Source organism: Lissotriton helveticus, chromosome 4_1 (assembly GCF_964261635.1).
Source record: "Lissotriton helveticus chromosome 4_1, aLisHel1.1, whole genome shotgun sequence".
In the NCBI taxonomy this organism is placed as follows: Eukaryota; Metazoa; Chordata; class Amphibia; order Caudata; family Salamandridae; genus Lissotriton; species Lissotriton helveticus.
This window is the reverse complement of record NC_136063.1, coordinates 1,827,575,073-1,827,647,161: the sequence shown is the minus strand read 5'-3', so window position 1 is coordinate 1,827,647,161 and position 72,089 is coordinate 1,827,575,073.

Genomic DNA, 72,089 nt, shown 5'->3' with positions numbered 1-72,089 from the left:
AATCATCCTTGGCTCTGTCGTCACGCCTACAGCGCTTCAAATGTATCTCTACAGCCACCACCCATTCCACCAATAGCAGCATCTGGAGGGAGTGCTGCAGGGTGGTGGGGGGCGGGGGGGTCGAGGGGCAGGGTGGGAGGTAGTAAACTCCGGCTCACGGCAGACTGGAGTAAATCCCCTTTGGTTTTGCTTTGTCCACCCTAAGTAGGCAGGGTATGCCCAGACGTGGGTCCCTTGCTCACTTTGCCACTGGATTCAAGCTAGCCTGGCTGATGACGGCTGATTAGCCAGAAACCGGTCCCAGGATGCTTGTTTCCGGTTCAGGGAAGACATGGCTTGGCAGTTCGGGCTGGACTGTGCCCATGAGGCACAGGGTCAGACTGATTTGCATATGGCCATGTCTGAACTGGTGTGGCGGTGTGAGCTAAAGAATGATGATGGAATAAACCCAGATCAGTTGACTGGGGGTGAGTGCTTGCAATTTTCAACACTCCGCCCATCATCCCCTTCGGTTTTAATAAGGAAAGGGATCAGTATGTCATCCTGATCCCCAGACATCAGGAGCCAGGGGGGGGGAGAGCCTCTTGAACCATCTGCTAAGTGTGATATCTCCCAGTTACCCCCTCCAGCTGCCAGTGGGTAGCATGTTGGTCCTGGGAAGCCAAATAGTATTGCTCAAGATTGGGGAACGCCAACAAACCTTCCTCCATTGGGTGAAACAAGAAATCCCTGGCGACTCTACTCCGCCCCCCACCCATATCAAAGAGGTCAACTGTGAATGCAGTCTCCGAAACACCACTCTGGGTAAAATATAAAACGAGTGCTGCATAGTGTACAAACATCTCAGGAAGAACACCATATTTGACATGGCCACCCAGCCCATAAGTGAGAGAGAGAGAGCATATACTAAAACCTCACCTCACCTCACAGAAGACTGAAAGCTTAGTGTATCGCAAGTGCTGCTGTGATGTATGAGCCACTACTATACTGATGTATCAAAATGTATCTACCTCTCACCTGAGGGGAATGGACGTAGAGAAGCTGGGTGCTGAGCAACCAGCGAACTCAATGTAAACGGCATGGACTTCTTATGGTTGATATTAAGCCCTGATAGGTTCCCAAAGGCAGTCGAATGTGGCAGCAGCATAGGGCGCGAACACTGTGGGCAGAAAGATAAAATAGCAAATCGTTGGCATACAGCGATACCCGATGTGTCACGTCTCCAACCCATTTTCAGCATAAACTGTCTGATCTGTTCGGCCAGTAGCTCCAGTACTATAGCTAAGAGCAGGGTTACAGGAGAGAGCCTTGGCCTGCACCCCACCCACCTTCCAAGCCACTGAATACAGCCTGCCAGCATATGCTCTGATGGTAGGGCATGTATAGAGGACGCGTACCCAAGTGCAAGATCCTGGCCCAAACCCCCTCACTTTCAAGACATGAATGAGGCAGCTCCAATCAATGGTGTCAAAGAGTTTGGCTGTATTAGTGGAGACCACCGCCAGCTCCTCTTCCCAGACATCCACCCCCTTAAGCATGTGCATCAACTACTGTAAGTTACAGCTAACACCACGCAAGGGTATGAAACCACATTGATCATCTTGAATCAGATGTGGAACGACTGCACTAAGGCACAAAGTGTACGGTTTACAAAATATTTTAGTGTCAGTAGTGAGCGACTGATATGCAGAGGATTTTGAAGTGCAGACCCCAGTTTTAGCATCATGGAAATACAACTTTCTTGCATAGAGGGAAGAAAGATCCCTGTGATCCCAACCTCCTTGTGGGCCTGTAGGAGATACTGAGAAAGGATGTGGGCAAACGCCTGTTAGAGCTCAGTGGGGAAGCCGTTGCTGCCCGGGGCCTTCTCCCTCGGGAGCAGCTCTTTGGCCGTCTGAATCTACTCAAGGGAGATGGGAGCTTGTTATTCTGCAGCCACCATCTCACCCAGCTGAGGAAGTGACAAGGAAGCCATAAAAGCAGTAACTTGTACAGCGTCATGGGACCAGCATTATGGTATAACTGTTCCATATGTGAGTTGAAGGCAGGCACTAGGCCCTCCTGAGTATAAACATCTAGGCCCTGCGCAGATCACAAGTGAAAAGCAGGGGGGTCTAATAGTCTCCTGACCGAAGAACCCATACAAGAAGCTGGCCTGACCTTTCACCCTCCCGATGTAACAATTAACAGTAAGATTTAAGCGTATATTTCTCCAGTCAGTCCCATTCCACAGTAACCTGTCGACGCACCCCCCTCAGCCCCCACCAGTGGCATACTTTGAATCCACGCCAACTCGTATTCCCTTGCCAGGAGCTCAGTGTGCAGGGTGCTCCGCACCCCACTGAAGAGCCCTAGACAACAGCCCCGGATCACTGTCTTCATTACCTCCCACTTGTTAGACCGGGATTCATTGTTCAGTTAACCCTGAAAAATGTGTTAGGGCGCCTGCCCTACCCTCGGCATCCTGCATGATCTCTGGGGGTAACCTGCAAGTCAATGATGACCGGGAGGGAGCTCCCCAGCGCATTTCACAGTAAATAGGGTCATGATCAGACAAGTGTGACACTGCAATGAGGCTAGGGCCCAGCGAAGCAGGTACCAGGATATGGTCATGGCGACTGCGGGTGCCGTGTGTCGTGGAACAGCAGGTATATTCCCTTGAGGTGGGGTGAAGTGCCATCCAAATATCCCATCGACCCAGTTTCTCTGTGACCTTCCAAAGGGTGGCAGTTATTCATGGTTTGGTATGAAGCCAAGGGGGGTACCAATACAAATTCATCCTAGCAAAATTATAATGACATTCTTTGTGCTAGTAGTGGTCCATCGTATCCATAAATGCTGGGCATGTGCTTCCCTTCTGTTCATCAAAACGTATCTGTGCATACAGTGATGTGCAAACTCTAAGTATCTTTGGTGCAAATTCTAAAGCCATGCTATTTTGTGATGTTAGTGGGACATTTTTGGATACTATAAGGAAAGATACTTTTCCATGTCTTAATTGCATCCAACATCATAAAGGATCCACGTGTGAGTTATCCACTCACAGGAGAAAGTATATACTGAAACACTTCAAGGCACACAACACAAAAAGCTATATGTATCTCCTAAAGTATCTTTGTGAGGGGGGATATGTAGGCAAAACCAGGCACAAAGTGAAACTCATATCCTCAGAACATAAGAACAATGTTAGAGTCCAGGATTAAAAAACAAAAATTAAAATCAACTGGGAAGAGCATAATTACAACATTAATCAAATTAATTTCCAGATATTAGATAAAGTCATTGTACTAAGAGGAAGTGGTGACGTAGCCTGAATACAGTTTAGCCAATGGGATTGAATGACAGAGTGGACATAAAATATTTCCCCGGAAAGATCAAATAGTATGACTTTGGAAGACACAAATTTCATTGAATATTTTATGAAATAGAGTCTTAAGCAATGTTGGCTTGTGGTTCAGGATTTAGCGGTGTTAGGTGGGCAGCTGATGTGCAGTTAGGTTGATCCTCCCTTGTTGCCAGGTACCCTGTTTGTACTGGTCCTGTGTGGCCGGGCTGCAGGTTTGAAGACTTGTGTGGTCCCCCCCTTGCCGGTGGGGGTGAAAAGGGGGACTCCCAGGCCAACCCCATGGTAATGTTTTTTCAATCAGGGAAGCTGAATTGCAGAGGAGAAACCTTGAACGGAGTACGGACGGAAGGGGGCCACCTCCATTGCACTTAGTGTGCCACATGTTTGAGGGGCACCCCGTGCTAAAAAATGTGTAGATGACCTGATTCTGGGTCAGGTTTTTGTATGTTGAGCCAAGCTTTTGTCTCTGTCTGTGAGTGCCTGCAGCACTTCCTCCACCACACCTGGGGATGGGCCCCTCTGCCACCAGGCCGGCAGGAGGGACTCGGAGGGAGGAAATGTGGGCATGTGGGGGGCTGCCTCAATCACATGCTGACAAGCACGGGGACCTCCCCCTCCTATCTCTGCACCGCCGGGTTCAGGGATGAGGGCATGTTTACATTGCAGGGTGACCAGATGGCTGTACCGCCTGCCCCAGTCGCTGGGAGGTAAGCAGCCCCGGAAAGGAGTCACCCGAGCACCGGCTTCAGAGAGCATGGCTGCCCCTGTCATTGTTGGACTGCGGTGTGATTGGGTCCTGTGTCTGGTTGTCCTGGGCCATCTGGCAGGGCTAACTCCAACTTTTGTCCTCCCACCATGGCTTGGTAAGCTTCCACTTCGTGGGGGGCTGAATTGTCGAGGAATATGGACTTCCCAATCAGGCCTGTGGGGAGATAACGTGGCCTAGGCTTAACCCTGCTTGGCTCCCTGGGCTCCAAGAGGTGGGAGGCACCCACCCAAGTTAGCACCGGAGCCCATAGTATGGCAGTGACAGGACCCTGGGCAGGGTCGCTGCAGGCCTGGGGAGGACTTTCTTGCTCCTGTTCTGGGTTTGAGGTAAAGAGCGGAGACCAGCCCTGTATAAAGGCCCAGCTCCCCGCTGGACTGCTGAGCTGGAACACAAGCCCAGGAGAGCTCTGAGAAGCCCTCAGCAGACGCCTGGGCCCTATCTCAAATGGCAGCGACTGGCAATGTCCTGCGCCACCCAGGTGATACCATAGGCTGGCCCGGAGCAAGGCTTAGTGTTCTCCTAAGAGCAAGCAGGGCCTGACAATGGCTCTCCCCCTTCTCCAGCAGGGAGGGAGGTAGTGTTCGCTCCCTTGATCAAGGCTCCGGCAGGGCCCAGGCTCCTTGTGCTGGGAAACAGCCTGTCCAACGAAGGCTGAACAAAGAGATGCTTTTACAACAAAGACTCAACGACAATGTGTTTACGAGTATGCATTTACCACGGATGCCTGCCCTTTACAATGAATTTAGTTGTAAATGCATTAAGGGTGATGGTCTACTAGTGGTAAAAAATATGACATGTAAGTGAGTATTAATGGTAAGTATTAGGTGTATATATATATATATATATATATATATATATAATAGTTTATATATAAAATACTGGCGGTCACCACTAGGTAGTTATGGTAAGGACTTTGTTTCCATTCAAAAAATGTTTTTTCTTTTGCCAATATCTTTGGCGCAGGTTGATGAATCTTCGCTACATTTTCCTAACCTATGGGGCGCTCTGGTCAGCTCTTGTCTCGAATGTTTCGGGGTGATTCGTCAAGTGGGGGCTGAGACAACGGGGGTCCCAAAACACATTTTCTCGATGTTAATTTCCAGAGGAAACATTTGTCGCAGCTACAGCCCGAATTGCAGAACGGAATGACACCAAATGTTGCAGAGAGGTAACTCTTTGTCCAGAGTTCACTCTTTGCTTTAAATGGTGTAAATCCATTCAGTAGTTCCTGAAAAATTCAAAAATAAAAAAAATATTGATATCCGGTGACCACTGTGGATCTGCGAACCCTCCTGAGCACAAGCTTGATTCTGATTGGTTGCCAACCCTCCAAACCAGGAAGTGTTGGCAGCCATCTTGTGACTCGGTTCAACTGAGTCTCAAGAAAAAGTAGAAAAAACATTAAAAAACAAGAAAAGGGGGCAGGGTAGGAACACCCTGACTCCCTAGGACTGCTCAGGGCATCCCACAGGGATCTCGAAGGCCCAAAAAAGCACTTTTAAAAAAATTGTCGGCGGAATTTTCGGAGGGTCTGCAAATCCAGCCGAAATATTTTTTTTAAACCGAAGTGCGGTCTCCCACACTTTGTTTTCTTGAAGCCCATGGGTGAGCCAGGCCCTGGGGGCATTATAAAATTATGATGTGGGGGGCCCCAGGGACTGCCACCTACCCAGGGCTCTCCTTTTCAAATATATGTGGTGTTGGGGCTCGATCCCCCCACATGCCCCTGTGATCACCACCTACCCAGGTCACTAATTAAGAAAAGGTGGGGTCCATTGCGGCCCCCAGCCCTGGGGAATACCAACTCCCTGGGACTTTTAACACAATGGAGGCCCCCTCCAGGAGCCCTTCATGGCCCTGGGGACCAACACCCCCCAGGGCCGCCTCCAGCAATGTCCAGGGGTGACTAAGGTGTATTCAAAGAATGAGTGGGTATATGAGTGTCTGTATGAATGATTGTGTGGGTGCGTGTCTGACTGTATAAGTGAGTGATTAAATATGTCTTAGTGAATGCATGGGTGAATGACTAATCTGTGTGAATGTCTGTATCAGTCTGTCAGTTGGTGTGTAAGGCTGCATGGGTTGGTGACTAGCTACATGAGTGTCTATATGGGTTATTGATTGGTTGTCTGAGTACCTGTATGGATGCTTGAGTGTCTGTGTGGGTGGGTGGGGGGGTCTAACTCCCTGCATGGATGTGTGAGCGGGTGATTTAGTGGGTATATGTGTTCATGAGTGCATCTACGAGGGGCCGTATGTGTGAGTGAGTGTCTGTATGGCTGTGTCATGAGTGAATGGATGTCTAAGTGGTTTATGTGTGAATAACTATATGTGTGAAAGGCAGTATATGTGAGTGTTGGAGTATATAACTAACTATATGTGGGAGAGTGATTGTGAGAGTGGTTGTATGAATGATGTGTGTGCTTGTTTCAGTGATTGTATAAGAGAGTAAGTGTGTGTTAGTATCTGTATCAATAAGTGAGGTGGTGTGTTTTTAACTGTATAGGTGAGTAAATGGGAGTGTAATTGATTCTTTGCATGACTGACTAGGTGTGTGAGTAACTCTGTGGGTGAGTGGCAGTGTGTGAGTGTCTGTATGGGTGTATGACTGCATATGATAGTGGCTGTATTGATGAGTGACTGCATGTATGAGTGACGGTATGGGTGAGTGAGTAGATGTATGTGTAGATCTAGGAATTAGTGAGTGGGTATGTACTAACTGGTATTGGTGTGTCTTTGGTTTTGAGAATGGCATTCTGTATTTTATAGTGGGTGTGCAAGGTTATATGAGGGTGTGAGGAGGTGCATCAGATGATCACATGGTTGATGTCATCAGTGGTGTCATCAGTGATGTCATTTGAGATATCATCAGTGATGTCATCAATGATATCACTGACTATGACATGAGACATGTAATATGTGACTTCATCAGCAGTACATTGCGGGGGCGTGAGTTATAGTTAGCTCAACTAACTATAATGGCTGAATTTCTCTGGTTTTGTACGAGTGAAATATCCAACTAACTATAACATCCCTGAAACCTGTGCTTTAATCAGTGAATTTCTATGGTTTTTTAAATGCTAATTTCTAACTATAATGTCCCTGAAACCTATGTTTTTTTCTGTGAATTTCTATGTTTTTTTAAATGCTAATTTCTAACTATTACATCCCTGAAACCTATGTTTTTTTCAGTGAATTTTTAAGGTTTTTTAAATGCTCATTTCTAACTATAACGTCCCTTAAACCTGTGGTTTTTTTCAGTGAATTTCTAAGGTTTCTTAAATGCTAATTTCTAACTATGCCTACAGAAGTAGGACATGTGCCGAAAGAGGAAGAAAGGTGCAGAAAGAAGCAAGAGACGTGCAGAAATAGGAAAGAGAGGTACAGGAATAGGAAGAAAGGTGCAGAAAGAAACAAGAGAAATGCAGAAAGTATCAACAGAGGTGCAGAAAGAGGCCTTGTTGCAAAGTCATCCTGTGCCCTGGGCACTCCCCAACTTTTTGCTGAGTGCTACTGGCGGAAACTGACTCTGACTGACCCTGGGCTCTGCTAACCAGGCCCGGAGCCAGTGCTATGCTGATAGACACTTAGAATACAGTGAAAACACCTACATACACTAGGGTACACTATGGGTTGGGGTACCCCTGTGATTGGCATGACCTCCCCTGTAAGGCCTTAGTACATAATAGAGCAGGTGGATTAAAACTACATCTAAGTCCCTAGCATATAATAGGGCATGGCAGTTTAGAGGCCAGCAGCTCTTTTCTGCACTTGCATGTGTGTACTGTTGAGCCTTAGATCAGTTTAAAAAAGCCCTGTCTGTGCAGAAAGAGGCAAGAGAGGTGCAGAAAGAGGGAAAAAGAGTACAGAGAGAGGCAAAAGAGGTGCAGAAAGAAGCAAGAGTAGTGGAGAAAGAAGCAAGAGAAGTACAGAAAGAAGCAACAGAGGTACAGAATGATAGAAGAGGGGTGCAGTAAGAGGCAAAAGAAGAGCAGAAACAAGCAAAGGAGATGCAGAAAGAGGCTAGAGGGATACAGAAACAGGCAAGAGAGGTGCAGAAAGAGGCAAGAGAGGTGCACAAAGAAGGAAGAAGGGTGCAGAAAGAGGCAAGTGTGTTGCAGAAAGCAAGAGAGGTGAAGAAAGAAGCAAGAGAAGTGCAGAAAGAAACAACAGAGGTACAGAAGAAACAAGTGTAGTGCAGAAAGAACCAACAGAGGGCAGAAAGAGACAAGAGGGGTGCAGAAAGAGACAAGAGCAGTACAGAAATAACCAAGAGACGTGCAGGAAAAGGGAAGAAGGGTGCAGAAAGAGGCACAAGGGGTGTAGAAAGAAGCACAAGAGGTATAGTAAGAAGCAAGAGGAGTGCAGAAAGAAGCAAGAGAAGTGCAGAAAGAAGCAACAGTGGTGTGGAAAGAAGCAAGAGGGGTGCAGAAAAAAGCAAGAGCAATGCAGAAAGAAGCAACAGTGGTGCAGAAAGAGGCAGGAGGGGAGCAGGAAGAGGAAGAAAAGTATAAAAAAGAAGCAACAGAGGTGCAGAAGGGGGCAAGAGAAGTGCAAAATGAGGCAAGAGAGTTGCAGAAACAGGGATAAGAGGTGCAGAAAGAAGCAAGAACAGTAAAGTAAGAACCAACAGTGGTACAGAAGCGGGGGCATGGCTAGCAGCAAATGCGAATGACCACTGCTTAAGTAAGCTCCCAATTCCCCGACATCTATCCTGCCCCATCCTGTGCCATCCACACAAGAAAAACTATATTGAAACTGCCGTGTCCCATTCCCGGCCCCCCTGGAGTGTTTGGAAGACATTAACAGAGCATTTGCTGGCTTTTATCATCTTCCCCGACGCTTTGTCCACGAGCTGCATCGGTGGCACCCTAGCGTGGATCGGAGGAAGGGGTGGCTTCCGCGAGGTACAGACGATCGGACCTGGTGGGCTCTGGAAGGAGTCGAGGGGTGCCCCCTGTGCCGGGAGTGGACTGGTGGTGCCGAAGGTGGGGTGCTCCGGTGGAAGCTGCGATTAACGGAGGCCCGGCTTCAAGGCCTTGGGACTGGTGCCGCACTGAGAAAGTGTCCGCGGCCCGACGGAAAAAGTAACGTGGAGGTCCTGGGGGTGTGCCGGAAGAGAACCGGAGTGTCGTGCCGGCCCAGCTGGGTGGCTGGGACGATTTTGGCTTCCGGGACTGGGTCCGGAGGCCCACGGGAGGGAAAGACTGCGGAGGCCTACCAGGGCCGGACTGGACGCAACTGGATAAATTGAGGCCCCGGCTTATAGCCTTATAGCCTAAACTGCAGAAAGGTACGAACACGGGCGCCGGAGCAGGGGTGCAATCTGCTGCAGCTTTGACCGCCAGGGTGGCAAGGGGTGCTCATAGGCGACTGGTGATCGCTAGAGACCGGGGGTGAAGTACCGGCTGGCACCTCTGAGAGAGCAACCTTTGGCAACCCTGTCCGCCCGGGCCCTGTGGGCCATGAGATAGGAGGAGTGGGCGTCCGTGACGGATCCCTGGGCCCAAATGCGCAGCTGAGGCTACGACTGGATGGTCCTCTGACCGGGGAGTCTGAATGGAGTGGGCCTTATAGAAGCGACCGGACCTGTGGACTGGGCTAATAGTGCTAAGCAGAAGTGACTCTGGAGCATACATCGGGATTAAGTACCTTGCATGCTGCAGCTGATGAAGGTAGCGAGGGGCGCTTCAGGCTGGAGGTGATTAGCCCTAAGGACTTCCTACATTTCTATGGCACTGGCACAGTGGGACAGTACTATCTCCTGCGGGGCAGAGGTGATGGCTGTGCATGTACTTGCAAACACAACAGTGATGGACAGAATGTGGATCAATGTCACACATTCACCCCAGTCCAAAGATCTGGGCCCAAATCCATCGTTTTTCCACTCCACACCACCCTGGGTTAGACAATGGCGATATGCAAATCAGCGCTGACCCTGTGCCCCATGGGAACAGTCCAGTCCGAACTACAAAAGCCATGTCCTTCCCAGAACGGAAACAAGCATCCGAGGACCGGCCCGGTTTCGAGGTAACACCTCTCATCAGCCCGGCTAGCTTGATTCCAGTGGTGTGGAGTGCCTGGGACTCACGTCTGAGCATCCCCAGTACACTTAGAGCGGTAATTGCAAACACAACAGTGATGGACAGAATGTGGATCAATGTCACACATTCACCCCAGTCCAAAGATCTGGGCCCAAATCCATCGTTTTTCCACTCCACACCACCCTGGGTTAGACAATGGCGATATGCAAATCAGCGCTGACCCTGTGCCCCATGGGAACAGTCCAGTCCGAACTACAAAAGCCATGTCCTTCCCAGAACGGAAACAAGCATCCGAGGACCGGCCCGGTTTCAAGGTAACACCTCTCATCAGCCCGGCTAGCTTGATTCCAGTGGTGTGGAGTGCCTGGGACTCACGTCTGAGCACCCCCAGTACACTTAGAGCGGTAATTGCAAACACAACAGTGATGGACAGAATGTGGATCAATGTCACACATTCACCCCAGTCCAAAGATCTGGGCCCAAATCCATCGTTTTTCCACTCCACACCACCCTGGGTTAGACAATGGCGATATGCAAATCAGCGCTGACCCTGTGCCCCATGGGAACAGTCCAGTCCGAACTACAAAAGCCATGTCCTTCCCAGAACGGAAACAAGCATCCGAGGACCGGCCCGGTTTCGAGGTAACACCTCTCATCAGCCCGGCTAGCTTGATTCCAGTGGTGTGGAGTGCCTGGGACTCACGTCTGAGCATCCCCAGTACACTTAGAGCGGTAATTGCAAACACAACAGTGATGGACAGAATGTGGATCAATGTCACACAATCACTCCAGTCCAAAGATCTGGGCCCAAATCCATCGTTTTTCCACTCCACACCACCCTGGGTTAGACAATGGCGATATGCAAATCAGCGCTGACCCTGTGCCCCATGGGAACAGTCCAGTCCGAACTACAAAAGCCATGTCCTTCCCAGAACGGAAACAAGCATCCGAGGACCGGCCCGGTTTCGAGGTAACACCTCTCATCAGCCCGGCTAGCTTGATTCCAGTGGTGTGGAGTGCCTGGGACTCACGTCTGAGCATCCCCAGTACACTTAGAGCGGTAATTGCAAACACAACAGTGATGGACAGAATGTGGATCAATGTCACACATTCACCCCAGTCCAAAGATCTGGGCCCAAATCCATCGTTTTTCCACTCCACACCACCCTGGGTTAGACAATGGCGATATGCAAATCAGCGCTGACCCTGTGCCCCATGGGAACAGTCCAGTCCGAACTACAAAAGCCATGTCCTTCCCAGAACGGAAACAAGCATCCGAGGACCGGCCCGGTTTCGAGGTAACACCTCTCATCAGCCCGGCTAGCTTGATTCCAGTGGTGTGGAGTGCCTGGGACTCACGTCTGAGCATCCCCAGTACACTTAGAGCGGTAATTGCAAACACAACAGTGATGGACAGAATGTGGATCAATGTCACACATTCACCCCAGTCCAAAGATCTGGGCCCAAATCCATCGTTTTTCCACTCCACACCACCCTGGGTTAGACAATGGCGATATGCAAATCAGCGCTGACCCTGTGCCCCATGGGAACAGTCCAGTCCGAACTACAAAAGCCATGTCCTTCCCAGAACGGAAACAAGCATCCGAGGACCGGCCCGGTTTCAAGGTAACACCTCTCATCAGCCCGGCTAGCTTGATTCCAGTGGTGTGGAGTGCCTGGGACTCACGTCTGAGCATCCCCAGTACACTTAGGGCGGTAATTGCAAACACAACAGTGATGGACAGAATGTGGATCAATGTCACACATTCACCCCAGTCCAAAGATCTGGGCCCAAATCCATCGTTTTTCCACTCCACACCACCCTGGGTTAGACAATGGCGATATGCAAATCAGCGCTGACCCTGTGCCCCATGGGAACAGTCCAGTCCGAACTACAAAAGCCATGTCCTTCCCAGAGCGGAAACAAGCATCCGAGGACCGGCCCGGTTTCGAGGTAACACCTCTCATCAGCCCGGCTAGCTTGATTCCAGTGGTGTGGAGTGCCTGGGACTCACGTCTGAGCATCCCCAGTACACTTAGAGCGGTAATTGCAAACACAACAGTGATGGACAGAATGTGGATCAATGTCACACATTCACCCCAGTCCAAAGATCTGGGCCCAAATCCATCGTTTTTCCACTCCACACCACCCTGGGTTAGACAATGGCGATATGCAAATAAGCGCTGACCCTGTGCCCCATGGGAACAGTCCAGTCCGAACTACAAAAGCCATGTCCTTCCCAGAACGGAAACAAGCATCCGAGGACCGGCCGGGTTTCGAGGTAACACCTCTCATCAGCCCGGCTAGCTTGATTCCAGTGGTGTGGAGTGCCTGGGACTCACGTCTGAGCATCCCCAGTACACTTAGAGCGGTAATTGCAAACACAACAGTGATGGACAGAATGTGGATCAATGTCACACATTCACCCCAGTCCAAAGATCTGGGCCCAAATCCATCGTTTTTCCACTCCACACCACCCTGGGTTAGACAATGGCGATATGCAAATCAGCGCTGACCCTGTGCCCCATGGGAACAGTCCAGTCCGAACTACAAAAGCCATGTCCTTCCCAGAACGGAAACAAGCATCCGAGGACCGGCCCGGTTTCGAGGTAACACCTCTCATCAGCCCGGCTAGCTTGATTCCAGTGGTGTGGAGTGCCTGGGACTCACGTCTGAGCATCCCCAGTACACTTAGAGCGGTAATTGCAAACACAACAGTGATGGACAGAATGTGGATCAATGTCACACATTCACCCCAGTCCAAAGATCTGGGCCCAAATCCATTGTTTTTCCACTCCACACCACCCTGGGTTAGACAATGGCGATATGCAAATCAGCGCTGACCCTGTGCCCCATGGGAACAGTCCAGTCCGAACTACAAAAGCCATGTCCTTCCCAGAACGGAAACAAGCATCCGAGGACCGGCCCGGTTTCGAGGTAACACCTCTCATCAGCCCGGCTAGCTTGATTCCAGTGGTGTGGAGTGCCTGGGACTCACGTCTGAGCATCCCCAGTACACTTAGAGCGGTAATTGCAAACACAACAGTGATGGACAGAATGTGGATCAATGTCACACATTCACCCCAGTCCAAAGATCTGGGCCCAAATCCATCGTTTTTCCACTCCACACCACCCTGGGTTAGACAATGGCGATATGCAAATCAGCGCTGACCCTGTGCCCCATGGGAACAGTCCAGTCCGAACTACAAAAGCCATGTCCTTCCCAGAACGGAAACAAGCATCCGAGGACCGGCCCGGTTTCGAGGTAACACCTCTCATCAGCCCGGCTAGCTTGATTCCAGTGGTGTGGAGTGCCTGGGACTCACGTCTGAGCATCCCCAGTACACTTAGAGCGGTAATTGCAAACACAACAGTGATGGACAGAATGTGGATCAATGTCACACATTCACCCCAGTCCAAAGATCTGGGCCCAAATCCATCGTTTTTCCACTCCACACCACCCTGGGTTAGACAATGGCGATATGCAAATCAGCGCTGACCCTGTGCCCCATGGGAACAGTCCAGTCCGAACTACAAAAGCCATGTCCTTCCCAGAACGGAAACAAGCATCCGAGGACCGGCCCGGTTTCGAGGTAACACCTCTCATCAGCCCGGCTAGCTTGATTCCAGTGGTGTGGAGTGCCTGGGACTCACGTCTGAGTATCCCAAGTACACTTAGAGCGGTAATTGCAAACACAACAGTGATGGACAGAATGTGGATCAATGTCACACATTCACCCTAGTCCAAAGATCTGGGCCCAAATCCATCGTTTTTCCACTCCACACCACCCTGGGTTAGACAATGGCGATATGCAAATCAGCGCTGACCCTGTGCCCCATGGGAACAGTCCAGTCCGAACTAAAAAAGCCATGTCCTTCCCAGAACGGAAACAAGCATCCGAGAACCGGCCCGGTTTCGAGGTAACACCTCTCATCAGCCCGGCTAGCTTGATTCCAGTGGTGTGGAGTGCCTGGGACTCACGTCTGAGCATCCCCAGTACACTTAGAGCGGTAATTGCAAACACAACAGTGATGGACAGAATGTGGATCAATGTCACACATTCACCCCAGTCCAAAGATCTGGGCCCAAATCCATCGTTTTTCCACTCCACACCACCCTGGGTTAGACAATGGCGATATGCAAATCAGCGCTGACCCTGTGCCCCATGGGAACAGTCCAGTCCGAACTACAAAAGCCATGTCCTTCCCAGAACGGAAACAAGCATCCGAGGACCGGCCCGGTTTCGAGGTAACACCTCTCATCAGCCCGGCTAGCTTGATTCCAGTGGTGTGGAGTGCCTGGGACTCACGTCTGAGCATCCCCAGTACACTTAGAGCGGTAATTGCAAACACAACAGTGATGGACAGAATGTGGATCAATGTCACACATTCACCCCAGTCCAAAGATCTGGGCCCAAATCCATCGTTTTTCCACTCCACACCACCCTGGGTTAGACAATGGCGATATGCAAATCAGCGCTGACCCTGTGCCCCATGGGAACAGTCCAGTCCGAACTACAAAAGCCATGTCCTTCCCAGAACGGAAACAAGCATCCGAGGACCGGCCCGGTTTCGAGGTAACACCTCTCATCAGCCCGGCTAGCTTGATTCCAGTGGTGTGGAGTGCCTGGGACTCACGTCTGAGCATCCCCAGTACACTTAGAGCGGTAATTGCAAACACAACAGGGATGGACAGAATGTGGATCAATGTCACACATTCACCCCAGTCCAAAGATCTGGGCCCAAATCCATCGTTTTTCCACTCCACACCACCCTGGGTTAGACAATGGCGATATGCAAATCAGCGCTGACCCTGTGCCCCATGGGAACAGTCCAGTCCGAACTACAAAAGCCATGTCCTTCCCAGAACGGAAACAAGCATCCGAGGACCGGCCCGGTTTCGAGGTAACACCTCTCATCAGCCCGGCTAGCTTGATTCCAGTGGTGTGGAGTGCCTGGGACTCACGTCTGAGCATCCCCAGTACACTTAGAGCGGTAATTGCAAACACAACAGTGATGGACAGAATGTGGATCAATGTCACACATTCACCCCAGTCCAAAGATCTGGGCCCAAATCCATCGTTTTTCCACTTCACACCACCCTGGGTTAGACAATGGCGATATGCAAATCAGCGCTGACCCTGCGCCCCATGGGAACAGTCCAGTCCGAACTACAAAAGCCATGTCCTTCCCAGAAAGGAAACAAGCATCCGAGGACCGGCCCGGTTTCGAGGTAACACCTCTCATCAGCCCGGCTAGCTTGATTCCAGTGGTGTGGAGTGCCTGGGACTCACGTCTGAGTATCCCAAGTACACTTAGAGCGGTAATTGCAAACACAACAGTGATGGACAGAATGTGGATGAATGTCACACATTCACCCTAGTCCAAAGATCTGGGCCCAAATCCATCGTTTTTCCACTCCACACCACCCTGGGTTAGACAATGGCGATATGCAAATCAGCGCTGACCCTGTGCCCCATGGGAACAGTCCAGTCCGAACTACAAAAGCCATGTCCTTCCCAGAACGGAAACAAGCATCCGAGAACCGGCCCGGTTTCGAGGTAACACCTCTCATCAGCCCGGCTAGCTTGATTCCAGTGGTGTGGAGTGCCTGGGACTCACGTCTGAGCATCCCCAGTACACTTAGAGCGGTAATTGCAAACACAACAGTGATGGACAGAATGTGGATCAATGTCACACATTCACCCCAGTCCAAAGATCTGGGCCCAAATCCATCGTTTTTCCACTCCACACCACCCTGGGTTAGACAATGGCGATATGCAAATCAGCGCTGACCCTGTGCCCCATGGGAACAGTCCAGTCCGAACTACAAAAGCCATGTCCTTCCCAGAACGGAAACAAGCATCCGAGGACCGGCCCGGTTTCGAGGTAACACCTCTCATCAGCCCGGCTAGCTTGATTCCAGTGGTGTGGAGTGCCTGGGACTCACGTCTGAGCATCCCCAGTACACTTAGAGCGGTAATTGCAAACACAACAGTGATGGACAGAATGTAGATCAATGTCACACATTCACCCCAGTCCAATGATCTGGGCCCAAATCCATCGTTTTTCCACTCCACACCACCCTGGGTTAGACAATGGCGATATGCAAATCAGCGCTGACCCTGTGCCCCATGGGAACAGTCCAGTCTGAACTACAAAAGCCATGTCCTTCCCAGAACGGAAACAAGCATCCGAGGACCGGCCCGGTTTCAAGGTAACACCTCTCATCAGCCCGGCTAGCTTGATTCCAGTGGTGTGGAGTGCCTGGGACTCACGTCTGAGCACCCCCAGTACACTTAGAGCGGTAATTGCAAACACAACAGTGATGGACAGAATGTGGATCAATGTCACACATTCACCCCAGTCCAAAGATCTGGGCCCAAATCCATCGTTTTTCCACTCCACACCACCCTGGGTTAGACAATGGCGATATGCAAATCAGCGCTGACCCTGTGCCCCATGGGAACAGTCCAGTCCAAACTACAAAAGCCATGTCCTTCCCAGAACGGAAACAAGCATCCGAGGACCGGGCCGGTTTCGAGGTAACACCTCTCATCAGCCCGGCTAGCTTGATTCCAGTGGTGTGGAGTGCCTGGGACTCACGTCTGAGCATCCCCAGTACACTTAGAGCGGTAATTGCAAACACAACAGTGATGGACAGAATGTGGATCAATGTCACACAATCACTCCAGTCCAAAGATCTGGGCCCAAATCCATCGTTTTTCCACTCCACACCACCCTGGGTTAGACAATGGCGATATGCAAATCAGCGCTGACCCTGTGCCCCATGGGAACAGTCCAGTCCGAACTACAAAAGCCATGTCCTTCCCAGAACGGAAACAAGCATCCGAGGACCGGCCCGGTTTCGAGGTAACACCTCTCATCAGCCCGGCTAGCTTGATTCCAGTGGTGTGGAGTGCCTGGGACTCACGTCTGAGCATCCCCAGTACACTTAGAGCGGTAATTGCAAACACAACAGTGATGGACAGAATGTGGATCAATGTCACACATTCACCCCAGTCCAAAGGTCTGGGCCCAAATCCATCGTTTTTCCACTCCACACCACCCTGGGTTAGACAATGGCGATATGCAAATCAGCGCTGACCCTGTGCCCCATGGGAACAGTCCAGTCCGAACTACAAAAGCCATGTCCTTCCCAGAACGGAAACAAGCATCCGAGGACCGGCCCGGTTTCGAGGTAACACCTCTCATCAGCCCGGCTAGCTTGATTCCAGTGGTGTGGAGTGCCTGGGACTCACGTCTGAGCATCCCCAGTACACTTAGAGCGGTAATTGCAAACACAACAGTGATGGACAGAATGTGGATCAATGTCACACATTCACCCCAGTCCAAAGATCTGGGCCCAAATCCATCGTTTTTCCACTCCACACCACCCTGGGTTAGACAATGGCGATATGCAAATCAGCGCTGACCCTGTGCCCCATGGGAACAGTCCAGTCCGAACTACAAAAGCCATGTCCTTCCCAGAACGGAAACAAGCATCCGAGGACCGGCCCGGTTTCGAGGTAACACCTCTCATCAGCCCGGCTAGCTTGATTCCAGTGGTGTGGAGTGCCTGGGACTCACGTCTGAGCATCCCCAGTACACTTAGAGCGGTAATTGCAAACACAACAGTGATGGACAGAATGTGGATCAATGTCACACATTCACCCCAGTCCAAAGATCTGGGCCCAAATCCATCGTTTTTCCACTTCACACCACCCTGGGTTAGACAATGGCGATATGCAAATCAGCGCTGACCCTGCGCCCCATGGGAACAGTCCAGTCCGAACTACAAAAGCCATGTCCTTCCCAGAAAGGAAACAAGCATCCGAGGACCGGCCCGGTTTCGAGGTAACACCTCTCATCAGCCCGGCTAGCTTGATTCCAGTGGTGTGGAGTGCCTGGGACTCACGTCTGAGTATCCCAAGTACACTTAGAGCGGTAATTGCAAACACAACAGTGATGGACAGAATGTGGATGAATGTCACACATTCACCCTAGTCCAAAGATCTGGGCCCAAATCCATCGTTTTTCCACTCCACACCACCCTGGGTTAGACAATGGCGATATGCAAATCAGCGCTGACCCTGTGCCCCATGGGAACAGTCCAGTCCGAACTACAAAAGCCATGTCCTTCCCAGAACGGAAACAAGCATCCGAGAACCGGCCCGGTTTCGAGGTAACACCTCTCATCAGCCCGGCTAGCTTGATTCCAGTGGTGTGGAGTGCCTGGGACTCACGTCTGAGCATCCCCAGTACACTTAGAGCGGTAATTGCAAACACAACAGTGATGGACAGAATGTGGATCAATGTCACACATTCACCCCAGTCCAAAGATCTGGGCCCAAATCCATCGTTTTTCCACTCCACACCACCCTGGGTTAGACAATGGCGATATGCAAATCAGCGCTGACCCTGTGCCCCATGGGAACAGTCCAGTCCGAACTACAAAAGCCATGTCCTTCCCAGAACGGAAACAAGCATCCGAGGACCGGCCCGGTTTCGAGGTAACACCTCTCATCAGCCCGGCTAGCTTGATTCCAGTGGTGTGGAGTGCCTGGGACTCACGTCTGAGCATCCCCAGTACACTTAGAGCGGTAATTGCAAACACAACAGTGATGGACAGAATGTAGATCAATGTCACACATTCACCCCAGTCCAATGATCTGGGCCCAAATCCATCGTTTTTCCACTCCACACCACCCTGGGTTAGACAATGGCGATATGCAAATCAGCGCTGACCCTGTGCCCCATGGGAACAGTCCAGTCTGAACTACAAAAGCCATGTCCTTCCCAGAACGGAAACAAGCATCCGAGGACCGGCCCGGTTTCAAGGTAACACCTCTCATCAGCCCGGCTAGCTTGATTCCAGTGGTGTGGAGTGCCTGGGACTCACGTCTGAGCACCCCCAGTACACTTAGAGCGGTAATTGCAAACACAACAGTGATGGACAGAATGTGGATCAATGTCACACATTCACCCCAGTCCAAAGATCTGGGCCCAAATCCATCGTTTTTCCACTCCACACCACCCTGGGTTAGACAATGGCGATATGCAAATCAGCGCTGACCCTGTGCCCCATGGGAACAGTCCAGTCCAAACTACAAAAGCCATGTCCTTCCCAGAACGGAAACAAGCATCCGAGGACCGGGCCGGTTTCGAGGTAACACCTCTCATCAGCCCGGCTAGCTTGATTCCAGTGGTGTGGAGTGCCTGGGACTCACGTCTGAGCATCCCCAGTACACTTAGAGCGGTAATTGCAAACACAACAGTGATGGACAGAATGTGGATCAATGTCACACAATCACTCCAGTCCAAAGATCTGGGCCCAAATCCATCGTTTTTCCACTCCACACCACCCTGGGTTAGACAATGGCGATATGCAAATCAGCGCTGACCCTGTGCCCCATGGGAACAGTCCAGTCCGAACTACAAAAGCCATGTCCTTCCCAGAACGGAAACAAGCATCCGAGGACCGGCCCGGTTTCGAGGTAACACCTCTCATCAGCCCGGCTAGCTTGATTCCAGTGGTGTGGAGTGCCTGGGACTCACGTCTGAGCATCCCCAGTACACTTAGAGCGGTAATTGCAAACACAACAGTGATGGACAGAATGTGGATCAATGTCACACATTCACCCCAGTCCAAAGGTCTGGGCCCAAATCCATCGTTTTTCCACTCCACACCACCCTGGGTTAGACAATGGCGATATGCAAATCAGCGCTGACCCTGTGCCCCATGGGAACAGTCCAGTCCGAACTACAAAAGCCATGTCCTTCCCAGAACGGAAACAAGCATCCGAGGACCGGCCCGGTTTCGAGGTAACACCTCTCATCAGCCCGGCTAGCTTGATTCCAGTGGTGTGGAGTGCCTGGGACTCACGTCTGAGCATCCCCAGTACACTTAGAGCGGTAATTGCAAACACAACAGTGATGGACAGAATGTGGATCAATGTCACACATTCACCCCAGTCCAAAGATCTGGGCCCAAATCCATCGTTTTTCCACTCCACACCACCCTGGGTTAGACAATGGCGATATGCAAATCAGCGCTGACCCTGTGCCCCATGGGAACAGTCCAGTCCGAACTACAAAAGCCATGTCCTTCCCAGAACGGAAACAAGCATCCGAGGACCGGCCCGGTTTCGAGGTAACACCTCTCATCAGCCCGGCTAGCTTGATTCCAGTGGTGTGGAGTGCCTGGGACTCACGTCTGAGCATCCCCAGTACACTTAGAGCGGTAATTGCAAACACAACAGTGATGGACAGAATGTGGATCAATGTCACACATTCACCCCAGTCCAAAGATCTGGGCCCAAATCCATCGTTTTTCCACTCCACACCACCCTGGGTTAGACAATGGCGATATGCAAATCAGCGCTGACCCTGTGCCCCATGGGAACAGTCCAGTCCGAACTACAAAAGCCATGTCCTTCCCAGAACGGAAACAAGCATCCGAGGACCGGCCCGGTTTCGAGGTAACACCTCTCATCAGCCCGGCTAGCTTGATTCCAGTGGTGTGGAGTGCCTGGGACTCACGTCTGAGTATCCCAAGTACACTTAGAGCGGTAATTGCAAACACAACAGTGATGGACAGAATGTGGATCAATGTCACACATTCACCCTAGTCCAAAGATCTGGGCCCAAATCCATCGTTTTTCCACTCCACACCACCCTGGGTTAGACAATGGCGATATGCAAATCAGCGCTGACCCTGTGCCCCATGGGAACAGTCCAGTCCGAACTACAAAAGCCATGTCCTTCCCAGAACGGAAACAAGCATCCGAGAACCGGCCCGGTTTCGAGGTAACAGCTCTCATCAGCCCGGCTAGCTTGATTCCAGTGGTGTGGAGTGCCTGGGACTCACGTCTGAGCATCCCCAGTACACTTAGAGCGGTAATTGCAAACACAACAGTGATGGACAGAATGTGGATCAATGTCACACATTCACCCCAGTCCAAAGATCTGGGCCCAAATCCATCGTTTTTCCACTCCACACCACCCTGGGTTAGACAATGGCGATATGCAAATCAGCGCTGACCCTGTGCCCCATGGGAACAGTCCAGTCCGAACTACAAAAGCCATGTCCTTCCCAGAACGGAAACAAGCATCCGAGGACCGGCCCGGTTTCGAGGTAACACCTCTCATCAGCCCGGCTAGCTTGATTCCAGTGGTGTGGAGTGCCTGGGACTCACGTCTGAGCATCCCCAGTACACTTAGAGCGGTAATTGCAAACACAACAGTGATGGACAGAATGTGGATCAATGTCACACATTCACCCCAGTCCAAAGATCTGGGCCCAAATCCATCGTTTTTCCACTCCACACCACCCTGGGTTAGACAATGGCGATATGCAAATCAGCGCTGACCCTGTGCCCCATGGGAACAGTCCAGTCCGAACTACAAAAGCCATGTCCTTCCCAGAACGGAAACAAGCATCCGAGGACCGGCCCGGTTTCGAGGTAACACCTCTCATCAGCCCGGCTAGCTTGATTCCAGTGGTGTGGAGTGCCTGGGACTCACGTCTGAGCATCCCCAGTACACTTAGAGCGGTAATTGCAAACACAACAGGGATGGACAGAATGTGGATCAATGTCACACATTCACCCCAGTCCAAAGATCTGGGCCCAAATCCATCGTTTTTCCACTCCACACCACCCTGGGTTAGACAATGGCGATATGCAAATCAGCGCTGACCCTGTGCCCCATGGGAACAGTCCAGTCCGAACTACAAAAGCCATGTCCTTCCCAGAACGGAAACAAGCATCCGAGGACCGGCCCGGTTTCGAGGTAACACCTCTCATCAGCCCGGCTAGCTTGATTCCAGTGGTGTGGAGTGCCTGGGACTCACGTCTGAGCATCCCCAGTACACTTAGAGCGGTAATTGCAAACACAACAGTGATGGACAGAATGTGGATCAATGTCACACATTCACCCCAGTCCAAAGATCTGGGCCCAAATCCATCGTTTTTCCACTCCACACCACCCTGGGTTAGACAATGGCGATATGCAAATCAGCGCTGACCCTGTGCCCCATGGGAACAGTCCAGTCCGAACTACAAAAGCCATGTCCTTCCCAGAACGGAAACAAGCATCCGAGGACCGGCCCGGTTTCGAGGTAACACCTCTCATCAGCCCGGCTAGCTTGATTCCAGTGGTGTGGAGTGCCTGGGACTCACGTCTGAGTATCCCAAGTACACTTCGAGCTGTAATTGCAAACACAACAGTGATGGACAGAATGTGGATCAATGTCACACATTCACCCTAGTCCAAAGATCTGGGCCCAAATCCATTGTTTTTCCACTCCACACCACCCTGGGTTAGACAATGGCGATATGCAAATCAGCGCTGACACTGTGCCCCATGGGAACAGTCCAGTCCGAACTACAAAAGCCATGTCCTTCCCAGAACGGAAACAAGCATCCGAGGACTGGCCCGGTTTCGAGGTAACACCTCTCATCAGCCCGGCTAGCTTGATTCCAGTGGTGTGGAGTGCCTGGGACTCACGTCTGAGCATCCCCAGTAAACTTAGAGCGGTAATTGCAAACACAACAGTGATGGACAGAATGTGGATATATGTCACACATTCACCCCAGTCCAAAGATCTGGGCCCAAATCCATCGTTTTTCCACTCCACACCACCCTGGGTTAGACAATGGCGATATGCAAATCAGCGCTGACCCTGTGCCCCATGGGAACAGTCCAGTCCGAACTACAAAAGCCATGTCCTTCCCAGAACGGAAACAAGCATCCGAGGACCGGCCCGGTTTCGAGGTAACACCTCTCATCAGCCCGGCTAGCTTGATTCCAGTGGTGTGGAGTGCCTGGGACTCACGTCTGAGCATCCCCAGTACACTTAGAGCGGTAATTGCAAACACAACAGTGATGGACAGAATGTGGATCAATGTCACACATTCACCCCAGTCCAAAGATCTGGGCCCAAATCCATCGTTTTTCCACTCCACACCACCCTGGGTTAGACAATGGCGATATGCAAATCAGCGCTGACCCTGTGCCCCATGGGAACAGTCCAGTCCGAACTACAAAAGCCATGTCCTTCCCAGAACGGAAACAAGCATCCGAGGACCGGCCCGGTTTCGAGGTAACACCTCTCATCAGCCCGGCTAGCTTGATTCCAGTGGTGTGGAGTGCCTGGGACTCATGTCTGAGCATCCCCAGTACACTTAGAGCGGTAATTGCAAACACAACAGTGATGGACAGAATGGGGATCAATGTCACACATTCACCCCAGTCCAAAGATCTGGGCCCAAATCCATCGTTTTTCCACTCCACACCACCCTGGGTTAGACAATGGCGATATGCAAATCAGCGCTGACCCTGTGCCCCATGGGAACAGTCCAGTCCGAACTACAAAAGCCATGTCCTTCCCAGAACGGAAACAAGCATCCGAGGACCGGCCCGGTTTCGAGGTAACACCTCTCATCAGCCCGGCTAGCTTGATTCCAGTGGTGTGGAGTGCCTGGGACTCACGTCTGAGCATCCCCAGTACACTTAGAGCGGTAATTGCAAACACAACAGTGATGGACAGAATGTGGATCAATGTCACACATTCACCCCAGTCCAAAGATCTGGGCCCAAATCCATCGTTTTTCAACTCCACACCACCCTGGGTTAGACAATGGCGATATGCAAATCAGCGCTGACCCTGTGCCCCATGGGAACAGTCCAGTCCGAACTACAAAAGCCATGTCCTTCCCAGAACGGAAACAAGCATCCGAGGACCGGCCCGGTTTCGAAGTAACACCTCTCATCAGCCCGGCTAGCTTGATTCCAGTGGTGTGGAGTGCCTGGGACTCACGTCTGAGCATCCCCAGTACACTTAGAGCGGTAATTGCAAACACAACAGTGATGGACAGAATGTGGATCAATGTCACACATTCACCCCAGTCCAAAGATCTGGGCCCAAATCCATCGTTTTTCCACTCCACACCACCCTGGGTTAGACAATGGCGATATGCAAATCAGCGCTGACCCTGTGCCCCATGGGAACAGTCCAGTCCGAACTACAAAAGCCATGTCCTTCCCAGAACGGAAACAAGCATCCGAGGACCGGCCCGGTTTCGAGGTAACACCTCTCATCAGCCCGGCTAGCTTGATTCCAGTGGTGTGGAGTGCCTGGGACTCACGTCTGAGCATCCCCAGTACACTTAGAGCGGTAATTGCAAACACAACAGTGATGGACAGAATGTGGATCAATGTCACACATTCACCCCAGTCCAAAGATCTGGGCCCAAATCCATCGTTTTTCCACTCCACACCACCCTGGGTTAGACAATGGCGATATGCAAATCAGCGCTGACCCTGTGCCCCATGGGAACAGTCCAGTCCGAACTACAAAAGCCATGTCCTTCCCAGAACGGAAACAAGCATCCGAGGACCGGCCCGGTTTCGAGGTAACACCTCTCATCAGCCCGGCTAGCTTGATTCCAGTGGTGTGGAGTGCCTGGGACTCATGTCTGAGCATCCCCAGTACACTTAGAGCGGTAATTGCAAACACAACAGTGATGGACAGAATGTGGATCAATGTCACACATTCACCCCAGTCCAAAGATCTGGGCCCAAATCCATCGTTTTTCCACTCCACACCACCCTGGGTTAGACAATGGCGATATGCAAATCAGCGCTGACCCTGTGCCCCATGGGAACAGTCCAGTCCGAACTACAAAAGCCATGTCCTTCCCAGAACGGAAACAAGCATCCGAGGACCGGCCCGGTTTCGAGGTAACACCTCTCATCAGCCCGGCTAGCTTGATTCCAGTGGTGTGGAGTGCCTGGGACTCACGTCTGAGCATCCCCAGTACACTTAGAGCGGTAATTGCAAACACAACAGTGATGGACAGAATGTGGATCAATGTCACACATTCACCCCAGTCCAAAGATCTGGGCCCAAATCCATAGTTTTTCCACTCCACACCACCCTGGGTTAGACAATGGCGATATGCAAATCAGCGCTGACCCTGTGCCCCATGGGAACAGTCCAGTCCGAACTACAAAAGCCATGTCCTTCCCAGAACGGAAACAAGCATCCGAGGACCGGCCCGGTTTCGAGGTAACACCTCTCATCAGCCTGGCTAGCTTGATTCCAGTGGTGTGGAGTGCCTGGGACTCACGTCTGAGCATCCCCAGTACACTTAGAGCGGTAATTGCAAACACAACAGTGATGGACAGAATGTGGATCAATGTCACACATTCACCCCAGTCCAAAGATCTGGGCCCAAATCCATCGTTTTTCCACTCCACACCACCCTGGGTTAGACAATGGCGATATGCAAATCAGCGCTGACCCTGTGCCCCATGGGAACAGTCCAGTCCGAACTACAAAAGCCATGTCCTTCCCAGAACGGAAACAAGCATCCGAGGACCGGCCCGGTTTCGAGGTAACACCTCTCATCAGCCCGGCTAGCTTGATTCCAGTGGTGTGGAGTGCCTGGGACTCACGTCTGAGCATCCCCAGTACACTTAGAGCGGTAATTGCAAACACAACAGTGATGGACAGAATGTGGATCAATGTCACACATTCACCCCAGTCCAAAGATCTGGGCCCAAATCCATCGTTTTTCCACTCCACACGACCCTGGGTTAGACAATGGCGATATGCAAATCAGCGCTGACCCTGTGCCCCATGGGAACAGTCCAGTCTGAACTACAAAAGCCATGTCCTTCCCAGAACGGAAACAAGCATCCGAGGACCGGCCAGGTTTCGAGGTAACACCTCTCATCAGCCCGGCTAGCTTGATTCCAGTGGTGTGGAGTGCCTGGGACTCACGTCTGAGCATCCCCAGTACACTTAGAGCGGTAATTGCAAACACAACAGTGATGGACAGAATGTGGATCAATGTCACACATTCACCCCAGTCCAAAGATCTGGGCCCAAATCCATCGTTTTTCCACTCCACACCACCCTGGGTTAGACAATGGCGATATGCAAATCAGCGCTGACCCTGTGCCCCATGGGAACAGTCCAGTCCGAACTACAAAAGCCATGTCCTTCCCAGAACGGAAACAAGCATCCGAGGACCGGCCCGGTTTCGAGGTAACACCTCTCATCAGCCCGGCTAGCTTGATTCCAGTGGTGTGGAGTGCCTGGGACTCACGTCTGAGCATCCCCAGTACACTTAGAGCGGTAATTGCAAACATAACAGTGATGGACAGAATGTGGATCAATGTCACACATTCACCCCAGTCCAAAGATCTGGGCCCAAATCCATCGTTTTTCCACTCCACACCACCCTGGGTTAGACAATGGCGATATGCAAATCAGCGCTGACCCTGTGCCCCATGGGAACAGTCCAGTCCGAACTACCAAAGCCATGTCCTTCCCAGAACGGAAACAAGCATCCGAGGACCGGCCCGGTTTCGAGGTAACACCTCTCATCAGCCCGGCTAGCTTGATTCCAGTGGTGTGGAGTGCCTGGGACTCACGTCTGAGCATCCCCAGTACACTTAGAGCGGTAATTGCAAACACAACAGTGATGGACAGAATGTGGATCAATGTCACACATTCACCCCAGTCCAAAGATCTGGGCCCAAATCCATCGTTTTTCCACTCCACACCACCCTGGGTTAGACAATGGCGATATGCAAATTAGCGCTGACCCTGTGCCCCATGGGAACAGTCCAGTCCGAACTGCAAAAGCCATGTCCTTCCCAGAACGGAAACAAGCATCCGAGGACCGGCCCGGTTTCGAGGTAACACCTCTCATCAGCCCGGCTAGCTTGATTCCAGTGGTGTGGAGTGCCTGGGACTCACGTCTGAGCATCCCCAGTACACTTAGAGCGGTAATTGCAAACACAACAGTGATGGACAGAATGTGGATCAATGTCACACATTCACCCCCGTCCAAAGATCTGGGCCCAAATCCATCGTTTTTCCACTCCACACCACCCTGGGTTAGACAATGGCGATATGCAAATCAGCGCTGACCCTGTGCCCCATGGGAACAGTCCAGTCCGAACTACAAAAGCCATGTCCTTCCCAGAACGGAAACAAGCATCCTAGGACCGGCCCGGTTTCGAGGTAACACCTCTCATCAGCCCGGCTAGCTTGATTCCAGTGGTGTGGAGTGCCTGGGACTCACGTCTGAGCATCCCCAGTACACTTAGAGCGGTAATTGCAAACACAACAGTGATGGACAGAATGTGGATCAATGTCACACATTCACCCCAGTCCAAAGATCTGGGCCCAAATCCATCGTTTTTCCACTCCACACCACCCTGGGTTAGACAATGGCGATATGCAAATCAGCGCTGACCCTGTGCCCCATGGGAACAGTCCAGTCCGAACTACAAAAGCCATGTCCTTCCCAGAACGGAAACAAGCATCCGAGGACCGGCCCGGTTTCGAGGTAACACCTCTCATCAGCCCGGCTAGCTTGATTCCAGTGGTGTGGAGTGCCTGGGACTCACGTCTGAGCATCCCCAGTACACTTAGAGCGGTAATTGCAAACACAACAGTGATGGACAGAATGTGGATCAATGTCACACATTCACCCCAGTCCAAAGATCTGGGCCCAAATCCATCGTTTTTCCACTCCACACCACCCTGGGTTAGACAATGGCGATATACAAATCAGCGCTGACCCTGTGCCCCATGGGAACAGTCCAGTCCGAACTACAAAAGCCATGTCCTTCCCAGAACGGAAACAAGCATCCGAGGACCGGCCCGGTTTCGAGGTAACACCTCTCATCAGCCCGGCTAGCTTGATTCCAGTGGTGTGGAGTGCCTGGGACTCACGTCTGAGCATCCCCAGTACACTTAGAGCGGTAATTGCAAACACAACAGTGATGGACAGAATGTGGATCAATGTCACACATTCACCCCAGTTCAAAGATCTGGGCCCAAATCCATCGTTTTTCCACTCCACACCACCCTGGGTTAGACAATGGCGATATGCAAATAAGCGCTGACCCTGTGCCCCATGGGAACAGTCCAGTCCGAACTACAAAAGCCATGTCCTTCCCAGAACGGAAACAAGCATCCGAGGACCGGCCCGGTTTCGAGGTAACACCTCTCATCAGCCCGGCTAGCTTGATTCCAGTGGTGTGGAGTGCCTGGGACTCACGTCTGAGCATCCCCAGTACACTTAGAGCGGTAATTGCAAACACAACAGTGATGGACAGAATGTGGATCAATGTCACACATTCACCCCAGTCCAAAGATCTGGGCCCAAATCCATCGTTTTTCCACTCCACACCACCCTGGGTTAGACAATGGCGATATGCAAATCAGCGCTGCACGTACTGCAGGACTGATTTTGAAGTGGGGCGCTGTGCCTCCTGAGACTTCCCCAACTGACCCCGGACAGGTTGGTGTTACGGGGGCTTAAGCTGGGGCATGACGGGCGTTCTAGGCCCTGACTGAACTGTCGAAGAGAGGTGCTGAAAGTTCCAGCCCTAAAGAGAGTATTGCAATCGAGTGACACAAACAGAGTGCGGGTAAGCCTCCTGAAGGGAGTTGGTGCAGGCAACTACGCCACATAGCCGAAAGTCGCGAGGAGTGGAGAGGTCCAGCCTGGACAATCAGTGCTTGGGGCAGTGATAGCAGGGTGGCGGCTCCAGTAGTGATACGCACAAACTTAGTCACTCCCTCCAACGATTTTCAGCCTGTCTTGTGGGGCTGACCCGGGTCCTCACTCAGTGAGTCACCTATCAACGGAAAATCATGGCGACAGGCGGGAAGTGTCTTAAGGCCAATGCCCAAAAGCAGCTAGCCAAATTTGCATGGTCCAAAGGTGAGAGAAAAAGGTGATTCGCCGCAGTTGGAAAAAGACGGAGGGGCGGCTGCCTCTAAACAAGGACCAGAGCCAACCCTACACGATGTCATGGCGGCTATTAACGGGGTGCGTGCCTCATTGCCTCTGTCACAGTGGAGGTCTCTCTAATCAGAGACTTCCGGAAGATGGATGAGAAAGTCAGAGAGTTCAAGATAGTCACCAGCGCCCTGCAGACGGACGTCGGAACTACAAACACAGATGCTCGAAATGCAGAAGAGGCAGGAGAGGATGTCACAACAGCTTGATGATTACGAAGGCCAGGCCCGCTGCAATAACATCCGTATCTTAGGGGTTCCGGAGAGAACGGAGGGGCCGGCAGTGGACTTATATGTAGAATATCTCATCATGAAGCACCTAAAGCCTAAGACTCTGTCCAGCTACTTCTCCATTGAAAGAGCCCATAAAATACCAGGAGGTAGACCAGAACCCAGGAGCACCCCTGAGACCCCTTATTGCTCAAGTTTTTTTTTTTGCAGAGTTTTATATAGCGCGAACTAGACCCAAACCAAATCAGGTATCAGAGCACCAGTTACGTTACATGAGGACGGACACACATTAAATTTAGGCACGGGGAGATTAAGTGATTTGCCCAGAATCACAGGAGGTTTTGGCGTCGTTACCGAGACTCGAACCCAGATCCCCAGGTCCGAGGTCGATCGCCCTAGCCGTTAGGCCAACTCCTCTCCCCCAAGTGTTCAATTATCTGGATAGGGACATTATCTTGCAGACTGCAAGGTCCAATCCCCTGCTAAAGATAGACAGCTATGAGTTGGCTTTCTTTCCTGATTTCACGGCCAAGGTTCAGGCCCAACGTCGCAGTTTTTAGGCGGTGAAGAGGGAACTGCGAGACCGGGAGGTGAAGTACGCGAAGCTCTTTCCTGCAAGGCTGAGGGTGGAGTCGGATGGTAAATCGTGGTTTTTTGACTCACCAGAGGCAGTCTGGGACTGGATGGAAGGCTGGAGCATGGTGGGAAGTCAAAGAAGAGACCATTCTGGTAGACCTAGCCAGGTATCAGTGTGGATGAGTAGTCTAAATACAGAGAAAAAAATTTCGACTTACACTAATATTGATGTCACTATATCGAAGGGACGGAATATCGATGTTAAGAATATCGATGTTAAGAATATCGACCCTACGGTAAGTAATATCATTTTTTTATATCGAAGTTAGTAATATCGATATCAAATATATCGATGTTACTAATATCAATGTTACTAATATCGATAGTTATATTATCGTTATGTATTTCATTATGTATTTAATATGTATGTGTTCTATGTAGTTTGTTAAGTTTTCTACTTGTTTTAAAATATATGTATACAATTTATATATGTTAATAATGTTTTTTTAAGTAATTTTTGTTTTTTAGTACCGTAGCAGGTTGTGGGTTTATAGGGGAATAGGGTGAGAAGTAATTTAATTATACTAAATTAATTATTAATTTCTAGGAATGATACATTAATTTTAATTCATTTTTGCGTATAAGTTCTGTAGCGGGTTGTGGGTTTATAGGGGAATTGGGTGGGAAGTAATTTAATTGTAATTAAGTAATAATGTATTTTAAATAATTGTTATTGGTAATTATATAACTGTTAATTAATTAATAATTGGTAATTAATTGTTATTAATTTGTAATTATTTTATTAATTTGTATTAACTGATTAATTGATAATAATGTTAAGTGTATTATTTTATTATTCATGTGTTTTGTGTGTTTATAGAGTAATAGTTTTTGAAGTAATTGAAATGTAATTAAATAATTCATACTTTTTTCGGGTATTGACAATTAATTTATTGGACATTAATTATTAATTGGTAATTATTATAATTTATAATTTTTTGGTTATGAAAATAAATGTATTGTTGTTTCATCATTAATTGGTAATTAAATATCATGAAATAATATTTATTCATAAATGTAATCAATATATTAATACGTTATTTTTTAATTGATGATTACTGTTTAATAATTATTATGTTTTGTTATTAAAAATATTTTATTATTAATATTTATTATTTGGTAATTAATATTTATTAATTCTTAGTCATTGGTATTTATTATTTTATTGTTAATTATTTTGTCATTGTTAATCATGTTTTTAATAATTATTTATTGCTATTTGTAAATAGTTTAGAGTTATTTATTAATTAATTCATTAATTAATTTAAAAAGTTATTTTATTTATAAGTGTTATTTTTTGCTTCTACGCTATCCAACAATTTTCTTACTGTTGCTCTCTCTGGAGTTGGAATAGTAATTTTTACCCTCCCGCTATCCAATGCTTTCCCTACTGTTGCACTCTCTGGAGTGGAAATATTAATTTATACCCCTACGCTATCCAACACTTTCCCTACTGTTGCACTCTCTGGAGTGGGAATAGTAATTTTAACCTCTACTCTATCCAACACTTTCCTTACTGTTGCACTCTCTGGAGTGGGAATAGTAATTTATACCCCTACGCCATCCAATGCTTTCCCTACTGTTGCACTCCCTGGAGTGGGAATAGTAATGTTTACCCCTACGCTATTCAACGCTTTCCCTACTGTTGCACTTCTTGGAGTGTGTTAGAATTGGGGGTCCATACTTGGTAGGGCCACGGCCTCTGACCAACTAGGTACCCTCTCCTCCAGTCAAGGCAAGGTGGATGTACGTCAAAAGATAATCCCTGCTCACCCCCTTGGTAGCTTGGCAGAGCAGACAGGCTTATCTCCAGGGCAATGTGTAAAGTATTTGCACCAACACCTTCAGTAATTATAATGGAGACCGCAAACGGACACCACACAGGTCTGATATAAAAAATAATATTTTTATATATTGTTAGGCAGACTTAAAACGGACATAAACCACCATAAAATAGGCTTCTTGAAACAAAAGTATTCTTCTTATGGAAAGTGTTCTTAAAACGTAAAATGAGTCTGTTGCAAAAGATTGGGCAACTCAGAATGCACCCCGAGCAGTCTTTGGATGAAAAGGACTGCCCCGCTCTTCATGGGGACCCTGGGCGCGGGGGTGCGTAGGCATACAATGCCCCCATGAAATGTACCTCGTGACGGTTACCCTGGTGATGGTCCACAATGACTTCCTCTTAGCCCGGTACCGCACTTCACCCTGATGCCGGTACAGGCTTCCCAGGAGGGCTCGGCGATCGATTCCTTCAGAGCCGGCCGGCGCCAGCCATCCACGCACTACTCGTACCCCTCTCCTCCCAGGTGGACACGCGCTCGTCCAAAGCCCACCCTCGAGCGTTACCTGGGGGGGGACAGCAGGCAGGTCAGCTCCCGGCTTCCTGGTGACACGCAGCTCGGGCCAGACGCGCTGGGCCAATCCCTGCGCGGCTCTCGGATGACGCGGCGGGCCGCCAGCCATCCGCAGCGCGGCTTTCTGATGACGCGGCGGGCCGCCATCCAACCGCAGCGCGCCTCCAGGGAATCTCCGCGGTGAGGTCAGAGCCCGCCGTCGAATCCCAGCGCAGCGATTAGGCCGTGCCTCCCCTCTTTTTCTCGCTCCCGGTGCCTCGCCGATCTCGGTGCTGGGGGCCCCCGGGGGTGCCGGGTTTTCTCGGGCAGAGTCAGGGCCCCACGGCGCTCCTGTTTAGTGGCAGGAGGGCGGCCTCCTGGGCTCTGGCGATGCTTTCAGAAGTTTGAGCTTGGGGAGAGAGGATACGAGCCCGCGAGCTCCCGCAGCACCCTCTCTCTCTCGGCAATGCAAGTCACCAACAAGTTGTTCCCCCGCACACAGCAAGGAGGGGGGGGGAGGCGATGACCACGGCAGAGTTTCTTTGTCCCTGGACTCTGGGGCCAGGAGGCTAGCTCTTCTTCTAGCCCTTGGAGAGTTCTTCTTAGCAGGAGGGGGACAAAGCACACAGCACAGTCACAACGGTCCCTCTTAGGCAGGACAAGACAAGACAGCAGGTCAGCTTCCAGACACACAGCAATGGCAGCACTGTTCCTGGGGTCTTCTTACGGTGTCCTCTTCAGCAGGGATTCTCCTCTTCAGTCAGAAGTAGTCTGCGTCTAATGTACACAGGTCTTTCCTTTATACAGAAAATTGTCTTTGATACCTTTGAGGTTTTTGTGATTTAAGTACGGGTCGCCTTTGTCCAGACTCTGGCGGCAAGAGTCTCTCGGTCCTGGGGAATCTTTCTCTTTGAAGCAGGGAGGCAGGGACATCCGTCATCCAGCAGACAGGGGAGCCGGTATCGTAAAGGCAGGGCACAGCCCAGCACCACTCCTCTCCCTAACCTTCCGGGGCAGCCAGCTATCATTCCACTGCTGGAGCTTTCCCAGACCCTGTCACACTCCCTCTAACTCGCACACCCAGGCAGGCCCACAGGCAGACTGGACAAGAAATTAGCCACTTTCTAAAAGTACTATTTTCAGACACAACATTTAAAAACCACCTATGCTAAAAGATGTATTATGGATTTCTGAATCCTGAGAAACCAGGTTTGGATTTTCTATCTTGTTCCTGGGGGAAGATAGGCAGGTACCCATGGGCCCCCACCCCCCCTCATTCTGTCCTATGGGCAGGGTAGCCTTGCTACAGTGAAAAACGAATTTGGCAGTAATCCACTACTGCAGCATGTCCCTTACATCTGTACAGGCCCTACTAGGAGTACTTGCCCTTTGGCACTGATCAGCAGTGGCAAAGTGCCCAAAGCATCTAAACCATCAAAACGTAATCCAGCATAGAGTCAAAAACATAGGAGGTAGAGATCAAAAAGTCAGGGGAAACCACACCAAGGATGCCAGGTCTAACACGTGTCCCCTCCAGCTGAAAGTGAGGGGAACTACCCAACCCCTTGGGAGTTCTCATCACTAAGGCGGAAAAATCTGGACAGACCGTCAGCATTGGCGTGTTCTCTGCCAGGGCGGTGTTCCACCGTAAAGTCCATTCCCTGTAGGGAGATTGACCACCTCAACAGTTTTGGGTTTTCTCCCCTCATCTGCATTAACCATCTGAGGGGCCTGTGGTCTGTCTGAACCCGGAAGTGAGTCCCAAATAAATAGGGTCTTAGCTTCTTCAGTGCCCAACCCACGACAAAAGCTTCCCTTTCAATTGCACTCCACTTCTGTTCCTGGGGGAGTAGCCTCCTACTAATGAAGACTACAGGTTGGTCCCAACCCTCTTCATTCAACTGGGAGAGCACTGCTCCCACCCCATGCTCTGAAGCGTCTGTCTGCACCACAAATTCCTTGGAGAAATCAGGGGCTCTGAGCACGGGTGCGGTGCACATGGCAGCTTTCAGGGTTTCAAATGCTGTCTGACAGGCCTCAGTCCAGATCACCTTTTTGGGCTGTTTGTTGGAAGTCAGCGCTGTCAAGGGGGCCACAATGGTGCCATACCCTTTGACAAACCTCCTGTAATACCCGGTGAGGCCCAAGAAGGCTCTCACCTCTGTCTGGGTCTTGGGGGGCTCCCAATCCAGAATGGTATCAATCTTGGCCTGTAGGGGCGCCACCTGGCCGCTCCCTACCTGGTGTCCCAAGTACACCACAGATCCCTGCCCTATCTGGCACTTACTGGCCTTGATAGTGAGGCCTGCATTCTGCAGAGCTTTCAACACTTCCCAGAGGTGTTGCAGGTGTTCCTCCCAAAGGGAACTGAACACAGCAATGTCATCCAGGTACGCGGCGCTGAATTGCTCCAATCCGGACAGTACCTGGTTGACCAGTCGCTGGAAGATGGCAGGGGCGTTTTTCAAACCAAAGGGCATGACTCTGAACTGGAAGTGTCCCTCGGGGGTTGAAAACACCGACCTCTCCTTTGCCCCCTCAGTTAAGGCAATCTGCCAGTACCCTGAAGTCAAACCAAACGTTCTGAGATACTTGGCAGCCCCCAGCCGATCCACAAGCTCATCAGCTCGGGGGATGGGGTGTGCGTCAGTCTTGGTGACCGCATTGAGCCCGCGGTAGTCCACACAAAACCTGAGTTCTGGGGTGGCACCGGGCGCAGCAGCCTTTGGTACTAAGACCACCGGACTAGCCCAAGGGCTGCTGGATGGCTCAATCACCCCTAGCGCCAACATCTTGGAAACCTCCTACTTGATGCTGACCCTGACTTTGTCAGCGACCCTGTAAAATTTTTGTTTCACAGGGGGGCTATCTCCAGTGTCCACATCATGGACGCACCAATTGGTGATTCCTGGGGTCAGGGAAAACAGGGATGCAATCTGACCCAACACATGGCGACAGTCTCTCTGCTGCTCTGGGGTCAGGGTGGGGGAGAGAACCACTCCATCCACTGACCCATCCTGTTCCTTGGCTGCCAGGAGGTCAGGAAGAGGATCACTCTCCTCCTCCATCCCATCATCTGTAGCAAGGAGCATGGTGACATCCGACCTCTCAAAGTGTGGTTTGAGGCGGTTCACATGCAGGACCCTCAAAAGGTTCCTGGGAGACTGAAAGTTAACCAGGTAGGTTACATCGCTCTTGCGCTCCACCACCTCATACGGCCCAGTCCACTTATCTTGGAGCGCACAAGGCTCCACTGGTGCCATCACCCACACCTTCTGCCCAGGTTGAAATTCGACCAGAGTGGCATTCTGGTCATACCATCTTTTCATTTCTTCCTGGCTGGCTTCTAGATTCGCCTGAGCGAGTTTCCTGAAGCGTTGAGTCTGGTTGCGGAAGGCCAGCACATAGCTGAACACATCCTGAGGGGTCTTCCCATGGGATTTCTCCCAACCCTCCTTCACCAGACTCAGAGGTCCTCTCACAGGGTGACCGTACAGAAGCTCAAAGGGGCTGAACCCTAAAGACTTCTGGGGCACCTCTCTGTAGGCAAACAACAGGCAGGGTAGGAAGACGTCCCACTTCCGCCTCATGGGCTCTGTGAGGCCCATTATCATGCCTTTGGGGGTCCGGTTGAATCTCTCCACCAGACCATTCCCTTGAGGGTGGTAAGGGGTGGTGAACTTATAAATCACCCCACACTCCTCCCACAACGACTTCATGTACTTAGAGATGAAGTTGGTCCCCCTGTCGGATACCACCTCCCTGGGAAATCCCACCCGGGAGAATATCCCCATCAATGCACAGCCCACCACAGGGGCTGTGATTGTCCGGAGAGGGACAGCTTCCGGGTACCGGGTGGCATGGTCCACCAAGACCAGGATGAACCTGTTGCCTAGGGCTGTCTTGGGTACCAGAGGCCCCACAATGTCTATGCCCACCCGCTCAAAAGGGGTGCTAACCACGGGAAAGGGTTGGAGGGGTGCCTTGCACCTTCCTCCACTCTTGCCACTGGCCTGGCAAGTCTGACAAGTCCTACAAAAAGTTCCCACGTGCTTCTTCATCTGGGGCCAGTAAAAGTGGGTGACAAGCCGTTGAAAGGTCTTGTCTTGCCCCAGATGTCCTGCGAGAGGCACGTCATGAGCCAGACCCAGTAAGAAGGTCCTGAAGCGCTTGGGTACCACCAGCACCCGGGCTGCACCGGGCTCAATGACCTTAGGCTCACTATACAACAACCCATCTTCCCAGTAAATGAGATGGTGTTGAGACTCTCCACCTGCTGCCTGGTCTGCAGCCTGTTGCCGCATACCAATAAGAGAAGGGCACTCTTTCTGCGCCTGGCAGAACTCCTCCCTGGAGGGACCCCCTTCTTGCTGCCAATGGGTCAGCTCAGGCAAGTCTCCCAGTTCGGCTACCTGTTCCCCTGTAGGTACCAGAGCATCCCCCTCCGGGTCTGCTTCCTCCTGGACCGTGGGAACGGCCGGGGCAGGTTTCCCACGCCCCCTGCCCTTCCTCCTCTGGGCAGGTACCTGGGCCACTGTTTCAGGCTCCAGGTCTGCTTTGCCACCCTTGCTGGCGGCCATGGACCGAGTGGTCGCACAGGCCCAGTCAGGCCAACCCAACATCTCCAGATGCACCTGGCGTTCCACCTCCCTCCAGGGGGAACTCTCCAGGTCATTGCCTAGCAGACAGTCTACCGGCATGGAAGGCCTCACAACAACTCTCAAGGGACCTGAGACCCCCCCACTCAAAGGGAACTTGCGCCACTTTGCAGCGGCACACAGAGTTGTCAGCTGACACTACTGGGTGTAACACATCTGGGATAACCTGCTCCTCAGAGACCCACTGACACCTGACAGATGTCACACTGGCTCCCGTATCTCTGAGAGCCTCCACCCTCCTCCTGTTGATGGTCACCCACTGCCTGTACTTTTTAGTGTTTTCAGGCAGGTAGGTTTCCTGGACCATCTCTTGGTCTCCTAAAGAGACCAGGGTCATCACTGCCAGCTCCTCCTCCCCACTAGGTACTAACTCCTCCCCCAAGGTTACACTCATCAAACCCGGTTTGGGAGCAACAGGGGTGCTGGGGACTTCTTGGGGCACCTAAGGGCAATGTGACCATTCCCATTGCAGTTGTAACACCTAATGGGACCTTGAAAGGTACGCCCACCCTTAGGGGGTGGTGGTGCCTGCGACTGGGGGGCTGAGGACTCCTTTCCAACCGAACTGTTTTGGGGCCCTTTAGGGAACTCCTTCTTGTTACCTGTGTCCCCCCCACTCTTCTGCTGGGGACCCTGTCCAACTTTGGCTGTGGTACTCACGATCCCCTTGTGGACCCTGGTGCTGGTCCAGCGGTCCGCCTCCTTAGCAAGCTCCCTGGGATCAGTTAACTTACTATCCAAAAGATGCTGGCGCAGCTCTGGAACACATAGACTGCTCAAGTGCTCCCAACTAATTAAATGGAACAACCCCTCATAATCAGTTGCCTTGCTGCCCTTTATGCAACCTTCCAATGCACGCGTATACAGGTTCACACACTCCACCCATGTACTGGACTCTAACTTTTTAAAGTTCCTAAACTTCTGTCTATACTGCTCTGGGGTAAGCCCATACCTGAGAAATAGGGCCTCCTTCATATGGGGGTAGGTCATTTTTCCTGCTAATTCTAAGGGTGAGAGGACATCCCTCCCAGAAGCCTCAAAATGTTTCCACAGGCCCGCCCCCAAATCTCCACAGGCACCTTACCCATCTTAAGAGCAATCTCATAGGCTGTGAACCATGCATAGATATCCTCCCCCCTCTGAAAATTCTGGACTATGTCCTTGGGGAGGTATACCCTAGGCCCCTGCACTGGCTGTACGCTGCCACCATTCGAACCGGACTCCCACTGCTTAGCTTTTAGTTCCAGTTCTCTCATGCTCACCTCATGGGCCAGAAGTAACTTCCTTTCTTCCATCTGGACCTTGAGCCTCAGGACTTCTAGCTCATGTTCCTGCGCTCTCTGGTTCTCTTGAATTTCCTCCGGGGAGAGATCCCTGCTGGAATGGTTGCTGCCCGCCTTTGCGGTTGATCTGTTCAGCGGTAGATCATTTGATCCAAAGCCATTCCTTTGTGGATTCTCCGTCTCTTCCTCACCTGTCCCCGCGGCCTCCTTGGCCTCCCACCAGACCCTTAAGGCTTCCTGCAGCTCATCTTTTCTAGAGCCACTTTTAATGGAGCACCCAAAGTCTCTGCAGTACTTCCTGAGAGCATCCTTCTGATAGGAATATAGATCTCCAATGTCAAAATCAACTTCTCCCTTTGTACTGGTTTCCTTCTCACTTGGCGCCTTTTCACTGGGCGGTGACATGGTGCTTCACGGGGATTCAAAAATAGAACCAGGAGCCAATGATTCGGTATGTGGTTATGTAGGTCTGCACTAAACTAGTGGTGCTCACCAATCACTGTAGGTTCAGGCGCAAACACACGTCCTCATCCCACCGCTACACCACCAATGTTAGAATTGAGGGTCAATACTTGGTAGGGCCACGGCCTCTGACCAACTAGGGACCCTCTCCTCCAGTCAAGGCAAGGTGGATGTACGTCAAAAGATAATCTCTGCTCACCCCCTTGGTAGCTTGGCAGAGCAGACAGGCTTATCTCCAGGGCAATGTGTAAAGTATTTGCACCAACACCTTCAGTAATTATAATGGAGACCACAAACGGACACCACACAGGTCTGATATAAAAAATAATATTTTTATATATTGTTAGGCAGACTTAAAACGGACATAAACCACCATAAAATAGGCTTCTTGAAACAAAAGTATTCTTCTTATTGAAAGTGTTCTTAAAACGTAAAATGAGTCTGTTGCAAAAGATTGGGCAACTCAGAATGCACCCCGAGCAGTCTTTGGATGAAAAGGACTGCCCCGCTCTTCCTGGGGACCCTGGGCGTGGGGGTGCGTAGGCATACAATGCCCCCATGAAATGTACCTCGTGACGGTTACCCTGATGATGGTCCACAATGACTTCCTCTTAGCCCGGTACTGCACTTCACCCTGATGCCGGTACGGGCTTCCCAGGAGGGCTCGGCGATCGATTCTTTCAGTGCCGGCCAGCGCCAGCCATCCACGCACTACTCATACCCTTCTCCTCCCAGGTGGACACGCGCTCATTGAAAGCCCACCCTCGAGCGTTACCTGGGGGGGAACAGCAGGCAGGTCGGCTCCTGGCTTCCTGGTGACACGCAGCTCGGGCCAGATGCGCTGGGCCAATCCCAGCGCGGCTCTCGGATGACGCGGCGGGCCGCCAGCCAACCGCAGCGCGGCTTTCTGATGACGCGGCGGGCCGCCAGCCAACCGCAGCGCGGCTCCAGGGAATCCCCGCGGCGAGGTCAGAGCCCGCCGTCCAATCCCAGCGCGGCGATTTGGGCGAGCCTCCCCTCTTCTTCTCGGCTCCCGGTGCTTCGCCGATCTCGGTGCTGGGGGCTCCCGGGGGGTGCCGGGTTTTCTCGGGCAGAGTCAGGGGCCCACGGCGCTCCTGTTTAGTGGCAGGAGGGCGGCCTCCTGGGCTCTGGCGATGCTTTCAGAAGTTTGAGCTTGGGGAGAGAGGATACGAGCCCGCGAGCTCCCGCAGCACCCTCTCTCTCTCGGCAATGCAAGTCACCAACAAGTCGTTCCCCCGCACACAGCAAGGAGGAGGGGAAGGCGATGACCACGGCAGAGTTTCTTTGTCCCTGGACTCTGGGGCCAGGAGGCTAGCTCTTCTTCTAGCCCTTGGTGAGTTCTTCTTAGCAGGAGGGGGACAAAGCACACAGCACAGTCCCAACGGTCCCTCTTAGGCAGGGCAAGACAAGACAGCAGGTCAGCTTCCAGACAAACAGCAATGGCAGCACTGTTCATGGGGTCTTCTTACGGTGTCCTCTTCAGCAGGGATTCTCCTCTTCAGTCAGAAGTAGTCTGCGTCTAATGTACACAGGTCTTTCCTTTATACAGAAAATTGTCTTTGATACCTTTGAGGTTTTTGTGATTTAAGTACGGGTCGCCCTTGTCCAGACTCTGGCGGCAAGAGTCTCTCGGTCCTGGGGAATCTTTCTCTTTGAAGCAGGGAGGCAGGGACATCCGTCATCCAGCAGACAGGGGAGCCGGTATCGTAAAGGCAGGGCACAGCCCAGCACCACTCCTCTCCCTAACCTTCCGGGGCAGCCAGCTATCATTCCACTGCTGGAGCTTTCCCAGACCCGGTCACACTCCCTCTAACTCGCACACCCAGGCAGGCCCACAGGCAGACTGGACAAGAAATTAGCCACTTTCTAAAAGTACTATTTTCAGACACAACATTTAAAAACCACCTATGCTAAAATATGTATTATGGATTTCTGAATCCTGAGAAACCAGGTTTGGATTTTCTATCTTGTTCCTGGGGGAAGATAGGCAGGTACCCATGGGCCCCCACCCCCCCCTCATTCTGTCCTATGGGCAGGGTAGCCTTGCTACAGTGAAAAACGAATTTGGCAGTAATCCACTACTGCAGCATGTCCCTTACATCTGTACAGGCCCTACTAGGAGAACTTGCCCTTTGGCACTGATCAGCAGTGGCAAAGTGCCCAAAGCATCTAAACCAGCAAAACGTAATCCAGCATAGAGTCAAAAACATAGGAGGTAGAGATCAAAAAGTCAGGGGAAACCACGCCAAGGATGCCAGGTCTAACAGAGTGGGAATAGTAATTAAGCCCTATGCTATCCAACATTATCTTTACTGTTGTTTTTTTTGGAGTTGGAATATTAGTTTTATTTCCTCTGCTATATAATATTTTTTGTATTATTTTAGTTAATGTAGTAAATAATTAATTTTAAAACTTTGAAAAGTACATTTTTATTTATGTTATTGTTTGTTGTGTATAGATGTATTTGTAATTTACAATATTTTTAATAATTTATAAGTTATTGAAATAATTATTAAAACTGATTATTAAGTATGTTTATATAATATTTAGTAGATGTATATGTTTAATTAATGTTTCATTACATTTTATATATTACTTATTAATTTTAAACATTATGAAATATTTGTTATTATGTTTACTTTATTTATAAGTATTATTTAGTTTATTTTACATATTTTTTTAACAAAAAAACGCTATTTTTAATAACTATATTTTTGACATCGATATTTTTTCGCTCGATATTTTTCTACTTACCACGTTGTAGTTATGATGTCGATATTCTTGATATTGATATTTTTGCTTATATATTTTTGTAGGTCGATTTTTTGACCTTCGATATTTTGTCAGTGATCCATCCGTGTGGAAGCCGCAAACAATGGCTCAGCAGAGGAAGAAGGTCAGATGAAGGAGCAGGACTGATAAACCTTGGCTACAATGATGGCCAACTGTAAGCGCAAGTATGGGGGAAAGGGAGAGGGGCTGATATACCCATCAAGGTGATACTTACAAAAAGGGGACCCAATGCACTGGTGAAGACTGATGGGTTTAAATGATGTGATCTGAACGGGACTAAAACAATACGAATCGTGGATGGCTAAAATACAAGTTAATTGTGATGTGTGCTTTGGGGATGGGAGTTGTACACCCTGTGCTTTTTCAGCATTTCAGGGGGGGAGAGATGCACTCTGCCATGTTTGGGAGTAGGTAGTTCTAAATCCACGGGCAGGGAGACAGGGAAGGGGGTGGGTGTTGAGTGATGGGGGGTGGGGGTGTTTGAAGGTTTATTGTTTTATTGGTATGCTGGGTGAGTCAAGAATCCCCACGTGTAAAGTGGCCATGATGCAGTTTGGACGATCACTGTTGAATAGGATGTTAAAAGATTTCTCCCTGACCGCTCTGATCCATGTATTTGCTAGATGTACTGCGATTGGCGATGGGGGCGGGGGGATAGAGATCGGATACTTTCTGTACTAACTTGGAATGTCAACGTGATGGGGATAAGATCAAGAGAGGGACTGTGCAACAGTATTTGAAGCGGCACTCTCCGGACATGGTTTTGCTGCAAGAGACGCCCCTGGTGGGACAGAAGACCAAGGCCCTCACTAGATGGGGGTATAAACTCCTGGTCCATGCAGATTACACCACGGGATCAAGGGGGACGACAATCCTTGTAAAGCGGATTACACCTCTCATAGTTGCCCATTGGGATGGTAGGGATGTCAACATAATTTCAGTTTATCTACCGCCCGCCCTTGGTAAGATAGCTTTGAAAGACCTAGGAGGTAGGCAGATGGAACTCCGGGAAGGCACATTAATTATGGGAGGGGACTACAATATGACACTAGATGACACAGTCAATCGCCATCCACCGAGGTCAAAAGCGAAATCCACTGCCTTAATGGCCGAATTCACGAAGGCACTGGGTTTGGCGGATGTAGGTTGATCGCTCCAGCCCACGGACAAGCTATTCATATTTTTCTCTAATATGTACCAAAGCTTATCACGTATCGATTATTTCCTTACACACCTATCATCGGTGGGGAATTTTGTCAAGTCCTGAGTTTTACGAGTTGCATATCTGACCACTCCCCGGTCTGGGTGGAATAGACACGCTGGGAAAGGCAGGCATCTACCACTATAGTTCTTAATCCATGGCTGTTACACATACCAGACATTAGAGTGGAACTCTGCACAAAAAAGGAGAACTACTTCACCAAAAATGTGCGCTCGGTTGACTCCGCTCAGACAGTTTGGGGGCGTACAAGGTAGTTCTGAAAAGACAGGGTTTATCCTTGAAGACGGGGTACATCGCTAAGAAACGCAAGCTTCTGGTACAGGCGGAAACTGACCTTCTTGACTTAGAGCAGGAACATGCACAGAATCCCTCGCCTGACACCGCCCATATGCTTTTACTGAAGCAAGATGAATATCAGATAAAAAACAGGGAACACATGATGGCTAAGCTTCGCCACACCCAGCATAGAATATATGAAATGGGAGATAGGGCAGGCAGGACACTAGCTTGGTTAGAGAGGAGAGAACAGGGATCGAGATTGGTGCATAAGTTGACAACATCAGGAGGTGACACCGTGACACACCCACGGGAAATAGCGGAGGAATTCGCTGCTCACCTGGAAAACGTATATTCTCCCTCTACTCATTACACAGCTGAGGACTCATGCCAGCTCCTCAGAGACAGTAACATACCGGCCCTCTCAGAGGCGGAAAGGAAGACTCTAGATAAAGATCTCTCTGATGAGGTAATTGGTAAAGCTATAGGACAGATTAAATTTGGGGAAGGCAATGGGGCCTAATGGCATCCCGGTTGATGTTCTAAAAGCCACTGCCTCTCGTACCTTATCGCATTTAAAAGCCATGTATGAGGAGAGCCTGGAGGCAGGCCGGTTGCCAGTGGATCAAAGACTGGCCACCATTGTAGTGATTCACAAGCCGGGTAAACCAGCGGATATTTGTGGCTCCTTTAGGCCAATCTCGCTGATTAATGTGGAGGCAAAGGTATTGGCGAAAGTCCTGGCCAACAGGCTGGTGACGGTGATCAAAACATTAATCCACCGAGACCAGTCTGGGATTATGCCTGGCAGGAATATGGCCCTTAATCTAAGGCACTTACATAACGTGATGGCTCATCGGAAATATATCGAGGAGAATGCAGTGCTTCAATGGCCTTTGATTCCATAGAATGGCCCTACATGTTCGAAGTTTTGGAAAGGGTGGGTCTGGGTCCCAAGTATATAGCCTGGGTTCAGCTGCTATACACAGATGTTTTGGGACAAGTGAGGGTAAATAGTCACATTCCCCGGACATTCAGGTTAAAAAGGGGCACTAGACAGGGATGACCTCTGTCCTCGCTGATATTTTCCCTTTTACTGGAGCCCCTTGCGGCTTGGGTACGCCGAGATGTGATCGTCCGAGGGTTGAGATGGGCGGACAAAGTGAAAGACCGTATATCCCTATGTGCGGATGGCATTCTGCTGTAACTAGCTTCCCTATATAAATCTATCACGGTGGTGCTTGACATCTTCACGAACTTTGGCAAATACTCCGGTATGCGATCAACTGGCATAAGTCCGTATTGTTTATGTTGCGGGGTCAGGTCCCCAGGCTTCCAGCTGCTGCACCATAGTGGTGGCGGAGGACGGGCTTCGGTATTTGGGGGTGTTCGTCATGTCAGATCCAAATCTTTTTTACAGCTCCAACCTAGCCCCCCCGTTTGCTGGATTACGTGCGGACGTGAAACACTGGAGGTCCCTTCCACTTTCCCTGCTGGGTCGCACTGCACTATTTCAGATGTTGACCCTCCTTCGTTTCCTGTATATTCTCCACAACTGCCCACACAGAGTTCTGGATTCGTATTTTAAAGCGGTGGAGGGCGAGGTCCGCACGTTGCTGTGGGATGGGAAAACCCCAACGGTGGAACTGAAGAAATTGACCAAAGGCTGGTATGATGGAGGCATTGCGCTTCCCGACCTGCAACTTTACTGGGCGGTGCAGTTGGTACCCGTCAATCATTGGATGCATCATTTATTTATTTATTTATTGAGTTTGTAGAGCGCGACAGCTACCCGTGAGGGTTTTCCGGCGCTAATTGACCAAAAGCAACCTGACACCAAACAGAAAAAGAAAACTAATGATTAAAGAGCCAGGTCTTTACTGCTCTTCGAAAGCAAGCATGGCTGTCCTCCATACGAATAGCCAGAGGGAGGGAGTTCCAAAGTTTGGGTCCGAGATTAGAAAAGGAACTACCACCCATTCTGGACAGTCTAAACTTGGGTACACAGAAGAGGTATTGAGAAGAAGAGCGGAGAGCGCGAAAAGGAACATAGGGCTTAACAAGAGACTGAAGGTATAGGGGAGCAACACCCGCCTTAATCTTGTGCATGAAACTGAGGGCCTTGAACTTTACACGGCTTTCGATGCGGAGCCAATGGAGTTCCCTCAGACGCTCCGTGATATGGTCCGTTTTTTGACAGCCGCAGAGGAGCCGAGCAGCACCGTTCTGAACTAATTGGAGGCGGCGAATGACCGCCTTGGTGGATCCCAGATAGAGCACGTTACAATAATCCAATCTGGAGGTCACCAAGGTGTCAACCACAGATCTCCGGGTGTCTGAGGGAAGCATCCAGAAGATTTTTCTGAGCCACCGCAGGATGGTAAAGCAGGTGGCTGCTACCTTGTTGGCTTGGTCCTTCATGGATAACCCCTTGTCGATGGTCACTCCGAGGTTACGCACGCGCTCGGACGGGACCGGCAAGGCACCCATGGCAGAAGGCCAATGCCTCGGGCTCCAGAGATCTGGTTTGTTACCCAATACCAGGACCTCCGTTTTCCCACCATTTAATTTAAGCAGGTTGCTGTTCATCCAGCAAGCTATGTTGCTGAGTCCTGTTTGCAAATGGGATGGCAGAGTGGGATCAGCATGAGATAGGGAAAAACCAATTTGTGAATCATCGGCGTAAGTGAATAAATTCAGCCCAGATTTTTTAGCAATATGAGCCACGGGGGTAACATAAAGATTGAACAAAAGAGGACTCAGAATAGAACCCTGGGGTACACCATGAGGGGAAGAATACATTTTAGAAGTGGATGAGTGGGAAAAAATTTGAAAGGTCCGATCCTTCAAAAAGGACGAGAGCCAATACAAGGCTTTAACCCCAATGCCAATGTTCGCAAAGGCTCTGATGAGGATGTTATGGGATACGGTATCAAATGCTGCACTGAGATCAAGCAATATCAGTGCAGCCATTTCCCCTCGATCCAGAAGCAGGCGTAGATTTTCAGTCACACCTAAGAGAGTAGACTCGGTGGAAAATCCCGGGCGAAAGCCAGACTGAGAAGGGTGTAATAAGTTGTTGAGCGCAACGTATTGGGACAAATGTACGTGAATATGTCTCTCCAGGATTTTAGAAAAAATAGGCAATAAAGAAATGGGACGATAATTGGAGGGAACATTGGGATCCGCAGTGGGTTGTTTCAAGAGTGGAGTGACCATAGCATGCTTCCAGCAGCTGGGAACAGTAGCGGAATTTAGAGAGTGATTAAGCAGCGTACAGATGGTAGAAAGCTGGGGGAGGTCCAAGGAGCATAGTATGGAGGGATGCACCGGATCCAATGGTGAACCTGACTTAACCTTGCTCAGGGTCTCCAAGAGGGTTGAAGGAAGGAAATCAGGCCAGACCAGGAGTGGAAAAGATGGCTGTGTTAGAGAGGCAACGGCCTCACCAACGTCATGGAGCAGGTTGACCGAAATATTACTGATGTTACTAGCTCCTTGAGCGGCAATGTCCTGATGTATGTTCTCTATCTTGGAGATGAAATACTGTGCGAGATCGTCACATTTATTATTAGATAGGAAGGGAAGTGTGGCCGAAGTCCTGGAGCCAGCAAGTTCCCTGACCACGTTAAACAGAATTTTAGATTTATTGACTGCTTCGGAAATCATGTTATTCACATAGCGTGCCCTAGCCTGGGCACAGGTTTTGTGATAATGCTTCAGCTCAGTTTTATAAGCGAGGCAAGTGGAGGCGGAGTAATCCCTTCTCCAAGCCCGTTTTAATTTTTTGCAACGGGATTTATCGATTTGAAGAGACTCATTATACCAAGGGGCAGGAGTTCTGTGAATGGTACTTTTCTCCAAAACTGAAGGAAGACAAGTATCAATGGCTTTAAAGAGCCAGGCGTTCATGGCACAAGCCTCAGTTTCAATATCTGCTAGGTCCGGCCGACTAAACGGTGAGTGGTCAGCCAGGGCTTTATTGAGAGCACCTATGTCCAATTGCTTCCCGTCTCTCTTCTTTAAGCTCCCAGAAAATCTACTATTAGTTAATGCTTCGGTACTGACAACCGAGAACTTAATTAAATAATGGTCAGACCAAAGAATTGGTAGGGATGGGAGGCAAAGTAAATGAGGAATGTTGGAAAAAATGGGGTCAAGTAGATGACCGCCCTTGTGGGTGGGACCTTTATTCTGAAGGGTGAGGTTCATGGCAGCCAGGTCGGCAATAAGATTACTGCTCAAGCTATTTGTGGGGTCTTCCAGATGTACATTAAGATCGCCCACGAACAAGAAGTTGCTGGACGATGAAAGGACCGAACTTATGTAATCGGTAAACGGGACCAGCCAGGTATTTGCTGGACCTGGAGGTCGATAGACTAACAGGCCAGTGAGAGTGGTCTTAGGGTGCAGAGCGAGTTTAAAATGTGCGGCCTCACAGTTGACTAAAGCACAAGGTCTAACTGACATTTGTAGGTGTCTTTAAATATAATTGCCACACCACCCCCGATTTTCTTGGGGCGGTCACACCTAACAATGGCGTACCCAGTGGGTAATGCTTCAGCAACATCAGGGCCAGAACAGTCGTGAAGCCAGGTTTCAGTGATAAAAAGCCCATCAGGGGATTCGTCAGTGAGGAGATCGAAAATCTCACGTCTGTGTTTGGGCAAAGAGCGACAGTTCACGCTAAAGAAGGTATAGTCCAAGGAGGAAGAAATGGAAGTCCTCCGAGTAAAGCGGCTACAGAGCTGCGGGACATCTAATGTGAAGGAACATTGGGTACAGTTTTGCGGGAGCTGATCAAACTCTTCAAAGGCGGCGACTGGGAGTTCAAGTATGGATCTCAAGGCATGTAGTTGTTTCGACTCATAAACAAGTCTAGGCAGCCTGATATGGCCAGGGGTTATAACCCCGGGACCCGTATGGGCGCGGACGGGCGCAGACGGGCACGCCTTTGGTGCGCCTTCGGCGCGCCCGCCCGCTGCGCGAACGGAAGGGAACACACATTTATACGGGAAGAGGGTGGGAGGGTCGGTATGTCTGAACCGCCAACCCTGCACCTCCCCGTGAGAAGTAGGCCCACCCCCGGATCAGCCCGCAACAGCCCCCAATCGGCTGCGCGGGGTGACGTCAGTGCCCACAGAGGTAGACAGGGACGAAACAAACAACTGTGCAAGTAAGCAGTGTGCAAGGAAAAACAGACTAAAACAACGTTAAAATTGTTAAAAATGTTGAGACAGAGATAAGCAGCCTAGCTTTCTCGGCTTTCCGCCTCAGGAAAGAAAGTGCAAAGTGCTAATTGTCAATCAATGTGGGTCGGGCGCAATGGTTTAAATACCTGAGCGGGCGGGAGGGTTGGATTGTCTGAACCGCCAACCCTGCACCTCCCCGTGAGAAGTCGGCCCACCCCCGGATCATCCCGCAACAGCCCCCAATCGGCTGCGCGGCGTGACGTCAGTGCCCACGGAGGTAGCCATGGACGAAACAAACAACTGTGCAAGTAAGCAGTGTGCGAGGCAAAACAGACTAAAACAACGTTAAAATTGTTAAAAATGTCGAGACAGAGATAAGCAGCCTAGCTTTCCCGGCTTTCTGCCTCAGGAAAGAAAGTGCAAAGTGCTAATTGTCAATTGTCAATTGTCAATCATTCCCCAGATGATCCAGAATATGCTCTCGACCGCTACCAAACTGATTGATCCGGCTGCTTGGGGGCCTTATACACAAGTGATAGGAAAAATTCTTTGGACCCACCTTGCACACATTAGAGATTTGGCGCACTGTGAATTTTCGTTTGGGCTGGGCGGGCATCCTCACAAAGGTAGCGCCTCTTTGGTATACAGAGAAACTGGGCATGCTGTTCTATCAGCCCGGGTTTGACAAGTGGGACCTCATAGGTATCTCGGCAGTAAAGGAACTGGTCAGATAGGGTGCAATACTTACATTCAAGGACCTCCAGAAGCAGTACCGCCTGGCTCAGGGAGAAACATATAGATACTTGCAAATTAGGCTTGCAATTATGGTGGCCTTTCCGTCCCTTCCAGACGTACTGGAATCTTCACCACTTGAGGATAGGCTATTTGACAGGCCCTTAAGTTTGAAAGCAATATCTCTCACACATAAGAAATTATGCAATAACCTCCCGGATGCCTTTCCAAGACTCAGGGAGTGGTGGCAGAGTAACTTAGGACTGATTTGCGATGAGGACTGGCAGGAGGCCCTCATGTCCCCTCGGGAGGTGGCTATCACACTTGAATCCAGGTTGATCCAACTCAGGATACTCCACCGATCATATATGACAGGACAGCCCTTAGCGAAAATAGGTTCCAGACCTGATAACCTCTGCCTGCGGGGATGTGGTCAACAGGCCACATTTTCCCACACTCTGTGGAGTTGCCCAAAGATACGGTTCCTCTGGGAAGGGGCTTCGGAGCACATGCAGACAGCCTTATGCAAGGAGATAGTGTTAAGGCCACAACTGGGATTGTTGAATATTTGGGAGGCAACTAACCTCATGGAAGTAGAAAAGCAATTCACAATGCTAGGATACACAATGGTTAAGCGGGAGATAGTGAGAGGGTGGGGAGGAGTAAACACACCACATGTCACCATGTGGGCGAAGGAGCTTGACAGATGCATGTTGGCGGAAACAGAAGTCTTCCTAGCTAGGGGTGCCCCAAAAATGGGACCGGAAATGGTCACACTGGAATAAGTATCGAGGTGATCCTGTTGTGTCCCCAATGGTGGAATTGGAAATGCGTAGACGTACAGAAGGTGAAGATATTATGTAATATGTAATCCTGTCTATTGGCTGTCCAGATACTGTATTTGTTCAAGTCGAAAAAGTATCATCCAATTTTGTATGTATGGCTACGATGTTAACCAATAAACACATTTAAATAAAACAGTGGTACAGAAGGAAGCAAGAGGGTTGTAGAAAGAGGCAAGAGCTGTGCAGAAAGAACCAGGGGCATATTATCAAGGGGGTTTATCTCCGCTTTTTTGGCTTTAAAAGCCAAGAAAGCGGAGATAAAATTATCTCCCTATTACCTAGCTGTCGCTAACACCAGTTAGCGACAGCTAGTAGGAGATAGCGACCATCTTGGGCCCCGCTTTGCATGTCAGTGATATGTATCACTAATGACATGCCAAGATGTTAGCGACTGGAAACAGTCGCTAACATCGCTATCTTCTATTACCAACTTTTGGAGATATTCGCGCTAAGCGCGATTATCTCCAAAAGCTAACACCTGCCCCTGAGCAGTTCTTAGCCATGTTATCCAATGGTAGGTGGATAACATGGCTAAGAGCATTAACTCGGTAATGCATGAATATCGCTAACTTTTCAGCGATATTCATGCATTTCGGCCGATTTTTATCGCTTAGGAGATAAACCTTGATATTAGCAAGGTTCCTAAGCGATAAAAATCGCCGCAGCTCGGCGATAAAAATATCGCCGCTAAACGAACATAGCGATAATTATCGCTAGTTGTTGGTAATATGCCCCCCGGAGACGTGCAGGAAAAGGGAAGAAGGGTGCAGAAAGCGTTAGGAGAGGTGCACAAAGAGGCAAGAGGGTACAGAAAGAGGCAGGGGGTGCAGAAAGAAGGAAGAGAACTGCAGAAAGAAGCCGCTGAGGTGCTGAAAGAGGCACTAAGGGTGCCGAAAGAGACATTAGAGGTGCACAAGGAAGCAACACAAGTACAGAAAGAGGCAAAAGTGGTGCAGAAAGAGGGAAGAGAGGTATACAAAGAGGCAAGAGGGTTGCACAAAAAGGGAAGAGGGGTGCAGAAAGAGCCAAGAGGGGTACAGAAAGAAGAAAGTGACATACATAAAGAGGCATAGAGAGGTGCAGAAAGAGGCAAGAGAGGTATAGAAACAGACAAGAGAAGTGTAGAAAGCAGCAAGAGAATTGCTGAATGAAGCAAAAGAGGTATAGAAAGAAGCAAGAGAAGTACAGAAAGAGGCAAGTGAGATGCAGAAAGAGGCAAGAGAGGTGCAGAAAAAGGGAAGACAAGTACAGAAAGAGACAACAGGGGTGCAGAAAGAAGCAAGAAAGGTTATGTTATGTTAATATAACTTTAATAGTGCACGAATACCCGGAGGTGTCTTGGCGCCGTAAGCCCTGGGGAAAGCGAGGGCAAATAAATGAATAAAAAAATAACCAGGTTTACGGTCTTTTCTAAAAAAGGCAAGAGAGTTTGCAGCTCTCATGTCCACAGGGAGCATATTCCGTAGTTAGGCCGTGCCATGGCCTATACTTCGACCTCCCCAGCTTGCAGTTCGAATCCTTGGTACCAACATCAACATGGCATTGGTGGACCTTAGCTGTGTGCCAGGGTGGTACCAGGAGATAAAACCTTTCAGAGATACCGGTCCTATATTATTCAAGGTTTTATCGGCTAGGCAAAGTGCCTTGAACCTAATATGTTGTGCCACTGGCAGCCAATGAAGTTTCTGAATGTCTTCAGCAACTGATTGATACTATGGTAAGTTCAATAAAAGCCTGGCAGCTCTGTTTTGCACCATCTGAAGTTTTTTCAGATGTTTCTGTATCTCAAGATAGAGGTTGTTACAATAGTCTAATTTAAATAGCAATAATGTAGTTACAACCGTCCTCCTGGAATCAGGGGGGATGGAGGGCAGGACCTTCTTCAATTTTCTTATCAGGTAAAAAGTGGCCAAAACTGTAGCATTGGTTAGTTGGGAGAAGGTGAGTTTACTATCAATCAGGACCCCAAGGTTCTTTGCCTTTTCTACCAGTTTTGGTAACTCTCTGATTTCAGCTGGCCACCATAGTCTGTCCCATCTTGGTTGGAGATTACCAAAGATCACCACTTTGGTTTTGTCCAAATTCAATTTAAGGCAATGCCTTCCCATCCAGCTACTGATTTCCCTCATGCAGTTTTGAAACTGCATTGTAGGTGATGCTTGCTTTTTATGAGCCTCAATCATGAACTGAGTGTCATCGGTGTATGATATTAAATTGAAACTGAAGTGTTGGATTAAAGGAGCCAGTTCCGACTCATAAATGTTAAATAAGGATGGGCTCAGCAATACTTGTTACAATGAAAGTTGGATGGGTATATTTAAAATTTTACATTTTACATTTTAAATTTTACATTTTAAATTTTACATTTTAAATTTTAAATCAGGGGATCTATTATAGGGATGTGGGGAGGAAATGAGAACATGTGCAAACTGTGCATTGGTCTAAATACATTCTGATCTTGCTAAAATCTAATTGATAAATACATAAATAAGAATATAAATATATATGGTAATATACAACCAAATAAATATCTAAAACCCAACACCTATGCACGAACTGTAATCACTTCCTCTGTTCCCTAATATGTACAACTCCGTCTCGTAACAGATTCATGGTCACCCTCTATATCATTATCATGTTTCAAGGCTTGACCAAAGTTCCTCGGTGGCATTCAAGCCTCCCGGGTGTTTGGTATCCAAATTTAGAATGTACAGCATCTCCAATTTACGAAGCACCTTTGCTCGGTCCCCTCCCCTCTTTGAGATCGGGACCGCATCCAAAAGCTAATACCGTAGCTCCTTCGGATCCCCATTGTGTTTTTCATTAAAGTGGCGTGCCACCTGATACGAGGGATCATTCTTTTCAATGGCTCTAATGTGTTGTAGCACTCTTTTGTGGCCTTGTAATACAGTACTACCAACATATTTTAATTTGCAAGGACATTCCAATACATAAATCACATGGTCCGATTTACAGTTTAACACCTTGTCAATGACCCACTCTTTTTCACTGAAGGGGTTTTTGTATTTGGTCATTGATACCCCATGCTGACAGGCCTTACATGTCTTGCATTTAAAGAAGCCTGTTCGCTGGGATAACCATGTATTCTTTGTCAATGGTCCACATGGATCATTTTTGACCAGAGTGTCCTTCATAGACCTACCACGGCGGTATGTTATTGCCGGTTGTTGGGAGACTGTTTTGCCTATAATTGGGTCCTGTTTGATTAGGTGCCAGTTTTTCTCGATTATCTTCCTAACAGCACCTTCATGTTGATTGAATCTTAGAATAAATCTAAAATTGTCTTTAGACTGGCTTTTGGTCAAATCACTATGTTTGGTTTTTACTAATTCATCTCTAGTTGTTGAATTACTTTTCATGAGGGCCTCGTCTAAACACTTTTTGCTGTAGCCTCTTTCTTCAAATCGTTTTATACTCTGTCCTTGAGCTGCCCTTAAGTCCTGTTCATTGCTACATATGCGCTTTAAACGTAAAAGTTCCCCATAGGGGATACTATGAATCAGGTGCCCCGGATCGGCACTGCTAGCATGTAGGACAGAATTGCCTGCTGTGGGCTTTCGATGCAGGCAGGTCTCAAGTTTGCCCTGTCAAAGAAAATGTCCATGTCCAAAAAATTAACCAATTGGCCACTAATGTCAGCACTGAAGTTTAGGTTTATGTCATTTGCATTAATTTCTTCAATACATTTTTGGCCTCTCTTTTAGTGCCCTGCCAGACCAGGAAAAGATCGTCAATGAACCTCCACCACGTCCTGATGTGTTTGGACACAGTCTCTTTGTGTTTTTCCATGAGAACCAGCTCCTCCCACCAGCCCATATGCAAACAAGCATAGCTGGGGGAGACGCTGGCTCCCATGGCAACACCTCTTGCCTGCTGATAATAGCTATTCTGAAACATAAAGATGTTATTAGTCAGACAACTCTCAATCATATTTAGTAACATGTTTGTATGTTCACTATGATCAGGGCCTCTGCGTGCCAAGTAATATTTTGTTGCTCTAAGGCCATCTTTGTGCCTAATGGACGTGTATAAAGATGTCACATCTAAAGTAATCAACAAAAAGTCTTCACTCCATTTAAAATTAAATTTTTTTTCTAAAAAGTCCACTGTGTCTCGGATATAGGATTTCAAAGATTAAACAAGTGATTGAAGAAAAAAGTCAATATAAATCGAAGTTTGTTCAAAAATGCTATTTCTGGCAGATATTATCGGCCTACCTGGGGGTTCGTTGCATACTTATGTATCTTCAGGATGCAATATAAGGTAGGTGTCGTAGGATTGTTGTTTTTCAAGTATTTATATTAATCCATGGATAGCAATCCTGTACTCCTTAAGGCTGATAATTTCAAATTATAGCTTCCATGTGTTGCCATTAAACTTTGTTTGCAACTGCGACTATAGCATTCAGTGTCATTGAGTTGTTTCATTGCTTCGCGGACATAATCACCTCGTTTCCATAGAACGACGTTGCCGCCTTAGTCTGCGCTCCTTATGACTATGTTAGTGTCCTTACTGAATTTAGTCATCAGTAGGTGGTACTGGAGCTCCTTAGTGATTTTCATTTTCTTTTCCTTTGTATCACAGGCAGTGGTACTTTGGATTTTTCTGTTTAAGTTTTTCAGATCCTGTACTACTTGGACTTGAAAACTGTCTATGGTATCCTTTAACATAATCGGATAAAAGGTAGATGGTGATTTGAGCACTAGCGGGCAACAAGGGTGTATTGTAATGTCTGGAAGAGATATCTCCTTCCTCTAAGAGTGCTTCCAGCACGGTTTCCAATTCTCTTTCCTTTTCATTTCCACTCACATTACTTGATGCCGTGCAGACCTCGCTAATTTGCGGATTGCTGTACTCGATGCAACCTGGAGTCTTGGTTGTTTCTACCGCATTGGTTTGTTTAAAATATTTCTGAAGTTCAATTTGTGCACACTTTTGTAGATATCAACCCTTGTAGCCGCATAGTTGAAAGAACTTTCGGGACAATATGAAAGTCCCAAGGATAACAATTGTTCTTCCGCTTTATTAAGAACCACATCTGTTAAATTGATAACTGTTTTTGGAGATGGTTCAATGGCCCCAAAGCTTATCTGCGCCAAAATTTCTTCTGTTGGCGTTTCGGTTGCCTTTGATTGCTGTTGCTTTCTGCGCCTGCTTGCTTTACGCCTCGCCCTGCGTTTTCTGCTCATGTTGATGCCTGGTTGACCTGTGTTTTCCAAGGACGCAATGTTTGCAGGCGCTCTTGGCATAAAAAAATCAACCTCATCTGTGAGCGACAATTTTCTTGCTATTTCTTTTCTGTTAGCTCCTTGGGCCTCTTCCTCATGTTCACTTTCAGCAGCTGAAATTTCATCAGATGCTGACGTTAAATCTGATTGTATACCTCTTGTCCCTACTAAAATCATCTCAAAGAATAGATCGGCTCCTACAGCACCATGGTATACAGAGGAACTAAAAATACAAAAACATCAAAATAGACAATTGGAAAGGCAATGGAGAAAAAATTATGACCAGACATTTAAGTTACGCTACAAAGAATCTCTTGCTGTTTACAAAAGTATGATCATAGCCGCAAAAAAATCCTTCTATTCAGATCAAATAGAGCAAGCAAAAAACTCAAGCCGAAAGCTTTATGAAATTACTAAATCCCTCTCAGGCCATATCCAAGACCTAACACCACCACCATCTCAAAATATGTGTGATGCATTGGCAGACTTCTTCTTTTCTAAAGTAGATGATATCTACCAGGCATTTTCCGGTAAATTAACCGATACTTCACACATCTCAATAGAACCCCTGACATTGAGAAAACAACAAACTCCAACTTTTCCTAATTTTACTGCAATAACAGATGACCAAACACTGAGCATTGTATCAACCATCAAATCAGGCTCCACACTTGATCCTTGCCCAGCTTCAGTCCTCCTCCCACTGATGGACTCAATAATACCTGTTTTAACACAGGTATGTAATTCCATACTGTGCTCAGGTAACTACCCTCAGTTCTTAAAAACTACGCTGCTTAAACCTCTCCTAAAAAAACCAGGAGCAGACAAGACCGAACTAAAAAACTACCGGCCAATTGCTAATCTGCCCTTCCTGGCCAAAGTGGTGGAAAAGGCCATGAATATCCAGCTATCAGAATACATTGAGAGGTTTAGTTTACTGGATGATACCCAGTTCGGGTTTCGGAAACATCATGGGACAGAAACAGCCCTGATTAAAGCCGCTGATGATGTACGCCGAATTAGAGACCTTGGCGGAACCGCAGTACTGATACTGCTCGACCTCTCAGCGGCATTCGACACGGTCGACCATAAGATCTTAGTCGACCGTGTCGAGAAGATGGGCATTTGTCACACAGCCAAAGAACTACTAGCCACTTTTCTCTCAGAGAGAACCCAAGCAGTCACCCTAGGACCTTACCAATCTGCTGAGCTGACGCTGCCATGTGGGGTACCTCAAGGCTCATCCCTGAGTCCGACACTATTTAATATCTATGTGTCGGACCTTGCTAATGTCATCAAGGCACACGGGATGGGCCTTACCTCATATGCTGATGACACACAATTGGTTATGGCCATAAAGGGAGATGGACCAGAAGTGGCCCAACGCTTTCAGAGGGGAATGACGGAGATAGGAAACTGGATGGCAACCAATTGCTTAAAACTTAATTCAGAAAAGACTGAAGTATTACTATTTGGCCCAATGTCACCCAGCTGGTCAGCAGAATGGTGGCCATCCAGTTTTGGTGCTGTTCCCAAACCAGTCCCTAAGGTCAGGAATTTGGGCGTCATCTTTGATGATGGCCTCAATTTTATGGACCATGCAAACAAAGTGGCTTCCACAGCCCACTATAAGCTCCGCATGATTAAAAAAATCAGTCCTTACCTCCCTGTGACGGCCATTAAAACCTTAGTCAGCTCCCTGGTTTTATCGTCACTGGATTACTGTAACGGTCTATTTTTAAATACACAATCCAGAGTACTGAGGAAACTGCAGTCAGTACAAAATGCCGCAGCCCGCCTGGTTTTTAGAATTCCAAAATATGCATCCATCTCAGATGCAATTTCACGATTACACTGGCTGACAATCCAGAATCGAATTAAATTTAAATCATTATGTATTGTCTATAAGACACTTAATGGACAAGGCCCACACTCACTGAGTGAGCAACTGAAACCATACCAGCCTTCTCGCCAACTTAGGTCCTCCAATAACAATCTTTTAATGATTCCCCGTGTAAAAACAGTATCGTGGGGCGACCGTCGTTTTACGGTCGCGGCACCCAAATTGTGGAATTCCCTCCCGCTGGACTTAAGAACCTGCCCAACGCTGCTCCAGTTTCGCAGGAAACTTAAAACATGGCTGTTCATTCAATAACTCATTAAAGGTATTGCTCAGATAATTATCATCATTGAGACCATTGCAAACAATCAGCGCCAAGACGCCTTCGGGTATATGCTGCGCTTAACAAATAGCAATAAATAAATAAATAAATAAATAAATAAATAAATAAATACCAGTTGTAGTATTTTCCATTTGATTTTTGTTTTGATATTTTTTTCCTGCTTTGCCTGATTTCAAGTTTTCAAATTTGCGTGCAAACGTAAAGATCCTGCCGCCTTCATAGTCACACCTATCACGGTGGAATTTGAACGCTTTGCGTTCCTGAATGACATCCTCTTCCTTTTATAATCTTTTTTTCATGTCGTTTTTTAATTTGTCCAAACTGTCCGTTTCTTCCATTCCTTCCAATTCGGTGATGTCATCAGTGATGTCATTTGAGATGTCATCAGTGATGTCACTGACCATGTCATGAATGATGTAATATGTGACATCATCAGCAGTGGATTGCGGGCGCGTGAGTTATAGTTAGTACAACTAACTATAACATGGGAATTTCTTTTTTTTTTTTTTTTTTGAAAACCTTTATTGATATCAAAAGAAGACAAATAGAGGCCCACAACCAAGCCGGCCGGCCGCATTGTACAAAACAGTCCGGAGTCATCAGGCAAATAATACACAGTCAATCAACACAAAGCAGAGGCCGTATAATCGCAAGAGGGAAAAAGAAATACAGAAACTAAAGTGCTAAAACACAGGAGTAAAGAAGGCTTAATTTTACAATAAGGGGAGAGGACATATGACAGGCACAATTGCTATACGGAGGCATCCGATATCCCGTAATCAACCTCAACATTAAGAAGGGGGCGTGGGGCAAAATATCAGGGGGACAACACAATGCATTCAAGAAATCAGGATATGTGAGATACAGTCAACCCCTGAGCGTTATCCTCGTAACACGCCCGCCACCCGGGACACTACCAAGCCAGAACAGTGGGATCGGAAGACAATGCATGAAAACCCGCCCGTCACAGTACCCTCTGGGACGCAGGAAGGGAAAAAGGGAAGGGGGACTAGGTAGGGGGGGGGAAGAGGAAGGGAAAGGAAAATGGAGGGAAGAAAAACCAAACAATAAAAGGGAATAGGGAAATATGAAAAAAGAAAGGTAAAAGACACGCCGACACGGCACCCCACGGTGAGAGGACAGGAGACAAAAGGTTTAACGGTCCGAGTGGGGCATGGCAATCGGATGAAAGGACAGCCAAAATGTAGCAGGAGGAGTAACGACGCCATACCCCCACCCGAAACACACCATAGGAGGTCGGGACAGACGCGGCCTCACGAAAAAGATATACAAAAGGGCCATAGAACCAGAAGACAAACAAAAAACAGAACCCAACCCACCCGTCCCACCCTGCACCCCTGTAGAAGGCTACGGCCTACCCTTCAAACAGCGTGCCTGTCGCCCTAAACCAGAACCCGAAATATAGCAAGAAGAAAGAATGAAAAACGAGACAAAAAGACCACAAAAGCGGAGAAAGAAAACAGGAGGGAGGAGCAGAAGAGCTATAATACAAACGATAGGCCACAGCCCTCCGCCCAACCGGACAATTACAATCAAAAAACAGACCAGGATGTCACCCCATCACGCGCCACCAAATATTAGAAGAAGGGGACCTCCCACCCCTCTACAATCAGAGACAAGTGTGCCACGAAATCGCATACCGGGAATCAAGCAGAAGTCATACATTTCACCCCCAACCCTTCCGAGCGACAAACCCCACCCACCACATGGCAATGTACAACCACATACTACATACGAAGTCAGCAGAAAATCGAGTGGAATGGAGACTAGCATAGCTACGTGGGGAGTAGATAGATCGACAAGTGAGCGATAGTTCAAACTGAAAGTATCGATGCATCAACAATCGAAGCACGAGCCATGAGAAACAGGAGTTCAGTTGCGCCACTGGAGCGGGCGAGGTGGTCCCATTTTTAAACACAGGCAAAGTCATCGAAGCAGGCACAGGAGGAAGTCCACCCATAATTCCAGGCAACAATGTCAAACAGGGTCGCAGTACAGCATCCGAGTCCCCGGGGTCCGAACCTTGAAAAGCAGGGCGCCCCAAAGTCACCAGCACATTACACGATCTTCGATCAGCGGTGGAGACACTCAGGTCAATCGAGGGGGGTGAGGCAATAGAGGCATCGAAACAAGAGGGCGACAAGAAGAAACGGCCGCCCAAAATGGCGGCGGATCGTGGCGGACCCACCGAGACGCCCAGGGCCAGGGAAGCGTACAGGGATCTGAGGGCTTCCAGGATATCTCCGACTGTCGGCTCACGCCCACCAGATCCGATCCCCACACAATCAGGCAACTCGGGCCCGCCGCCACAAGGTGACTCTCGATCCAGAGGGCCGGCCGCCATTTCGTGAATCAGCCCAATCGCCGCCCACGAGGACCCCCGGAAATAACAGTTCTCAAATGTAGGACTTTACAAGCGCCGGGGGTCCCAGCAAGGGCGGCCTCGATGCCAAAAGGATGTCCGCCCAAAACGGGTCTCCGCCCGCACCAGCACCGGTGCCCCAAACAAGCGGAGTCCGGGCCTCGAGGACCAGGGCCGCCGGACAAAGCAGCGGCGGGGGGAAACCCCCTCTCAGAATCAGGTCCCGGGGCTTCTCACCCACGTCTGCCACGCGACCAGCAGGACAGGTCCGGGTCAGGATCGCCGGGATCTTCGCACATCGGCTCCCAACACTGGTTCTCGCTCTCGGCCGGGGCCGAGAGCCGTCGGATCCCACCGGCCAGGTCCCGGTCCAAGTCTTCGCAGAGGCCCCGATCTCTCGGAGGCCGGAACTCCGGAGCCACTGCACGTCAAGACCCCGGGGTCAGATGGTAAGTACAAACAAGCCGTAATGTTTCCAATTCCCCAAAAGTGTGCCGTCCCGGGACAGGATAAAAGACAGGATAAGCAGTCAGGATGGAGGGCTGCGGGAGCCGAGCTAAAAGGCGACCATCACGGCCGCGAGCTAGGCTCCTCCTAACATGGGAATTTCAATGTTTTTGTTCGAGTGATATGTCCAAATAACTATAACACCCCTAAAGCCTATGTTTTTTTAGTGATTTTCTAAGGTTTTTTAAATGCTAATTCCTAACTATAACATGTCTGAAACCTATGTTTTTTTCAGTGAATTTCTAAGGTTTTTTTAAATGCTAAATCCTAACTATAACAGGCCTCAAACCTATGGTTTTTTCAGTGAATTTCAAAGGATTTTTAAATGCTAATTCCCAACTATAACATGTCTGAAACCTATGGTTTTTTCTGTGAATTTCAAAGGTTTTGTAAATGACAATTTTTAAATGTATTTATTGTTATTTTAATTTTTTTGGTTTAAATCATTTTTATTGCATTTCAAACAAATAAGACAAAACACCGGTCGAAAAATGTGCATGTCATGGACAACTCCTTCTTCTGACCCACTTCTCCCCGTCGACGGGCTAGCCCAGGAGGGTTGGGTTATGAAATGTGTCCATGCTGGCGGGTGCGGGCTAGGTGCGGACTGGTCGTGCCTCAAACAACCCCAACAGAACCACCCCCCTCCCCCTGGAAAAAAAAACCCTTGACCCTTTCCCCGTGCCCCGATCCCCCCCTCCCGGTGTGGCCGCTGTGCAAACGAGCTGTATGCCATGTTATCGAGCTGTGGCATCGGACACAGGGTCCTCAGGTGCTCGTCGGAACTCATCCGCTAGTCTCAAAACCCCAAGGTATTTTGGGCAAGTGAGCTTATTGAATTCAGTAGAGAGAAGGTCTGCTAAGGGTTGCCAAGTGTCAAGGAACGTGTCTTGCGTCTGGGTTAGGGAGGCCTGTATTCTTTCCATGCCCATCGTGTACCAGAGCCTGTGTAGCCAGCCTGTGTGCGTGGGTTTCCGTGTGGAGCCCCAGAGTGACAAGATGTGTTGTGTCGCAGCCCCCATCGCTAAACCCATCTGTTTGCCTCTGAGTGATCTAAGTGGGAAGCTGATTTTGTTGGGTAAGCCCAGCAGTGTGTAAGCAGGGAAACGAGGGATTTCAGTTTCAAAAATGTTATCTATGTCTGCAAGTACTTGCTCCCAGAAGTCTTGCACCTCCGTGCACTCCCACAGTATGTGGGTCAGGGTGCCTGGATGACCCCACCCTCTCCAACACTGGGGGTCCCGACGCGGGTTACTCTGGTGCAGTCGTGCCGGCGTTAGATGCCAGTAGTAAGCAATCTTGACGGCCGATTCTTTGCTAGCTACATTTTTAGCGGTGTGGTGTGCTCTGTAATATATGTCCTGCCATTCCTTATCAGTGAAGGACCGCTCTATTTCCTGCTCCCACCTCTTCTGACCTGCCGTGCGCGAGGACGGCAGAGGGGGGCAAAGCATTTTATATAGGTCTGTTATCGTCTGCTTATCCGATTTCTTGGTGTGGAGCCATTTTTCAAACGGGGTGAGGGGTCTGCTAACTTGCGGTAACACGTCTTTACTCGTGAGCCAGTGGCAGATTTGGAAGTATTCAAAGCGTGGAATCTGTTGAAGTGTGTAGGTATCTTGTAGGGCTTGCGCCGACAGGAAGCCATCAAGATCAAAGAGATGGCCGGCCAACCTGCACTCCGACGATCGCCAGTGGGGGAAGGATCCGCCAACCGCGCCCGGTGCAAAGTCCGGGTTATCGAACAAATTTTAAACCCCGAGACTTTCCCGAAGGTCTCCATTTCCGCCAAGAAGGCCGGAATCGAGTGGACAGGGTCCTCCAGCGCTGCGAGGATATCATCTGCGTAGAGGCTTATGGTCTGCTCTTCTCCCCCAAACTTAACTCCGGGAATCGCCGGGTTGTCCCTGACCTTTTGTGCGAACGGTTCAATGTACAGTGCAAAGAGCAGGGGCGATAGGGGGCAGCCCTGCCTTGTCCCCCTTTGGATGGTGAATGGTGCGGAGCTCCCCCCGTTAACTCTGATGGTCGCCTGTGGAGCTGAGTAGCAACCCGCGACCCAGGCCCGAAAGCGGTCCCCCAGCCCAAAGCGCGCTAGGGTAGCATCTAGGTATCCCCAATCGACGCGGTCGAACGCCTTCTCCGCGTCGACCTATACCAGGGCCGCGTCCGAATCGTTGAAGTGAGCCTTATCCATGACGTGCAACAGTCTCTTCGTGTTGTCCGCGCATTGCCTGTTGGGGATAAAACCCGCCTGATCAGGTTCGATGATGCCAGGGAGGCAGGGGCCGAGTCTCGCGGCCAGAATGCCTGTGAATAGTTTTAGGTCTAGGTTGAGCAGCGATATGGGCCTGTAGGCCGCACAGTCTGTAATGTCCTTCCCCGGTTTCGGCAGGACAATGATATCCACCTTGAGCATGTTGCGGGGTATGGAGCCAGGTCCCCCGAAGGTGTTAAACAGTCTGCCCAACAGCGGGGCAATCAGGGGGCAAAACAGTTTATAAAAGCCCGAAGAGAAACCGTCTGGTCCCGGCGATTTGAGCGGCTTGAGGCGCGCTATTGTGGATATGACCTCTTCTGTCCTTATCAGTGCCTCAAGCGTTTGCGCTTTCGCCTCACTGAGGGCTTTGACTGCCGCCGCAGTGAGATAAGAGTTCACGCGTTGCCCCCTGGCCAGGTTCGGCGGCATATAATGATGCGTAAAATGTCCGAAACGTTTCTTCGATCTGCTCGTCATTTCGCTGCTCCTGCCCCTCATTGTCCCGGATAGCCGAGATCTTCGATCGGAGGACCTTGGCTTTGAGCTTGCTGGCTAGCAGGCGGCTGGTCTTATCGCCGCCCACATAATATGTGTGACGCAAACGCAGTGCTGCATATTCTGCCCGGTCCAGGTCAAGGCTCGCCATTTGGGCCCTGGCCGCTTTGAACTTACGCCACACCCTGGGGGCCCCAGTCCTGTTGTGGACCAGCTCAAGCTCGCGTACCTGGTCGGATAGTGCCTGTCTTTTGTCTCTGCGCTCCCGGGCTTCCGCTGCCGCTATCGCTATTAGCCCCCCCCGCACCACCGCCTTCAGCGCCCCCCACAGCGCGGTCAAGGAAATCCCGGCTGTGTCGTTCGTAGCTAAATATTCGGTAATGCGCGCATGGATTTGTTGGGTGACTCCTTTACGGCGGAGGAGAGTTTCATTAAGACGCCATTTACCCCTCCGCATCTCGGGCCTGGGGATCTGAATGTGTGCTACCAGAGCGTCATGGTCCGAGAGCGCTGCCGGGACGACCTCAATGTCTGTGATCAGAGGTGCCATCTCCCGTGATCCTAGGAAGTGGTCTATTCGGGCGTATGTGTGGTGCACATGTGAGTAGAAAGTATATCCCGGGCTGTCGGGTGCAGCTTCCTCCAATTGTCCACAAACCCTCTGCTCTCTAACCAACGCTCCCCCTCCTTGGAGATTGCGCCTGTGTACCCAAATCTCTGCCCCTACCTATCTTTATGGGTGTCCATCACCAGGTTAGTGTCCCCCCCCATGAGCGTGCAATTGATGTTATGAGCGAGTGTATCCGCCAATGCCCCTGTGAGAAATGATTCTTGTTTGGTGTTGGGTGCATATATCGACCCTATCATGACCGACCGCCCTCCCAGCTGGATCTTATATGCCAGAAGCCGCCCTTTTATGTCTGCGACCTTATCCCCGACCAGGCCCCTGGAGTGACGTGCGAACAGGATGGCTACCCCGGCTTTCTTCTCTGGGGTGGAGGAAAAGTATTGGGTTGGAAACGCCCTGGAGCGCATGCGGTGCCAATCCTTGGTCAGTAAGTGGGTTTCTTGTAATAAGCAGACCTCTGCCCCGGAGTTTTCTAGAAAGGATAGTACGGCCCTCCGTTTGATGGGGTTGTTAAGCCCCTTGACATTGAGGGAAATAACCTGCAAGGTTGAGTCGGCCCCCTGAGAGCTGCTGGTGACTGATCCTGCGTGTCTAGGCATCAGTAGCTAGGCCCCCGTCTCTGCGCAACCTGCAGCGTGCCACACCGGAGCCCACCCTGCCCCCCTCCCCAACCCCAACTGTGTCCCCCCCTGCATCCCCCCTCCACCCCACTCCTCCCCATCCCCCCCTCCCTAACCCCAACTGAAAACCCCAAAAGGCAAACCATAGTCCCAGGCCTATCGAAACCAGTTCAGGTCTGTGGAAAAGTCTCGTGTAGGGTGGTGTGGTGGTGGCGACCTCTTCGGCCCCCCGGCCCATCCCCCTTACCCGTGTGGGCTTGGAGCTATGAGTGCGGATCCCACACCGGCGCTCGTTCAGTGCTCGGGAGCTGTGTCCTTGACTACCTCTTGCACGGCCGCCGCTTGTTCCTTGGCCATGGTCGTTGGGTCTGGTATAAGTTCCGCCCTCGAAGAGCGTTGGCGCCCCACTCGCTGCCACTCGTTCCTGGGACGGTGCTTGAAATCTGCCTGTGAGCGCCCAGGGGAGGTATCGTCTTCTCGGTCCTGACCCTCCGGGTCTATTCCCAGCAGCGTGCACGTGTCTCTAAAGGAGCGGAGTTGGTGGAGGGTGCCCTTCCACTTAAAGACAAGTCGAAAGGGATGACCCCAAGAGTAGGGTATCCCATTGTCCCGGAGGAACGTGGTGGCCGCTCAGAAGGCCCTCCGCTTTTGTAGAGTGATGGCGGAGAGGTCTTGGTACAGGGCTATCGGGTGGCCTTGAAAGTGGAGGGGTTGTTTTGACCTGGCCTCCCTCAGGATTCTCTCTTTCAGGGGGAAGTCCGGTAGATAAGCCAAGATATCTGGGGGTGGGGCAGGAGCTTGTCTCGCCAGGCCGACCCGCTGAGCCCTGTCTATGCGTAATTCAAAGTCCGCAGGCTCGCCCAGGATATCTCTGAATAGCTCCTGCAAATACACGGTGACGCTGTTCCCCTCCGCTTTTGATGGCACTCCCCGGACGCGGATGTTGTTCCTTCTGGAGCGGTTTTCCAGGTCCTCTGCATGCCCTTGGAGGTCCACTTGTTGTTCCCGAAGACGGACAACCTCCTGTTGTAGTTGTTCCACCTCCTCGCTCCTCGTCTGGTCCGCCTCCTCCATCGCCGCCACTCTCTCCCCCAGCCCGTCCACATCGCGATGAAGTTCGCGCTGTTCCCCGGCTAGGTCCTGTTTCAGGGCCTGAAAGTCCTCTCTCATGGAGTTGAACAGGGTCTCGAGAAAGGCCTTGGTGATGGGGGCTCCCCCGTTGTCCCGTCCCGAGCTGCCTGCCGTCGCCGGCGGGGATTGACTCTTATCCCCTTTCGGGGCCCCCTTGGTGAGCATGTCCGTGATCGTACGACCCCCCTGCGTCCCGCGGCGGCCATCCCGTGATGTGTATCAGTTTACCGGGACCAACCAGGGGCGTCCCTTCAGGATGGGCAGGCCGGCCAGGTGGCGAGAAGAAGCTTGCCGTGAGTCCAGGTGTCTCCGGTGTCGCCGTCTCTCGGGAGGAATGCCCCCCCTCTTCTAGGAGTTCTCTGCCCTAGGCCGGCCCCGTCGTCGCTGGTGGTTCAATGGGCACCCCCGGCCAGCTCCGTGCCCCTCCTCACCTCGCTCACACACTCCCGGTTGTGGGGGTTGCCCCCGGCCCCTGTGACCCCTGTCCGATGAGGTCCGATGGCTTCTGGGCGGGCCTCCGCCTTCTAGGTGGTCGCTCTTTGCTGTAGGCCCCTAAGCCTGGGCATCGATTTTCGTGGAGGGCCGTGTCTCAGTGGGCCTCAGCTCCCCCAGCCGAGCGCCCTCAATGTAGGGGCAGGCTCGCCGTCCGCGCCTCCACTGTGAGTACTAGGTGTGTGCAGGAGGGCCCCCCCTGTCTCCGGGCTGGTCTGTTGGCTCACCGTGGTGTTGTCTGTAGGTCCCGACCGGGGCCTCGATTTTCGCGCCTCCCGCGAGATGCGTGCGGGCCGCCGTCCACTCTGTGCTGAGCCGTGTGGCGCCTTGGGCGATGGAGCCGGATCCAGCAGGACAGCCCCCGCCCGCGCCCAGAGCACCCCACGCTCCGCCTTCCGTGTGCGATGGTTCCCCGCCGCGGCGGCCCGCAGGGCACGTCCCGCTGTCTCCCGCCGCGTCACTGGCGGGACGCCGCGGCTCTTGGTCGGGTCTCAGGCCCCAGGCGAGACGGCGCTTTCCGGGCGCTCGAGGCTGCGAGCTCGCTCCGAAAGCTGGGTGAGGAGCTCCGCCGGTCCGCAGTGATGGATGCTGGAGTTTTGGGGATCCGCGAGCCGCTATGGAAGCTGTGTTGGGGTCCGGGCCGGAGGAGCCTCGCACTTCAGCGTCCTTTCAGGCCGCCATCTTGCCACGCCCCCCTATTTTTATTTTTTATACTGATTGTCTATATTTTTTTAAACAGTTAATTTTTAGATATTTTATAAATTACATTATAATTAAATTATACATTACATTACAAAATATACTTTCTCAGAATGAATTACTTTAGTTTAAATACTTTGCAAATAGGTAATAGACTTTTAAGTACAGTAGTTACAGTTGTTGCAATGGGCAACCCAATTTCAAACACAATGCAACATTGAGGTCAATGTGAATTTCTAGTTAAATGTAATTAATTACTTTTTGGATTACTTTTCTAACCACAGGACTGGATCCTAACTTCAGTCCTGAGATATCACTGGTAAACAGTTGAGTAAAAGTGTTTTGGTTACAGTAGTGATTTTTAAGGAATTTTATTGTATTTTAAAAGATGACAGAAACATTTTCACATAGAATCACCAATGTTATCCTATGGGAGGAAATTCACTTATCAGGTAAGTAGTGTTAACGTTACTTTTTCTTACTCAGTGGTGGATCCTGGTTCCAGTACTGATGCATCTCCTGTAAACAGTCGAAAGAATGCGCTTAAGTCATACAGGCAATTTTTAAGGAATATTTTTAGTTTGTGAAAATAGACAGAAACTTTTCTGCTGAAAACCACACAATGGATCCCTATGGAAGGAAATACAAGTTACTGGTAAGTACGGTTAGATCAGTACTGGGCTCAAAGAAGCAGCACTGAGGTCACTTCTGATAAAAGGTGAGTAAATCGGAATCCGTAGTTCTGCTGATTTTAGAGGAATATTTGTACATTTAAAAAATCAACACTTTTCTAACCACAGGACTGGATCCTAAATTCAGTCCTGAGATATCACCGGTAAACAGTTGAGTAAAAGTGTTTTGGTTACAGTAGTGATTTTTAAGGAATTTTATTGTATTTTAAAAGATGACAGAAACATTTTCACATAGAATCACCAATGTTATACGGTTAGAATTACTTTTCAGGATCAGTACTAGGCTCAAAGAAGCAGCACTGAGGTCCCTTCTGATAAAAGGTGAGTAAATCGGAATTCGTAGTTCTGCTGATTTTATAGGAATTTTTTTAAGTTAAAAAACTCCACACTTAGAAGCATTTCCAAGTGAAACCAGTCAATGATCACCTATGGAAGGAAATTCAAGTACTGGTAAGTACGGTTAGAATTACTTTTCATGATCAATACTGGGCTCAAAGATACAGCACTGATGTCTCTCCTGATAACAGGTGAGTAAATCGGAATTCGTAGTTCAGCTGATTTTAGAGGAATATTTGTACATTTCAAAAATCTACACTTAGAAACTTTTCTGCTGAAAACCACACAATGGATTCCTATGGAAGGAAATACAAGTTACTGGTAAAGACGCATAGAATTTCTTTTCAGGGTCAGTGCTGGGCTAAAAGATGCCGCACTGGGTTCTCTCCTGATAACAGGTGAGTAAATCAGAATTCGTAGTTCGGCTGATTTTACAGGAAAATTTGTACAATGGTGAAGGAAGGGGGCAGGGCCTGAGTTGACATGTGTGCAAACACGCCCTGTGTTTTAAGTTGCAGGATTAAGTGCCCTTAAATCCTGAGGTCCCCTGGGGGCCAACTAGCCCACCAGGTACCTCTTGTATGCGCCAGGGGGCTGCGTTGCAGAGAGGTATTCTGGCCATGCCCCTTTTTACAACACTCTGCAACGCAGCTCCGTGGCATCAATACCATGGCGTCAGGTGTGTTAACTTGGTCACAGCTCTATGTATATATGTTTTCACAGGTATTCACAAAAAATTCATACACATTTCGTATTTTGTATGTTATCAATTGGGAAACATTTAATAATTGGCTGCATTGCTTTTTATTTTATGTAAATACCTGTTTCTTTCCTTTTTCATGCATCTTCACCGTTTTTTTTTGCACCATCATGCAGATGCGAGAAATTCTACTATGTCGTTTGTTCCAATTCGGTTGCTGTGGCAACCATCCAGTTTTTGCCTTTCAACCCTGAATGCATAACTAGGTTACACTACTGAGGAACCAGATGTAGTGAGCAAGGTGGTTTCACCGCCGAAACGCGTCTGGGTCATTTTTTTTTAATAATGAAATCTTGCTTTGGATGTTAACCACGGAGTCAGCGCCTGCTTTAAGTAAAAGTTTGGACTGGTTTTTTATATATATCATCATCATTCTAAACTTTATTTCGGTTTGTTTATGAACCATAAAAGTACAACAAGGAAAAAAACACGTTTTAAGCAATAAAATAATACACATGTTACATCCTAGTACATAAAATAATACACATGTTACATCCTAGTTCATATACATAGTCCATAAGTTTCCATTTGGTTATGGAGTCCCGTTAAGATATTTAAGACAATAAATTATATATTAACAGATTAAAAAGTTAAAATACAATAGAAACCCAAAGTTTTCCTGGGAAAGTTATCTAACAACAAACCAGGGAGCTTTGTTACTTCCGAAACATTCTCCGTCTTGTTAACCACATAGAAAACAAGAACTTAGCAATGGCTGTAACTATTAGTGCATTGGTGTCGGATTTTAAAATTCTAAAAAACTCTAGATAATTCCTAACTCCCAGGTTCACACATAGCTGTATAATCCATTTCTTTCTACTGTTGCAGTAGGCAGGACAGAACAAGATTACATGCATTAAGGTCTCGTTAGGGTTTTCGCAACCTGGACAGGGGCGAGCTGGACCTTCTTTCCATTTGTCTGTGTATGAGTGCAGAGGCAGTGTGCCGTATCTAAACTGTAGATACAGTTTCTTTGCTAGAACCGGTTCAATCATATCTAGTTCCTTCTCAAAGCTGTAAACGTTCTTAAGATCTAAGAAACTATCGGTAAGACTGGAGGGCCTGGCTGATTGGAGAACTTCCTGTAGATTATGGTGTTTTATGGTCTCAGCCAGGGTTTGTCTCGAGGTAGCTTGGCATGCGGCCTCCGGGTTTGACCACAGGTGCTCCATGCCAATCCTGGTCGCCTGCCCCCTTATGAATGATAACCACTGTATCCTGCCTACACCCTGACAGGCCATCACGGTCTTCAGTTCTTCTCTATAGCTCTCAAGCTCCGGGACACTCCACAATCTTCGCCAATAGAGAAGTGGGCGAGAGGCAATAGCTTCTGCAATTGGCCTCAAGTTTAGATCCAGCCTTAGTGGAATTAACGGTGTGTTTTTTGGTAGAGAAAGCAACTGTCTAATGAAGTTATTCTCAGTAACACTGATCTCAATTGCTGGTCGGTGCCCCCAGAGTTCCGCCCCGTAAAGAGTGGAAGATCTGGCTTGAACCTTATATATTTCTAGCGGTGCACTCACTAGTTTGTGCACACAAGTTTTCTGCACTCTTAAGATTCCCCCCGCGGACTGTGAAAGCCCTAAATTAGCCCTAGACATTTGGGTGTCCCACCCCATTTTGTCGTTCAGCGTCAAACCTAGGTAGACAAAGTTATTTACCCTTTCCAGGGGTCGTCCATCCATTTTCGGGTGAGGGCAATTAATTGTGCTGGCGTTAAACACCAAGTACTTTGTTTTATCTATGTTAATCACCAGATTCCTTTTCTTACAGAATTCGGTAAATTGGTCTAACACCCGCTGCATTCCCATTGGTGTTTTTGAAAGCAGCAGGGTGTCGTCCGCAAACATTAGTGCAGGAAATTTACCGCCAGCTAAATTGGGGGCATCAATATTATTTGCGCTGGTCAAATCATCTATGAGGCCATTTAGAAAAAGGGAAAATAGAGTAGGGGCAAGTACACACCCCTGCCTGACTCCCTTCTCGATTGGGAATGCTCTAGTCAGCTGACCAGATTTACCATAGCGTACCTTCGCAAAGGTTCCTTCATGGAGTCTTTTAAATTGATGGCACAGGTAAGAAGGAATCCCCATATTGGTTAGTATACTCCACAGTCGGTTCCTATCCACCATATCAAAGGCGGATTTGAGGTCCACAAACGTTAGGTACAGGCTGGCCCCATCCAGGACCACATGCTTCCAGTAGAGTACCTGGAGCCGTAGTAGTTGGTCAATGGTCGATGTTTTGGCTCTAAACCCTGCTTGCAGGTGGGAGAGAATATTGTTCTCTATGATCCAATCCTGCAAGCGTTGTAAAAGGAGTCTGGCATAGATTTTTTGTGTAACATCAATAAGGCTAATTGGCCTATAATTTGATGGTGCCAGCGGAGAGCCCTTTTTGTAAACCGGAATGATTTCGGCCCCCAGCCAAGTGCTAGGGAGTTCTTGTCCGTCCAAAATGGCGTTAAATAGGACAGTCAAGTAAGGAACCCATATCTTCAGCTCATCTCTGTAGAGATCACCAGGAATCCTATCCAACCCCGGGGCCTTATTAGGTTTCAGTGCTAGTACCGCTAGTGTCACTTCCGACAAAGTAAATAAAGGAGGGTGCCAGCTTGGATCCAACCTCAGGGGAAAACTTGATAAGTCAATAGTTAGGGAAGTGGGACTAGAATAAAGATCTCTAAAGTAAGCACACCAAGCTTCCTCAGCGATGTTAGGATCGATCTTGGACTTGCCCTCTACCTTCCCAGTGTGGACCAGATTCCAAAAGGATCGGGCATCTTTCGCAATTAATGCCTGTTTGATTGCATGCCATCTCTCAGTTTCCCATTCAGATTTTGCATGGAACAGGAGACCCTTATAGGCCTTCCTTGCAATCATAATGGATTTATATATATATATATATATATTCACGCTCCAAGGTTGTCCACCTTATGAGTAGCACGCGAGCAGCAGCTTTATTTATGTGTAGGTGAGGACGGGGATCCGCTCGTAGACGCCGCTCCGTAATGGATCTGCCCGACGCGTTTCGAAGCTCCATCTGCTTCTCTTCAGGGGCTTTAACGGAAGCGGTGTGCGCACCCGTTACACTTCTCCAATTACATATAACTCACCCGCCAATGGGAGGCTCCAATGAGACTTCTGGGAAGTGTAGTGCGGAAAGCACACAATCAAGTCCTGTATGGACTCCACGAGTGGGCCCGTCCTCGATCCCATGTACGGCTGCTACTTCACTGCCGTGACCCCCACGTTAACGGGGTGGTGCATACTCTGCGGCTGGACTGCCGCATATAGATTCACGCTCCAAGGTTGTCCACCTTATGAGTAGCACGCGAGCAGCAGCTTTATTTATGTGTAGGTGAGGACGGGGATCCGCTCGTAGACGCCGCTCCGTAATGGATCTGCCCGACGCGTTTCGAAGCTCCATCTGCTTCTCTTCAGGGGCTTTAACGGAAGCGGTGTGCGCACCCGTTACACTTCTCCAATTATATATAACTCACCCGCCAATGGGAGGCTCCAATGAGACTTCTGGGAAGTGTAGTGCGGAAAGCACACAATCAAGTCCTGTATGGACTCCACGAGTGGGCCCGTCCTCGATCCCATGTACGGCTGCTACTTCACTGCCGTGACCCCCACGTTAACGGGGTGGTGCATACTCAGCGGCTGGACTGCCGCATATAGATTCACGCTCCAAGGTTGTCCACCTTATGAGTAGCACGCGAGCAGCAGCTTTATTTATGTGTAGGTGAGGACGGGGATCCGCTCGTAGACGCCGCTCCGTAATGGATCTGCCCGACGCGTTTCGAAGCTCCATCTGCTTCTCTTCAGGGGCTTTAACGGAAGCGGTGTGCGCACCCGTTACACTTCTCCAATTACATATAACTCACCCGCCAATGGGAGGCTCCAATGAGACTTCTGGGAAGTGTAGTGCGGAACCAGGATCCGGCCCCCATGCAGAGCACCCACAGTTGTG